Source organism: Cannabis sativa, chromosome 1 (genome assembly GCF_029168945.1).
Source record: "Cannabis sativa cultivar Pink pepper isolate KNU-18-1 chromosome 1, ASM2916894v1, whole genome shotgun sequence".
Classification (NCBI taxonomy): Eukaryota; Viridiplantae; Streptophyta; class Magnoliopsida; order Rosales; family Cannabaceae; genus Cannabis; species Cannabis sativa.
In genome coordinates, this window is record NC_083601.1 from 8,632,676 (window position 1) to 8,704,764 (window position 72,089).

Genomic DNA, 72,089 nt, shown 5'->3' on the forward strand with positions numbered 1-72,089 from the left:
CATAGCCGAAGCCGCCCACACCTCCCCTTCACCACCGCGCACAACTCCCCCAAGACCCACAAACCCCCTCCCCGGGGTGACCGCCGCATCCACCGACAACACAAACTACCCTCTCCTGGACGGACACCAAAGGACCCGCCTCTCCTCGCCACACCCGCTCCCCCTCATTACCCCCGAAGTCGTCAAGGCTCCCAACAACCGGCCCCCATCCCCCACACCCACCCCCTGAAATTCCGCCAAAGCATCCCGAGCTAAATCAACAATCACATCCAATCTAGATTGCTTTTTCCCAAACAACACCGAGTTCCTATCAAACCATAACCACCACCACACCATAGCCAACAAAGAAAAAGTATTTAGATCAAGTACCTCAAAAAGAAACACCAACAACTCCGCCAAAGATCCCGTACTACCACGAATTAGCCTCCAAACCCGCAGCTGAGCCCACAACGGTCGCAATGAAGGGCAAAAGACTATAGCATGCTCCGGAGTCTCCGCTTCCTCACCACACCTTTAACAAGTCAGTTGAAGAGGAAGCTTACGCTTGATAAGCTGGGAATTAGTCGGAAGAGCACGATGATACATTCTCCAAAGGAAAATCTTTACTTTCTGCGGCACCCTCAAATTCCACATTCCATTCCACCAATGTGCTTGGTTCACAGAAGAGCTACCATTCCTCTCACCCACCAGCTCAAGAGCAACAGCATACCCACTCTTGACAGTATAACACCCATTGGAATTATAATGCCAACACCATCGATCCGGACAGAGACCATTCCGCAACGGGATACTAAGTATAATATCGATGTCCATCCCCAAAAAATATTGAGACAAAGAATGGACATCCCAGACTCCATCCCCGCCAATCAAATCATTAACCATCACATTACTAGGAGGAGAAGGTGAAATAGGCCAAAACGTTCTAGCCCTGGGTAGCCAAGGATCCTGAAAAGCATTAATACTCAGGCCGTCCCCCACAACTTTCCTCATACCCTTTTGCAACAACTCCAAACCCCACATCAAACTTGACCACAGATGAGACGACCCTTGGCGATCTTTCGCCTCCAAAATAGACGAGTTGGGAAAGTACTTATGCTTCAGAACCCGGCCAGGTAATGAATTAGGCGATTGTAGCAATCGCCACTCTTGCTTAGCAACCATAGCCTGATTAAAAAGCACAAAATCCTTGAAGCCTAACCCCCCCTTAGATTTCGGTTGGCACACACTCTCCCATTTTACCCATGCAATCTTTCGCTTATCACTCTTTGTACCCCACCAAAACTGAAGGACAATCGAACGAAGCTTATCACATGTCGCCACCGGCAGCTGGAACATACTCATCAAATAATTTGGGACCGCTTGTAGAATAGCCTTAATCAGAATCTCCCGCCCACCAGCAGAAAAGAAACTTCGCTTCCACCCTCTCACTCGCTTTTGAACCTTGTCACAAATACTAGCAAAAGTCCGCTTCTTGTTCCTTCCAATAACCATCGGTAAACCCAAATACTTATCATGAGTAGCAACTGACCCCAAGCCTAAAATACCCAATACACTTGTACGATCCACAGGTAGAACATTCAGACTGAATGTGATAGCAGATTTATCAAAATTGACTTGTTGACCAGAAGCAACCTCATAACACTGAAGAATCCGACGGATAGATTCTGCCTCCCTTCCATTGGCTCTACCGAAAATCAGGCTGTCATCAGCAAAGAAAAGATGAGACACCCGAGGCCCAGATCTGGAACACCGAAACCCCATCAACTCACCACTAAACTCCGCTTGACGCAGCAGGGAAGACAAGGCCTCCGCACAAAAAAGAAACAAATAAGGAGAGAGCGGACATCCTTGTCTCAATCCCTAGTAGGCACCACACAACCCCGAGGCTTTCCATTTACTAAAAAGCTATACTGAGCTGAAGTAACACAATCCATGATTAAATCCACCCACCTTCTAGGAAACCCAAACTTACCCATAATAGCACTCAGAAAACACCACTCAACTCGATCATACGCTTTACTCATGTCCAGCTTCAAAGCCATAAACCCCCGTACACCATTATTCTTCTTAAAGAGAGAATGTAACAATTCGAACCCCACCATAACATTATCATGAATAGAGCGACCCGGCATGTAAAGCCCGCTTAGTTTAATTTGGAAATTAGCAGTTAATTAAATTAATTATGAAATTATTTATAGCCATTTAAATAATTTATTATACTGTTATTTATTGAATTCAGAAATGCATTGCTATGTCATTCAGTAGTTTTCATATTTTGCATTTCCGGTGCCCAGTATTTTGGAACTCGGTGTTTGGCTCAGTAGAAATCACAACTTAGTATGTTAGTAGTTTGGGGCAGTTTATTAGACATTGGGAATGTCGGGAATGGCCGGGAATTTGGAATTTCCCAAAAATACCCCTTTAGTGTTATTTATGTGATTTTAGTGTGGAGGGGCAAAATGGTCTTTTTGCCCCATTAGTATTTTGTCTTTTAGTGAATTTGTAAATTGAAAAATAAATGTTTATTTTAATTGTTGTTGGCTGAAATGAATCCTTTTTACTTCAATTTACTTTTCAAAGCATCATTTTCTACACTTAGAAAAATAGAGAAAATTTTCAAAGAAACTCTCTCTTTTCCCTCTCTCTTTTTTCGGCTGGTTGCATGGGATTCTAGGGCTGGGATTTTCATCAATTTTCAGGTAGATTCAACCTAAGTTTGTGATCTCTTGATTGTGGTATGTGATTCCTAGCTTCTTTCTTTATTTTCTTGAATAAAAATGGTGAAAAGATGATGATGCATGCATGAATTCTTAGTTGTTGTTACTGCTGTGTTTTATTGATAATTTCTGAGATGTAAGCATGTTAATTTGAAGTTAATTAAGCTGTTAGAAATGCATGTAAATTACTTTGTCTCAAGTTTGGAATTTCTAGCTCAAAAATATGATTTTTGAAGGAAATGTTGTGAATCTGTTGCTGTGTTGTTGTTAATATTTTTAATTGTTTTCAGAGGTTATAATATGCTTGTTTAAGAGGATTTGAGTTGGTTTGAATGCATGTTAGGTGATTTTACTCAAGTTTGAGTTTAGAACTCAAAGCTTGAGCTTTAATGGCACTTTTTGCTTTGGTGCAATCTGGGTGGTTTTGGTGCCTTAGTAATGTTCTTTGGGTCATATGGAATAGGTCTGGAAGGTTTGAATTGATTTGGAGTCGAATTGTGCAAGTTATGAATTTTTATGTTTGCTGCCTGCGAGGAACCGGAATTCCGGTTGTGCATCCGGAATTCCGGATGGGGGTCCTGAATTTTCCAGAACAGGAATTTCGGTTGGGCAACCGGTCTACCGGTTGGGGAATTTTCAAAAACCCTAGATTTCCTCGATCTTATGTTTTAGGGGGTATTGCCATGCTTTTTATCGATAGGGAAACTTTTAGTTCCTAGTTTAAGTCCCCGGGAAGTGATTTAGCGTGTCACTTATATTGTTGTGATTTTTATGGTTTAGGAGCCTGTAATCCGCCGCTCAACTAAAGTTCCAGTCAGGTTGACCGGCACACCTGAATTCGGAATCCAGGTAAGATTAGTATAACAGTATGCATATGTAGATTACATGTTTAGCGTGCATGTAGGAAGCCTGTTAGATTACATTAGTTATGTATGTTGGCTTCGAACCATCCAACCCTGTCACGCTCTGCATGTGCCGGGAGTATGACCAAGCGGCGGAGTATGACCGGTTCGACCGATCAGGCTGACACTTGGTTGGTGGTTCCGTACTATTGACGTATCCCGTCGGTACAGGCTGGAGTATGACCAGCAGCCGGAGTATGACCGGTTCGACCGATCAGGTGGATATAGTAAGACGTCGGTACAGGCTGGAGTATGACCAGCAGCCGGAGTATGACCGGTTCGACCGATTAGGCTATTACGTGTCAATAGTACCGTCCCTATGAACGTTCAGAACTCAGTATCGTGTTGGACACGGCAGTAGTGGCTCAGTACCGTGTTGGACACGGCAGTAGTGGCTCAGTACCGTGTTGGACACGGCAGTAGCGGGACTCAGTATCATGTTGGACACGGCAATTAGGGTTATGATCAGGGGTATGGGCGTCTGATCATGACCGGGATTATGTATGAATATTATTATGCTTTTCTTACTGAGTCTGTCGACTCACAGTTCTACGTTTATGTGTAGGTAAAGGCAAGGCTAAAGCTGATGGACCGTGAACGAGCTTGTGAAGATTGTACATGTTGGGGCGATTAGGCCTGGAGAGTACGATCCTCGGGACAGCGAGGCTGATTTTGTAACTAGTCGCTAAGCGACATTTATTTTGTATGAACAGTTAAATCTTTTTGTAAATGATTTTGTAATCGGGATCCCGAGTCTTTTGTAATATTATTTTATAAGTTTAATTAAAAAGCAAAAATTTTAATTAATCACGTTTTCCATAAACCTCGTTGATTAGCAATGAGTTGCACAGTATGTTTAAAAATCACGTAATACGCCTATGTTAGTTAGGGTGTTACAATTTGGTATCAGAGCCGCTAGGTTGTCTTCCGAAGATCGTCACGACATGTACAATCATCATCAGCAGTTAGCTCGTTTCATGGTTCAGTAAGCCTTTATTGCTTTAGTAGTTTATTTTATTCAGTTATGAAAAAGAAAAGCCTGTTAGGAAGCATGTTAGAAGCCTGATAGTAGAATAGGCGCATGTTTCGTTTTTAATTTCCAAATTAAGCGGCATTAGTAAGCTCTCCTTGAATACGACCTGATATGCCAACTCTTGGTTTCGCAAGCGGTTCTGATCAGATGGACGCCACGCGGACTACCAGGAGTCAGGGCAACTCAGTGGGGTCGAACCAAGGACAAGGAGTTTCCCCCGCCAATTAGGGGCCGAGGTAGAGGTCCCCGAGGCAGGGCTCGTGGTCGGGGTGATGAGAACCCGCCACAGGCTGCCCAGGCTCCCCCAGCCGATCAGGGAGCCCAGAATTAGGAGGTTCGGTTTGCAGAAATGCAAGCCCGGATAGAAGAACAAGACCTCGAGATTCAGAGGTTGAGACTGCAGGGTGCTCCTACAGTTCCAGTGCCCGTAGTTCCAGTGGCACCTGCCCCTGCTGCCCAGGCCGAGATAGTGGTGGCGGCCCATAGATTGGAACCTCTGTATGAACGGTTCCGGAAGCAAGCACCTCTGGTTTTCCTGGGAGGTCTGGACGTGATGAAAGCCGAGCAGTGGCTGACGATGATTACCAAGATCCTGAACTTCATGGGTGTCACCGGTAATGACAGAGTGGTGTGCGCCACTTTCCAGTTCCAGGAGGACGCTCTGGTCTGGTGGGACATGGTGTCTCAGATTCATGACGTCACCACCATGACCTGGGAAAAGTTCCAGGAACTCTTCAACGCAAAGTATTACATGAGGCGGTCAGAAGCGCCAAGAGGAAAGAGTTCGCTCACCTGACCCAGCATGAGAATATGAGCGTCACCGAGTATACTACTCAGTTTGACCGGTTGGCGAGGTTAGCCTCGGGAATTGTGCCAACCGACTTCAGCAAGAAAGAGAAGTATCTGGAGGGGTTGAATGCCAAGATCAAACATGATTTGATGATCACCACGGACGACAACACCACCTATGCTCAGATGGTGGAGAAGGCACTGCGAGCTGAGGGCGCAGTTGGGTGTATGTCAGAGTCAGCTAGTACTCCGGCGAGTGGCGGGGCTCATACCCCTCCTGCATCAGGCTTTAGCAGGGGGAGTAGTGGTTCGGCCATTGATCAGAGGAAGAGAGCACCCACTGCTTCCGGTGGCTCGAGTCAGAACAAGAGGTTCCGGGGGAACCAGAACAGAGGGCGTCGTCCTGGTGGTACTGAGACCCGATTCTCCTATCCCGAGTGCCCTAGCTGGAAAAGGCACCATCGGGGTGAGTGCAAAGGTCAGGGCTGCTTTCACTGTGGCATGCCCGGACACTTCAAGAGGGACTGTCCCCAGCTCCGATCAGAGGCACCGAGAGCTCCGGCGATACCCACTCCAGCCAGGGTGTTCGCCATCACTCAGGCTGATGCAGATGCCAGCCCATCAGTTGTCACAGGTCAGCTTTCTATTAATAACTCGCTATATTCAGTGCTGTTTGATTCTGGGGCTACACATTCTTATGTGGCGGCCAGAGTCTTTAGTAAATTGGATAGACCGTATGATAGATATGAATCAGGGTTTGGAACCCTATTACCTGGCGGAGAATTGGTTATCTCCAATAGGTGGATTAGGTCTATGCCGATCAGGATAGATGGTAGAGAGTTAAGTGCTGACTTGATAGAGATGAGTTTAGTAGAGTTCGACATTATTTTAGGAATGGATTTCCTATCTAAATATTCGGCGAGTATAGATTGTAAAAGGAAGATGGTGATCTTCCAACCGGAAAGTGAAGAACCATTTGTGTTTGTTGGTTCAGTTCAGGGATCTCGAATCCCGGTGATCTCGGCTATGTCAGCTAGAGAATTGTTGCACGGCGGTTGTTTAGGGTTTCTGGCCGTGGTGGTGGACACCACTCGGCCAGATACCATTCGGCCAGAAGACATCAAAGTGGTTCGGGAATTTTTGGATGTTTTTCCCGAAGAACTTCCAGGGTTACCACCTCAGCGAGAGATTGACTTTGTGATAGACTTGGCACCAGGGGTGGAACCGGTTTCCAAAGCCCCGTATAGAATGGCTCCAGCTGAACTTAAGGAATTAAAGATTCAGCTCCAAGGGTTGCTTGACATAGGGTTTATTCGGCCCAGTGTGTCACCCTGGGGAGCCCCGGTTTTATTCGTCAAGAAGAAGGATGGATCTATGAGGATGTGCATCGACTACAGGGAATTGAACAAGCTGACGGTGAAGAATAAATATCCATTACCTAGGATCGATGATTTGTTCGATCAGCTTCAGGGGAAGACGGTCTTTTCTAAGATTGATCTCCGTTCGGGTTATCATCAGTTGAGAATCCGAGAGGAGGACATTCCGAAGACGGCTTTCCGCACTAGGTATGGACATTACGAATTTCTGGTTATGTCATTCGGACTAACCAATGCTCCTACAGCATTCATGGACTTGATGAATAGAGTATTCAAGGATTTCCTCGATATCTGTGTGATTGTGTTTATCGACGACATCCTCGTGTACTCTCAATCAGAAGAGGAGCATGAGTTACATCTTTAGATGGTACTGCAACGGCTTCGAGAACACAAGCTTTATGCCAAGTTTAAGAAATGTGAGTTCTGGCTATCTCAGGTGTCCTTCCTAGGGCACATTGTGAGCAAAGATGGGATCAAGGTGGATCCCGGGAAGATTGAATCCGTCAGGGATTGGCCGAGACCGAAGACAGTGACAGAGATCAAAAGCTTCTTGGGTTTAGCTGGGTACTACCGTAGGTTCGTGGAAGGGTTTTCAAAAATTTCAATGCCCCTAACCGAACTTACAAAGAAAAATCAGCGACTTATTTGGTCTGACAAGTGCGAAGCTAGTTTTCAGGAGCTAAAGCAGAGGTTGATTACCGCTCCAGTGCTAGCTTTGCCTTCGGACAAGGAGAAGTTCGTAGTTTATTGTGACGCATCCAAACAGGGTTTGGGGTGTGTATTGATGCAAGCCGATCGGGTTATCGCTTATGCCTCCCGTCAGTTAAAGGATTATGAGCAGCGATACCCGACTCATGATCTAGAGTTGGCCGCGGTGGTTTTCGCATTGAAGATTTGGCGGCATTATCTTTACGGGGAAAAGTGTGAAATCTATACCGACCATAAAAGTGTCAAGTATTTCTTTACTCAGAAAGATTTGAACATGAGACAGAGACGTTGGTTGGAATTAGTGAAAGATTACGACTGTGAGATTCTCTATCACCCTGGGAAGGCCAATGTAGTGGCCGATGCCCTGAGCAGAAAGGGTCTCGGGCAAGTAGCTAGTATGGTTCAGATCTCACCTCAGCTAGCAGAGGATATGGTTAGATCCAGCATTGAGTTTGTGGTAGGTCAACTTCACAACTTAAACGCTACAATCTGACCTGTTGGAAAGAATAAAAGTCGCTCAGATGACGGATCCAGAGTTAGTGAAGATCAGAGATGAGGTGTTGGCTGGTCAAGCCAAGGACTTTTCAGTGTCAGACAGTGGGATGCTCTTGTATAAAGCCAGGGTTTGTGTTCCGAATAGTGTGGAACTTAGGAATGAGATCTTTGACGAGGCTCATTATACCCCGTATTCTCTGCATCCCGGCACCACTAAGATGTACCAAGATCTTAAATCGTACTTCTGGTGGATCGGCATGAAGAAGAATTTGGTAGAATTCGTATCGAGATGCCTCACCTGTCAGCAGATTAAGGCTGAACATCAGAGACCAGCAGGGTTGTTGCAGCCTCTAACCCTACCAGAATGGAAGTGGGAGGATATCACGATGGATTTTGTGGTCGGGTTACCTAGGACCACGGGTTTATTTGATTCCATCTGGGTAGTGGTGGATTGATTTACGAAATCTGCTCATTTTCTGCCGGTTAGAACAACATTTACAGTGGATCAGTTGGCGGAGTTGTATGTCAGAGAGATAGTAAGACTTCACGGGGTACCGAAGTCTATAGTTTCGGACAGGGATCCGAAGTTCACCTCCAAATTTTGGCAAAGTTTGCAACGGGCAATGGGTACAAGGCTGAAATTTAGTACAGCATTCCATCCTCAGACAGATGGTCAGTCCGAAAGGACAATTCAGATATTGGAGGACATGTTGAGAGCCTGTGTTATGGACTTTGAAGGCTCATGGAATAAGTATCTACCGTTGATAGAATTTTCTTACAACAACAGTTATCAGAGTACGATAGGGATGACTCCCTATGAAACGTTATACGGTAGGAAGTGTAGATCTCCCATCCACTGGGATGAGACAGGGGAGAGAAAATACTTAGGTCCAGAGTCAGTGCAGCGGACCAATGAGGCAATAGAGAAGATAAAAGCTAGAATGCTTGCCTCACAGAGCAGACAGAAGAGTTACGCAGATCCGAAACGCAGAGATGTTGAGTTCCAAGTAGGGGACCATGTATTTTAACGGGTATCTCCGATGAAGGGGATTAAATGTTTCGGGAAAAGAGGCAAGTTATGCCCTAGATTTACGGGACCTTTCGAGATTCTCGAGAAGATAGGTCAAGCGGCATATCGGTTAGCATTGCCTCCAGCCTTATCAGCAGTTCACAACGTATTCCATGTGTCGATGTTGAGAAAATACGTTTCAGATCCCTCTCATATACTCAGTTATGAGAATCTTGAGCTACAGCCAGACATGACTTATGAGGAACGACGGTGCGGATCCTGGATAGAAAGGATAAAGTCCTTCGAAATAAGACCATAGCATTGGTCAAAGTTTTCTCGGAGAAACAAAGAAGGTGGATGAAGCCACACGGGAGCTAGAAGTCGGTATATGAGAGCTCAATACCCAGAGTTATTCAGGTTAGATTTCGGGGACGAAATCCTTTTAAGGGGGGGATAGTTGTAAAGCCCGCTTAGTTTAATTTGGAAATTAGCAGTTAATTATGATTAATTATGAAATTATTTATAGCCATTTAAATAATTTATTATACTGTTATTTATTGAATTCAGAAATGCATAGCTATGTCATTCAGTAGTTTTCATATTTTGCATTTCCGGTGCCCGGTATTTTGGAACTCGGTGTTTGGCTCAGTAGAAATCACAACTTAGTATGTTAGTAGTTTGGGGCGGTTTATTAGACATTGGGAATGTCGGGAATGGCCGGGAATTTGGAATTTCCCAAAAATACCCCTTTAGTGTTATTTATGTGATTTTAGTGTGGAGGGGCAAAATGGTCTTTTTGCCCCATTAGTATTTTGTCTTTTAGTGAATTTGTAAATTGAAAAATAAATGTTTATTTTAATTGTTGTTGGCTGAAATGAATCCTTTTTACTTCAATTTACTTTTCAAAGCATCATTTTCTACACTTAGAAAAATAGAGAAAATTTTCAAAGAAACTCTCTCTTTTCCTTCTCTCTTTTTTCGGCTGGTTGCATGGGATTCTAGGGCTGGGATTTTCATCAATTTTCAGCTAGATTCAACCTAAGTTTGTGATCTCTTGATTGTGGTATGTGATTCCTAGCTTCTTTCTTTATTTTCTTGAATAAAAATGGTGAAAAGATGATGATGCATGCATGAATTCTTAGTTGTTGTTACTGCTGTGTTTTATTGATAATTTCTGAGATGTAAGCATGTTAATTTGAAGTTAATTAAGCTGTTAGAAATGCATGTAAATTACTTTGTCTCAAATTTGGAATTTCTAGCTCAAAAATGTGATTTTTGAAGGAAATGTTGTGAATCTGTTGCTGTGTTGTTGTTAAAGTTTTTAATTATTTTCAGAGGTTATAATATGCTTGTTTAAGAGGATTTGAGTTGGTTTGAATGCATGTTAGGTGATTTTACTCAAGTTTGAGTTTAGAACTCAAAGCTTGAGCTTTAATGGCACTTTTTGCTTTGGTGCAATCTGGGTGGTTTTGGTGCCTTAGTAATGTTCTTTGGGTCATATGGAATAGGTCTGGAAGGTTTGAATTGATTTGGAGTCGAATTGTGCAAGTTATGAATTTTTATGTTTGCTGCCTGCGAGGAACCGGAATTCCGGTTGTGCATCCGGAATTCCGGATGGGGGTCCTGAATTTTCCAGAACCGGAATTCCGGTTGGGCAACCGGTCTACCGGTTGGGGAATTTTCAGAAACCCTAGATTTCCTCGATTTTATGTTTTAGGGGGTATTGCCATGCTTTTTATCGATAGGAAAACTTTTAGTTCCTAGTTTAAGTCTCCGAGAAGTGATTTAGCGTGTCACTTATAGTGTTGTGATTTTTATGGTTTAGGAGCCTGTAATCCGCCGCTCAGCTAAAGTTCCAGTCAGGTTGACCGGCACACCTGAATTCGGAATCCAGGTAAGATTAGTATAACAGTATGCATATGTAGATTACATGTTTAGCGTGCATGTAGGAAGCCTGTTAGATTACATTAGTTATGTATGTTGGCTTCGAACCATCCAACCCTGTCACGTCGGTACAGGCTGGAGTATGACCAGCAGCCGGAGTATGACCGGTTCGATCGATCAGGCTGACACTTGGTTGGTGGTTCCGTACTATTGACGTATCCCGTCGGTACAGGCTGGAGTATGACCAGCAGCCGGAGTATGACCGGTTCGACCGATCAGGCTGTTACGTGTCAATAGTACCGTCCCTATGAACGTTCAGAACTCAGTACCGTGTTGGACACGGCAGTAGTGGCTCAGTACCGTGTTGGACACGGCAGTAGCGGGACTCAGTATCGTGTTGGACACGGCAGTTAGGGTTATGATCAGGGGTATGGGCGTCTGATCATGACCGGGATTATGTATGAATATTATTATGCTTTTCTTACTGAGTCTGTCGACTCACAGTTCTACGTTTATGTGTAGGTAAAGGCAAGGCTAAAGCTGATGGACCGTGAACGAGCTTGTGAAGATTGTACATGTCGGGGCGGTTAGGCCTGGAGAGTACGATCCTCGGGACAGCGAGGCTGATTTTGTAACTAGTCGCTAGGCGACATTTATTTTGTATGAACAGTTAAATCTTTTTGTAAATGATTTTGTAATCGGGATCCCGAGTCTTTTGTAATATTATTTTATAAGTTTAATTAAAAAGCAAAAATTTTAATTAATCACGTTTTCCATAAACCTCGTTGATTAGCAACGAGCTGCACAGTATGTTTAAAAATCACGTAATACGTCTATGTTAGTTAGGGTGTTACACGGCACAAACGCACTTTGAAATGAAGAAATTAGAGGAGATAAGGTACCTTTCAATCTTAGAGCCACAGCCTTCGCCACAATCTTATACATCACACTACAAAGACTAATAGGCCCATACTCCTTGACAAACGACGGCTTAGTGATTTTTGGAATCAACACTACATTCGACTTATTAAACTTTCTGACAGATTGGTGACCATTCAAAATCGCAAGGCACACAGCTGAAACCCGTGGACCAACAATATCCCAATATTTCTGGAAGAAAATAGCATGAAACCCATCCGGCCCAGGAGCCTTAGTAGCCCCAATAGCCTTAACCGCACACAACACATCCTCATAAGTGAAGGGCGTTTCAAGCTTAGCACACTCTTCCTGAGAAATTGTAGCACCGATATTGGCGATCCCATTCTCCACTTGTTGCAGCGTAGGAGATGTCGAGGAAAAAATAGTACCAAAGTAATGCTCAATCTCACCCACAATATCCTCTTCCGTAGTTAACTTTCTGCCATCTTCCGTCATAATTTCCACAATCGCATTCTTCTTCTTCCTTCCCGTAGCTTTATTATGAAAATACTTTGTATTCCGATCACCCATAGCAAGCCAATCCGCCCTAGATCTCAACCTCCAATAACACTCTTCCCTGGACAAGAGATTATTCAACTTACTCTCAAGCCGTTTGACTTCATCCATTTGAACCAACGGGGCAGCCACACTTAGGAGATCGTCCAACTGTTTCTGAGTATCACGCACCAGCTTAGGAATTGAACCAAACTTGGTTTTATTCCAGGCCCCTAATCGATCAGCACACCTCCCAAAAATATCAAGAATACTGTCTTGGTTATCCAAAGGAACATCTGGAGACAACCACGTTTGAGTAACAATGTCACGGCACTCAGTATCTTTCAACCAATGAGTTTCAAACCGAAAGCTTTTCTTTTTATCATATTGGCGACTGCGAACAACATTTTCCAGCATAGCAACAATAGGACGATGATCGGAATGAAGAAAATCTCCATTAAGGACTTTAACCGACGGAAATAAATTATGCCACTCCTGGTTACAAAAGTAGCGATCCAATCGTTCTTGCACATGCGCAGCACCTTGCCTTTTATTAAGCCAAGTAAAGCACTGTCCTTCAAAACCCATATCAACCAAATCACACTTATCCAAGGCTTGTTGAAATTCAGAAATAGCAGACAAGCTACGGTCAACACCACCCTTCTTTTCACTAATTGAAAGGATTTCATTAAAATCACCACCACATATCCAAGGGAGATCAAACAAACCCTTAAGCTGACACAACAATTGCCAAGAATCAATTCTGGAACTTGCCTTAGGATTCCCATAAAACCCTGTGAACCTCCATAAATTCAACCCCGGACACTGCACCAATGCATCAATATGACCAACCGAAAAAGACTTAACAGACACCTCCCAATCATCATTCCACAATAATAACAAACCACCACTCTTCCCCACACAATCAACATGAAAACTAAGAAAAACTAATCTGACGGCGTATACCTTCCGCCCACCCACCATAAAGTTTAGTTTCAGATAGAAAAACTAAACTTGGGGAATACTTACGAACCACCGTTCGTAAAGCAGTCAACGCACCAGGATTCCCCAGTCCTCGTGCGTTCCAGCATAGCAAACTCATGGCCCCTGGCGAGCCTGCTCCGCAGGCTTCGCCAATACACTACAACCTTTCTCAGGGACCACCTTAGACTGCTCCTCCAACCGGCCCTTCTTCACATTCTCATAGTGAACATCAACATCCATTTTCCTTTTACCTCCTCCTCCCACTTTCGGACTCACCTTATTTTTAGCATTAGCAACTAACACATGTGATAACTTTGGACTAATGGGAATAGAGCTCGGCTTACCTTTAGACCCACGGCCACGAGATGAATTAAGACGCTTCCAAGTCTTGGCCTTTTGTGCATGGATAAGCGGTTCAAAAGTTTCTTGTAGAGCTTGGGTAAATGAAAATTCCACTTGAGACGAAATGTCCATTACACCCTTACCCTTATCAACACTATTCAATCCATGCATGCTATGATGTTTCACTTTCCCCACACCACTGTCGGTCGCTTTCCCAGCTACAAAGCCACTAGCCACATCCATAGAACACTCCCCCTCCATCAAACACTTACCCGTGCCACAATCGGGTATAGCATGCACCCTTGAACACTCACCACCGGCACCATGAATGGCTATTACATCCGCCAATGCCTCAGTTGTCACTCCCATTTCACATGTTGACATCACCTTCCCCACCTCACGATCATTCTTACTAACCACCTCCACCCATGTGCCAACCGTGGTAGACTGCACACCCAAAGCCTCAGCCTGCACATCAAAAGACGGAACGGCCGAATGTGAACCATGATGAACCGTAGCATCAAGCCCAGACTTCCCTTCATCCTCACGTTCACGGGCCTCTAACATAGCCGTGGGAGCTAACTCCTCCTGCGATGGACCCAAATAACGAACTCGACCTTTCTCCATCGCAACTAGTATTCGTGATGCCTCTCCCATAGACATGATCGGCCTATTAGAAGGAGAATTATCACGCTTTTTCTGGTACCGAAATCGATCACGCGGTGGTGAACTCGGAGCACACATCCAAGAACCATATCTCCCACGATCAGGTCTAGGATTATCCCCACCAAAGTCCCTCAAAGGACAATCCAATGCCTTATGCCCGATTATACCACAATCAAAACAAAAATCAGGTAAATGTTCATATTGAAATAATAGCGAAACCTCATTACCTTGCTCGTCAACCGCCACCCGCAGCCCTCGTTTAAGAGGTTCAGTAATATTCATCCTCACTCTAACCTTCATAGTCCCATTGACAAGCTTAATGTCTTCAAGTTTACCAATCCTCTTGCCCCATTCCCGTGCAAACAACTCGGTCATACACGCCAACGGAACATTATTGATCGATATCCAAAAGGACGTAAAATCAAAATTCATTTTTGAAATCTCTCCCAACCCCATCGGCTTCACAAAACAAATCAATTGTTTATCGATTGTCCATGGTCCCCCACCATAAACCCGCTGCCTATCCTCACGGCTACCGAAGAAGAACCGAAAAACATTTTTGGAACTCAACTCTTCCACCTGAAACCGATGATTGAGTTTCCAAACCCCCTTCATAGCATTCTCAATTCCATCTTTATTGGCCGGTTTAGGGCCAATAACTTTGCCAACCAGAGACAAATCCAAACTCCTCTTACCTTCCTCTACGCCAGCTTTATTCAAAACCAGAACCGGTCCGTCGAAATCATCCAGGCGCAAGACCTCTGTTAACCGAGACACCAGCTCCAAATCCATGATGATCACTCGAAAAATCGAAAGAAACTGTAGAAAATTGACGATCAGAGATGTCGACTCCACCCTTCCCATGAAGGGACTGCGATTCCCAGGCAGTTTCAGATGCTCCGAGACTAACGGGAGACTAAAAACAATTTTATTATTATTACCCTATACTATTTTTAATCTTATGTTTTGCAAAAAATTGCTAACATGTATATTTATTTTGCTAAATGACAATTTAGACTTTGAATTTTATATAATCAAATATAATAATACAATCAACTAGATTTCCTTAAATGTTTTTAATGATAAACCTAAAACATCATCTTCCTAGCCCTAAATTTTTTTTTCTCTAACTCTAACTATTGTGGCCTATTTTCAATCTAAACCTAATTCTTAAAAGGGGACTTATATAAAACATCACCTCAGTTTGAGGTTTGACATGCTTCAAATGAGAAAAATAATTTTACTGTAGCAATAGTGATATTAAGGTTTCGATAGCCGGATGGTACACAATCTATCTATATATAAATATAAAGGAAAGCACAAAGGAGTCTAGGTGGCATCTTACATTTTTTTTATTGTATTTTTAAAATTTTGTGATATTTTCATATTTTGTTAAGAAATAAACTACTACACATATCTACTTAAAGTCCCACATGGTTTAGAAACACATAAGGTATTATCCATGTAGATTATAAATAACACTTTTGTTATGCAACTTTCTATGTCCAATAAATATTTTTCTTTATTGATATATATTTTATCCAATAAGTTTTAAATTTTTATTTAATATAGAAAATCTATATCTATATATAAATATAAAAAAAAAAAAAAAAAAAAGTACAAAAGAGTCTTGGTGGTATTTTAAATTTTTTTCATTGTATTTTTAAAATTTTGTAACATTTTCATATTTTGTTTAGAAATAAAATATTACAAAATTGCAAATACAAACTTAAAGTCCTACATAGTTTACAAATACAAACTTAAAGTTCTACATAGATAATACTTTTTTAAAAAAAAATATATAAATATAAAGGAAAGCACAAAGGAGTCTAGGTGGCATCTTACATTTTTTTTATTGTATTTTGAAAATTTTGTGATATTTTCATATTTTGTTAAGAAATAAACTACTACACATATCTACTTAAAGTCCCACATGGTTTAGAAACACATAAGGTATTATCCATGTAGATTATAAATAACACTTTTGTTATGCAGCTTTCTATGTCCAATAAATATTTTTCTTTATTGATTTATATTTTATCCAATAAGTTTTAAATTTTTATTTAATATAGAAAATCTATATCTATATATAAATATAAAAAAAAAAAAAGTGCAAAAGAGTCTTGGTGGTATTTTAAATTTTTTTCATTGTATTTTTAAAATTTTGTAACATTTTCATATTTTGTTTAGAAATAAAATATTACAAAATTGCAAATACAAACTTAAAGTCCTACATAGTTTACAAATACAAACTTAAAGTTCTACATAGATAATATTTTTTTTAAAAAAAAAAAAGTATTATCTATGTAGGTTATAAATAACATTTTTTATTATGTTACTTCCGTCTCTAATAAATATTTTTTAAGGGTATTGATTTATATATTACTCTATAAAATTAAATAATTTATTATTCATATTTTGATAAATAATTGTATATTTTTAATAATTAAGTAATTAAGGTTTGAAGGAGTTGATGTTGCACTCTTAATCTTCTTATTTTGTCTAATGCCTATTTTTCTATTTTTCTAATTTATTTTAAAAAAATTAGTATATAATTAATAACTAACACTAAGGTGCCGTTTGGTAACACTTTTGTTTTTTAATTTTTTAATCACAAAATGAAAGTAAAATTTTTGCTTTTAAAAATTTTGCTTTTGAAAAACAAAAATGCGTTCTGTAACTACTTTTGTTTTTCAATTTTAAAAACAAAAAACAAAAGTGTGTTCTGTAAAATTCATTTTCAGTTTCATTTTTTGATTTTATTTACGTCGGGTCTAGGTCCGGGGTCGGATTTGGGTTCAAGTCAGAGGCCGGGTTCAGCGCCAGGACCGTGGGGGATTTGGGTCCGGGTCATGATCAGAGTCCAAGATATTAATTAAGAAAAAAGACTGTTTAAAAAAAATATTGAAAGTGATTTTTTTTTTGTTTTTAAAATTTTGATTCTCAATTAAAAAATTGAAAAGTAAAAACAGTTTTATAGAACATGTTTTTGAAAAATATTTTCACTTTTTCAATTTTAAAAACAGAAAACTGATTAAAAAAGTGTTATCAATCGGCACCTAAATTAATACATACTAATTAAAAAAATTAAACCAAAGACTTATAGTATTCTAACAAAATTATTATGTATACTAAATTAAACATTAAAGGAAAGCACAAAAATTGCCACATGGCAAGTTTTATTATCTTCTTTCTTTAATTCTCATCTCTTAATTTTTAGACTTAATTAGATTTAATTAGTGTTTTATTCTAATTCTTAGATTCAATTAGAATAAATCTAAGATTAACCAACCTTTCATCTTTTCTCAAGATTGAGTCCTTAAAAATAATTAAGTGGCAATCTCTAATAATTATCATTAACCTACAAGAAAGATGAGTAGGTCAAGCAACCGAGAGCCTTCTTCATAACATTTTTTTCTTTATAAATAACAATAAATTAGTGTAAAATATCAAAACTAATAGATAGCATATTTCAAGAAATATATCTATATCTATATATCAATAAATATATATATATATATATATATTGCCATGTATACTAAACTAAAAGAAATCATTAAAAAAATTAAACTAAGAACTTATAGTATTCTAAAATAATTACTACCAATTTTATTATTATAAACATACATAATAATATACAAAATAATTAGAAAAAAAAAATTGGCCATGTGTCATCACACATAGTTTTCTTTTACCTTTTCTATTTTCTCAATTTTTTTATTATTTCTATTATTATATTAAAACTATTTGTATTCTTTAAACTAAAAAAAATTATTTATATTATTTATGTATGGCTCTTATCTTTTATATTTATATTAATGTCCTATTATTATGATAAAACTATTTGTATTCTTTAATTAAAAAAAGTCTATTTGTATTCTTATGTAACTCTTATTATTTATGTGTATATAATATTCTATTATGATATTAAAACTATTTGTATTCTTTAATAAATTATTGTATTCTTCCACTACAAAAAACCTATATATAGTGTCCAAGATCAAGTTAAACTTTATAGAATTTTTGTTATGTTAATTATTTTTCCTTCTAATTTTTTATGTTGATCTATTTTTATTACTTAGCAATATATATTTATTTTTTGAAGTTTTTGTTATTTTTTTTTTAATTCTTGATGTTCTATATTTTTCAGATTTCGAAAAAGATCAATCATCGAAAAATTATTCTCCAATGGATACTTTGCAGCAAAATTATTAGGTAATTTTTTCTCTTGCTATGAAAGATTATATTTCTTTTATTTTTATTTGGTTTTTAATTACAAATTTTTTTGTCAAAGTTTTAATTACAAATTAGGTATTAAGTTTTTCTCTAATAGATTTTTTGGTAACAAAGTCCACTCATAGTTTTGAAGTTTTTGACATATTAATTGTATTTCTTTTTAATTCTTGATGTTGATTATTTTCACTACTCAGTAATGTATGCTCATTTTTCAAGCTTTTATTATGTTTTTTCTTATTTTTTGATGTTTTATATTTTCAGATTACTTGAAAAAGATTATTCATTCATATATTATTCCCCAATGGATATTTTGTAATATAACTATTGGACAATTTTTTCTTTTTCTTTGAAAAATTATATTACTTTGATATATATATATATATATAAGTATCAAGTTCTTCTCTAATAAATTTTTTGCAACAAAGTTATTAATAATTTTTTCTACTTTAAAATTCTATATTAATTTTATTTTTATTTAGTTTTTAATTACAAAGTATATTAAAATGATAAATTTCTATCTCTCTCCATAAAATTTATATATATATTATAATAGACATATATATATATGTATCTCTAAGAAAACCTAAAAAATAATTATATAAGAGCTAATATGATTTTTTTTTAATTTATAACAACAGAAACATATGTATTAAGACATAATTTAAATGTGCTTAAATTTTATATATGATAGCAAACAGAAATTTATATATTACTCAGTTTGAAAATATCTAAGAAAATCTTTGTAATATAATATTAAGAAAATTTATAACAACAGAAACATATGTATTAAGACATAATTTAAATGTGCTTAAATTTTACATATGATAGCAAACAGAAATTTATATATTACTCAGTTTAAAAATATCTAAGAAAATTTTTCTAATATAATATTAATAAAATTTATAACAACAGAAATATATATATATATTATAATAAAATCTTTATTATTACATTTTTATCCAAAATGAATTTCTTCTATTTTGGTCATCATCTTCACTCTCAAGATTCCTAGGAATAACAAATTCAAAGCTATTCCTAGGTGTAACAAATTCGAAACTCTCTTCTTCTTCTGTTATATTATCGGGGATAGGATGATTAGGTTCATTAGCAAAATGATCAGACTGATAATCGTGATCACTTGCCTCTGAATTTACGGGCGCTCCTGGAATTTCCGTCTCCGCATTCTCGGAAAGGTGCTTTTTTTTACTCTTAAAAAGACCTTTGAAGATCTTATTAAGAGCTCCTTTAATTTTTTTTAAAGCTCCTTTCTTCTTTTGGCCTCTTGGCCTTTGAACATCAGTAAACTCAAAGCTTGGTGATGTGGCTGCATATCTCACGCTTTGAGATCTTGGTATATCAGAAAAAGACGACCTCCTTGTACTCAAAGTTGTTGGTATATCAGAAAAAGACGACCTCCTTGTACTTTGATATAACTATTGGACAATTTTTTCTTTTTCTTTGAAAAATTATATTACTTTGATATATATATATATAAGTATCAAGTTCTTCTCTAATAAATTTTTTGCAACAAAGTTATTAATAATTTTTTCTACTTTAAAATTCTATATTAATTTTATTTTTATTTAATTTTTAATTACAAAGTATATTAAAATGATAAATTTCTATCTCTCTCCATAAAATTTATATATATATATATTATAATAGACATATATATATATGTATCTCTAAGAAAACCTAAAAAATAATTATATAAGAGCTAATATGATTTTTTTTTAATTTATAACAACAGAAACATATGTATTAAGACATAATTTAAATGTGCTTAAATTTTATATATGATAGCAAACAGAAATTTATATATTACTCAGTTTGAAAATATCTAAGAAAATCTTTGTAATATAATATTAAGAAAATTTATAACAACAGAAACATATCTATTAAGACATAATTTAAATGTGCTTAAATTTTACATATGATAGCAAACAGAAATTTATATATTACTCAGTTTGAAAATATCTAAGAAAATTTTTCTAATATAATATTAATAAAATTTATAACAACAGAAACATATATATATATATATATTATAATAAAATCTTTATTATTACATTTTTATCCAAAATGAATTTCTTCTATTTTGGTCATCATCTTCACTCTCAAGATTCCTACGAATAACAAATTCAAAGCTATTCCTAGGTGTAACAAATTCGAAACTCTCTTCTTCTTCTGTTATATTATCGGGGATAGGATGATTAGGTTCATTAGCAAAATGATCAGACTGATAATCGTGATCACTTGCCTCTGAATTTACGGGCGCTCCTGGAATTTCCGTCTCCGCATTCTCGGAAAGGTGCTTTTTTTTACTCTTAAAAAGACCTTTGAAGATCTTATTAAGAGCTCCTTTAATTTCTTTTAAAGCTCCTTTCTTCTTTTGGCCTCTTGGCCTTTGAACATCAGTAAACTCAAACCTTGGTGATGTGGTTGCATATCTCACGCTTTGAGATCTTGGTATATCAGAAAAAGACGACCTCCTTGTACTTTGATATAACTATTGGACAATTTTTTCTTTTTCTTTGAAAAATTATATTACTTTGATATATATATATATAAGTATCAAGTTCTTCTCTAATAAATTTTTTGCAACAAAGTTATTAATAATTTTTTCTACTTTAAAATTCTATATTAATTTTATTTTTATTTAGTTTTTAATTACAAAGTATATTAAAATGATAAATTTCTATCTCTCTCCATAAAATTTATATATATATATTATAATAGACATATGTATATGTATCTCTAAGAAAACCTAAACAATAATTATATAAGAGCTAATATGATTTTTTTTTAATTTATAACAACAGAAACATATGTATTAAGACATAATTTAAATGTGCTTAAATTTTATATATGATAGCAAACAGAAATTTATATATTACTCAGTTTGAAAATATCTAAGAAAGCAATATCAGGTCTAGTGCAAACCTAAGCATACATCAAACTCCCTACTGCACTTGCATATGGGATATTCTTCATTGCTTCTCTTTTTAAGTCGTTCTTAGGACAATGTTGCTTAGTAAATTTGTCCCTTTCAAAATAGGAACGAAACCAGCTTTACACAAATCCATGTTGAACCTTTTGAGCACACGATTATTGTAAGCTTCTTGAGGTAAGCCAAGAAATTTTCAATTCTTATCATGATGAATCTCAATCTCCAAAACATAGAATGTCTCTCCAAGATCTTTCATATCAAAATTGGAAGACATAAAATTTTTGGTCTCATTTAGTAATGACAAATCACTGCTGGCAAGTAAAATATCATCTACATAAAGAACAAGAAAAAATATGATGACTCCCACTAATCTTCATATAAATACACTAGTCAAACTTGTTCTCGATGAAACCCAACAGTGTCACAACCTTATCAAACTTCAAGTACCACTGGTGAGATGCCTGTTTGAGACCATAAATGGATCATCTCAATTTGCAAACCAAATTGTCATTTCCATTTTCCTCGAAGCCTTCAGGTTGAGACATATAGACTTGCTCACTCAATTCTCCATTCAGAAAAACAGTTTTAACAATCATTTGATGCAACTCTGAATCAGAGTGCACAACTAAATCCATAATAATTCTGAATGAATCTTTAGTGGAAACAGGTGAGAAAATTTTGAGTGTAATCAATACCTTCTCTTTGAGTAAAGCCTTTAGCCACTAAACACGCTTTAAACCTTTCAATCTGTCCCTTTTTATCCCTTTTAGCCTTTAAAATCCACTTACAACCTATTGGTTTAAAACCATCAGGTAATAAAACTAGCTCCCATACACCATTTTTGTTCATGGAGTCGATCTCATCATCCGTAGCTGCTAACCATTTTGAAGATTGTGGACTATTAAGTGCTTCACTAAAAGTGACAGGATCCACAAAATGATCAATATCATATTCTCCTTCTCCAAGATAAACAAAATTATCATGACACTTTGTTGACTTCATTTGTCTCTGAGATCTTCTTAGAGGAGGTACTTCTGGAATAACTTCTCTTTGTTGATCATTGTTTCGAATAACATCTTTCACAACTGGAATTTCTTCAATAACAGGATTCTCATTAACAATAGGAGCTTCATCATTAATAGACCCTTCATCAATAATAGGACCTTCATCATCTTCGATATCGGGAGCAATGTATTCATCAACAATGGGAGCATTACCAACTGGAGTAGGATAGAGACTACTATTATCATCTCTTGAAAATGTTATAGGAATACAAATTCCTTTAGATGACTCCCCCATTTCAAGAGATGTTGAAGGAATATTTTCAGCAACATCAAATTCCAAAAAAAAAATTTAGCAGTCTGAGATTCAACAATTCGCGTACCACGAGTAGGATAGCAAAAGCGATAGCGTTTTGAGTGCATTGGATAACCAATGAAATAACAGAGATTGGTTCTCGAATCTAACTTTTTCAAATTAGGATCATAAATCCGTACTTTAGCTGGACAACCCCATACATGAAGATGATTAAGACTAGGCTTCTTTTCAATCCACAACGCAAAAGGATTTTGGGAACAGATTTACTGGGAACACGATTTAAAATATAAGTTGCAGTCATGAGTGCTTTACCCCATAAAAACTGTGGTAGATTTGATCTACTCATCTTGCTTCTAACCATATCCATGAGAGTGTGATTTCTCCTTTCAGCAACCCCATTTTGTTCAGGTGAACCTAACATAGTGTACTGAGAAACTACACCATTTTCGAGAAAATATGCAGCAAAAGGCCTCATGCGTAGTCCATATTCTGAATAACAACCATAATTTCTCCTCCACGATCTGAAAGAACAACTTTGATGACTCTTCCTAATTGTTTCTGAAGACCCTTTCGAAAGATTTTAACTTTATCAAGAGCGTTGGATTTTTCTTGAATCAAATAGGTGAATCCATAACGAGAAAAATCATTGATAAAAGTGATAAATACTTGTTTCTGCACAACGTGGTGGAATAAGGTCCACTAATGTCAGTGTGGATAATCTCTTATAAAGAATGACTATAGATAGCAGTCTGCTTTCTTATTTTAGTCAATTTTTCACAAGTACAATCAGCACAAGTATTCCAACCAGAAACATCAACAGGAGGAAGAATTTTAGCTAGAAGGAATCGATCATTTTTTGTTTAGAAATATGACCCGATATATCGTGCCATAATAATAAGGATGTTATCTTTATATAAGATTTCTTACCCACAATATTCACAGCATTGAAAAAGGAAGCTAAGGGAGTCAATGATAATTTGAAAAGAATATCAGAGTAAAAACAGTTTCCAATTATTCGGAGTCAAACATAATGTCAACACTATAATTGGCAAAACGAAAAGAAAATTATTGTTTAACTATAAGCGGAAGCGAAACTGAATTACTTTAAAAATAGGAATCAAGAAATTACTGTTCAAAACAATCTGAACACTAAACTGTAATTCAAGAATAAGTGTGCCAATATAGATAACATCAACTCTAACATAAGTGCCACTTTAAGCTTTGACTCCCTCTCACTTATCTTCTGAGATCCCTTAGCCCCTGGTTGTGGTTGCTTCATGGGCTTAGCATCTGTGTGTAAAGTCTAGGTGAAGTAGAAGTGTGGGCTTTTCTAGTTAACTGAAGCCTTTGATGAGCAGGCCCAGTCCAATTAGGGTTTTGTAGCTAAGTCCCATCCCTAACTCTATATATACATATTGTCTCATCACAATTGTATACCTTTAGATAATCAGATAAAATAAACTGCTTCTGATTTAGAGATCTAGGGAGGAAGACTTAGTTGATAGTATTGCACTATCAAATTGGAGTAACTGCTGTGGATCAAACAGAGATAATTGCTATGGATCAATCAGGTACACATACCTAATTATTATATATTACTATTGTGTTCTATGTTATATACAAATAGATCTTGGGTTAATTGTAAATTTATCTAACATGTGGTATCAGATTGCCAATTGTATATGATTTAGAACCTATAATTTTTATAACAATTAATATGTATATGTTACTTTTTTTTTTCAATTACATATTAATTTCGTTATTATTTTATGTTGAATTTTTTATTTTTCGATCTTAAAAGTTTAGGGGTTTTATTCCTCATTAAATTCTCTTTCTTTTGATATATTACTTGCATAAAATCCTTGAGTAAATTAGGAGAATTTAAAGATTAAACTTTTAGGGTTTATGTATTTTTTTTTTCTTTATGAAATTCAATTTGGGTTTTTTGATTCTATAGTTTATACACTAAAATTGATGGTGCAAATCTCATTACCAACTAATTTACAATGTTTCCACACGTTTAATTTTTCGAATTGTATGACATACATTATGGAATCGGGTTGATAGTTTGTTTTTTTTTTTCGGATTATAATCAGTAAAATATGCTCGGTTTTAGTCCTTTCCAAACCGAATTGAACCGATTTTAAGAGTAGAAATTGATTCCCGATCAAAACCCCTCGATTTGCCGAAGTTTTCGTGATGTTTTTTGGCCGGATTTCTTCCAGACCGGCCTGGGGCCGAACCGGGTCGCGCGACCCGCTGGAGATCCGGCTGGAGGTTGAAGGTGATGTCCAGCCGTAATGCCCACTCACACAGCCCGCGCGTGGGGGCGCGTGCAGCAACGTCCCGTGTCGTTTTTCGACGTTTTTTTTTCCAGCGTGCTTAAAATTAAAATTCTGATTTTTCTATGATTTTTAATTAATTTTTTGACTCCGTTTAATAATTATTATTATTTTAATGATAATTATGCAGTTAAAAAATTATTAAAAATAATTTTTGATGATTTTTCAAAATCCGTAAATCATAGAAAAATTTTTGGGTTTCTTCTCGTCCCATATGACATAGTCACTCTCTTGTTTAATTTATCTTGACTATGTAATCTCCACCAATATTCTTTATTTCACATTTTTCCATTAATTGTTGTTCTAAAGTTATAAAACTTGATTATTTGATACAAAAATAATGTGTTATGGTGGACACTTTATTTTTTGATTATCAATATAATAAAAGCAATTATATATCTCTTTTAGAAATTTGGTTGAAAATTATTAATTTTCAATGATTGTTTTATCACCAAATTTCATATGTTACAGAAAATATTTATTTTGGTTGGCTATATGTGTAATTACTTGCCCAAAGGTAGTAGTTATATATATTAGTTCACATTCCATGAGGTGAGTTAATATTAAATATATATATATATATATATATATTTTAATTATTTGCCCAAAGATAATAATTTAAATATATAAATTTATTATTATTTTTTGCTTGAATTAATACATATTTTTAAGAAATTTATTTGCCCAAAGGTAATAAAATTCTTAAATGATATGTATTTTTTCTTTGTTGTTAACTTCATGAAGGTAAATCATGTGTGTGTTATATTCTCACCCCAAAGGGGAGTTTATAATGACCAGTTGATTCTACAATATTTTCTAATGCATTGCTCATATTGCTTATTCAAGTTTTAAGGTTTTGGATTTTTCGGTCTCCTTTCTGCGAACAACAATAACGTTTTCATCTGAATTCTGAATGCTCTGATACCACATGTTAGATAAATTTACAATTAACCCAAGATCTATTTGTATATAACATAGAACACAATAGTAATATATAATAATTAGGTATGTGTACCTGATTGATCCATAGCAATTATCTCTGTTTGATCCACAACAGTTACTCCAATTTGATAGTGCAATACTATCAACTAAGTCTTCCTCCCTAGATCTCTAAATCAGAAGCAGTTTATTTTATCTGATTATCAAAAGGTATACAATTGTGATGAGACAATATGTATATATAGAGTTAGGGAGGGGACTTAGCTACAAAACCCTAATTGGACTGGGCCTGCTCATCAAAGGCTTCAGTTAACTAGAAAAGCCCACACTTCTGCTTCACCTAGACTTTACACACAGATGCTAAGTCCATGAACAAGTGATCACCAACAATATGGGCTAACACAGCAAAGAACTATCCAATCAACCCAAGTTTTAATAAAACCAATAAAATTTAATGTAAGCCCAAATAAAAGTCTAACAATATATATATGTATCTCTAAGAAAACCTAAAAAATAATTATATAAGAGCTAATATGATTTTTTTTAATTTTATTTTTATAAATTTTCATAATGAATAATTAAAATTTTATTATATTTCTCTCCTTCAATCATGAGCTTTAAATTTTTATTATGTTAACTGTTTTGTAATAAATTACATACATTTATATTAATTTTAGCGATGCCTTTTGATTTTTTTAATTTACACTATATAATTAATATATTGAAGATAATATTTTAGCATTTTTTTTTATTAATTTTAATCATTTAACTTTATAAAAAAAACATCACAATACATTTATATTAATTTTTTATAAATTACACCATATAATTAATATATTGAAAATGATATATGTAGTATGTATTTTTTAATTAATTTTAATTATTTAACTTTCTAAAAAATTATTAATTTAAATTTTTTTTGGTTATTGATAAACTAATTTTGAATTATTAATATTTAATTTTAAGTTGTCTTCTAATCGATCTATTTATCTGTATATTTTTTATATCTACATATAAATCTGAAAGAAAAATAAGTGTGGTGACTTCATCTCCTTCTAATTTTCTACTTTACCTAATTTACGGTTTTTTTATAATTTTTTTCATTTAATAATATTATAAAAAAGTATATAACAACCCGATTAAATATATACTCAGATCTTTTTTTTTTTTTTTGAAGAAATACTCAGATCTTACTACTTCTTCATTTATACAATTAAATAAATCAATATCATCCTTACATATTGCACTTCCACTGAAATCAATGAGAAATTTATTAACTACTATTTATATTTCTTTGTCCATTAAATTCCTACAATTTTTTCTTTTTTTCAATTATTTATTTTCTAATAAATACTTTTCAACTTTTAATCATGTAAAGTAGTATGTATATAAATAGAGAACAACACAAATCAATCTCATATTAAAAGTAAATATTATTGATCACTATTTTTTATTTTTTATATATATAAATAATTCTCTCTTATATATTTTTTAAATAGATTTTCATTTTATTTGAAGGTCTGCTATAAAAATACACATAGAGATTCATTTAATTGTGGTGCTCCTTTAATAATGAAATAATATATATATATAAAATTAGTGATTTTTTTGTTATATTTATGTACTTTTAATATTCAAAATATTTTTAGTATTAAGTTGTAATCCTATTATTTTTATGTGTAATAAAAAAAAGTTATATTTTGCTGTCCTAACAAAAAAAATATACTTTTAGTGTGAATAAATTTTTTTAAATTATTATACATGCCACACGAAGTGCGGCTTTGTTCACTAGTGTTTAATAAGAGAAATAAATTTTTAATGTCTTTTATTCTTTTGAGTAAATTAGTACAATAATAAAGTTAAATGTGTAATTTATTTTTATTGGGTAAATTAGTACAATAATAAAGTTAAATGTGTAATTTATTTTTATTGGGTAGATGTATTTATCTTTTAACAGTTAGTATTTTCTATGAAGGAATTTGTATTCCTTCGACTATATGTTAGACAACCCAGCAAAAAAAAACTATATAGATACAGTAGATTTTTTTTTTATTTCATTATTAAGAAATTTTATTTATCCTAAAGAAAGTCAAAAGTTTCAAAATATTACAATATTAGTAAAGAAAACTAACAACAATGGGAAACCAGCATGTGAGCTGCAATTACATTCAAATTATTATGAGCAGAGAATAAATGATCTATTGTAACATTAATTACAACAAATCTTGTAAAAAAGAAAAATTCTTTTACAATGTCCAAACACAAAAAAATTAAAAATCCCCGCTGGCCTCGTTAGTGTTCCTCAAATTGCTTTTGAGAAAAATATGTACATGATATATTAGAAGAGAGCATAAATTTACAGAAAAGGTGAACTACTTACCTTTGGTTTTGAAAAATTGAATCACTAAAAGCACGAGTACTCATTTAGTTTGGAAGTTTTCTTTTTTTTGAATAAAGTTTGGAAGCTTCTAGGTGTCTGCAACTCTAAATAACTATAAATATTGGAAAGGCCTACTGTAATCTTAAATACCCAACAAAAAAGATCAATAAATGGTTCTCTACAAGATTTGGATTTCAATGGAAAGGAAGAAAAGAAAAAAATCAGATGAACAGAGAAAAGAAATAAAAAACTGGACAAAAAACAAAGAAAGAATAATGGGTTTGAAGAAGAAAATACAAATAATTTTTTTATTTTATTTTTTAAAAATAATGGCAACAAAATTATTCAGGTTCCAGTTATAGGGCTATTTTTGTCCTTACATTTCAATAAACAAATTACTACCATTGGATGCCAAAAATCTATATTGTACCATAATCTAATGGTTCACTAATATGTTGAGGTGTGCCATCCCTCACTAATAAATGAGGGATTACATAATTAGCCTTCTTAAAAATGTTTGACCAAAATCAAACTCATAGTATTATTATAGGGATATGATTTTATCCCGTGATGTACTTTCACGAAATGTATTCCGTAGTACATTAGATGGGTCTCAAGATACATTAAATAAGTGTTAGGGTACGTTTCTACTTTTTAATCCTAATTACCCCTAGATCAACCTCAGCCGTCAGATCAAATAACTCCCTCATCTGACGGCTATCGTACATTACAGATTACAATCCGTGAAAGTACAATAACAGGACAAAATCATATCCCTATTATTATATTCAATTTTTTATAATAAAAAAATTAAATTATTATTTAACAAAATAAAGAGGTTGATCAATATTTTTTAAAAAAATAGAATCCAAAATAGTATTTATATAACATAAAATAACATATGATAATTTGTAATTTGTATTGGAAGTTCACATAATTTTCAAACAAAAATAAAACATAATTGAATGTGAGCATTTTCGATAGTTTGCAAAAATAGTGTGCCAAGAGTTGTGCTCAATTTGGCATGTACCAATATAACATGATGCATATTTTGAAGTCTCAAAAATTCAACACTCATAGGCGTATGTCTTACCACAAAATTATAACATAAAAGTTACAACATAACACACCAGACCGATTAATTTTTGCTTGTCAAAACTTCAAAAACATATTATATTACACAAACATTTGTCCTGAGAATAATGAGGATTATATTATATAAACAATTTGCCGTTTCGTTGAAAAGTAACTAGCTAACAAGCTTGTAATATTGGGAAGATGTACAAAGACAGTACCTCCAACGGAGCTTGTTCTTTTGAAAACATTAACACTCGGAAAAATGGCTTCTCGTCAGGCTTTATGAGGGTACATTGAAGTGGAACAGCCAAGAGATGACAAAAGCAAAGACCATACAAGCTAACAAGAAGTTTAGGAACCGATGACCCTGCCAGAAGTTTCGTGTCTCTGCTGGGTGGATGGGGGCAGCTGCAGGCGTTGTTGTTGCAGTATCATTCGAGTCGTTCCATTGTTCCATCATCTCAGCTTCACTAACACCAGATACATTGATTGCAGTTGATCCACAAATTTCACATGTTCTGTGTTCATGTAATTTATAAACAAGATCAGCATGGAAATGTCAAATAGAAGAAAAGAGGAACAAGAATCAATCTTAGGTAAACAAGTTTAAAGTCGGGATTCTCATTTTCTTGTTCGAATTAAAGGGTTGATGTAAGAACAAGTCATAGTTTCAATCAATAAAACCCTTTACTTGGCAACTTTATGTTCATATTACATTGTTGCAACTCTCAATGAGTAAAATGTTCATTTATGATATGAAACTAATAGTAATAGTGGGATACACCTGAAAGTTTCACATCCAGCCAGATTCATACTTTTGACCATATCAAATTGTAACATAATCAAGGAATAAGGATTTAACGGAAAACATTTTCATGTCTTTACAAGTGAAAAGCCCAGGATATCAAAGAATATAATGGTAGCCTAATACCAAAGCAAAAGAAAAATATATATGAGATTCCATCTCAAAATCAATTGGTCATGAGAAAATGGGGTTGCCCATATTCTTGTTGAGAAACCAATTGATTATATGAGTAGAGTAGCTCATATACTAATATATGACTCAATATTTTTACATTAATCCATGTGCGACAATGTTCTCCAATACAGAAGAATAAAGAAGGTTCACTTCACGAATCACAACTGATTCCACCATTAGTCTTAATTTTCTCAATAGATTATCAAACTAATTTAATTGACTATCTCCCCTCAATTCTCTTTTTCTTGTCTCCACTGGGAATTAACATTACTATTCTTTTACCTACTCACACTTAATAACTGATAAACATGTATAAGAATAGCAAGTGGGGTCTAATTTTTAATCTTCAAGTCCTCAATCTTATTTTTCCTACTTTCATTTTCTCAAATTTGAAGAATTGGGTTAAAAGGTAATGTAATCATGTAAGGTAAAGACCTCGAAATATTTATATTTATAAATTATAGCTACTTCTATCGGGTTCTCTTTCCACTTTTCTACAGGTAAATTCCTATATTGTTAGGGCCTTTCCTATCTAGTGTTTTAATTACTTGTATGCCCACTCTTTCTCTTATTTTTCCTATCTTTTCTTTTCTTTTCTTTTTTTTCCTTTCCTTTTTTTACTTTCTTGATCTTGAAAGGCTCTTATTCTTATTTGAAGAGAGGATCTGAAAGACAAGGTAACAGCAACCTTTTATCTTATTCCTTTGTGCCCTACACCCGTAGGTCACTTCTTTCCGGTCATAGACGATTCACAAGCGATATATTTGATGCAACTGTTCTGCATTTCAGATTGATATAGTCCTCTACCCTAGAAAAAACAGAATATGCTCTAAGTGAAGAAATGAAGCTTATTTCACTAGATTAATGACACTTCTGTGAAAGTCTGATTTTAAATAGTTTAGTTCAACTATCTACTTCAAAAGTCCCTGCTAAGCACTCTGCTCTTTTCATGTGTCCATGGATCATTGTACTATAAACCGATTCAATTTTCTATAAGTAAGTTATTATTCAAAAGTACAAAAACAAACACACCATAGAGAATGTTATTCCTTATAGGCTATCAAATACAAGTAGACTGTAGACAAGTAAATATAACTAAAGATTGTATAGTAACATTATTACAAATAAGACTTCAAATTATGAACCCTTTAAGCAGACAATAATAGTGAACATTGTCAAGAACTAAGGCATCTAAAAAGGAAAAATGTTTTGATTCAGGTATTCAAAGAAATTGAGTGATAAAAGAGCCATAATATACATGTAAAACTAAAACTAAAAAAGATCGCAGTTGAGAAGTACGAAATGGAGTAAAGAGTTCATCAAAAGTGAACAGAAAAGAGCACACTCCAGCTTTCACTCTTGAAAATTGAAAGCAATCAAAAGTGAACAGAAACAACTACGACAGAAGTCTAAAGAAAGGGCACTAATCATCAAAAACTACAGATCCTAGATTCACATGAGACAAGATTAGGAAGTATAACAAATATTGTCGACATACTTGTTGCCCTTCTTACATGAAAACCCCAATGTATTGTATTGTATCTTAAGGCACCACAAAGTGCTTTACCACAGAAATTTTTATGAAATTGACTCACATCACTGGTTTCCTTTCCAAATATGCTACAAAACAAAAGCTGAGATTCGCCACTAAAAGTCCCACCCTGGACACAAACAAGTCTTCATAGTAACTACAATAGTTTTTACCTTTTGCAAATTGTCAAGGGACCACTAACTTAACAAACATATCACCTGGTCGGTAATTAACATGGAATAAATAGATCCCAATATTAATCTAAAACAATAAAAACTAGCTTTTAATCCACAACTATCAATTCAAATAAAATAAATATCATTAAATGTTCAAACACTAGATTGTCTGAAAAATGAAACGATAAGTGAGAAAGATGCTTAGAGTGGCTCCAAAGTTAGTAGTTTTATAACATTAAAATGAATTAGGAAGAATCATTTTAGTTGGAAATACAAGAAGCACAACGTGGTGCTTTCTCTTTTAGCTTTAACTACGGTTGGTTCTTTATTTATTATTAGTGTACTCTACTTTCAACTTTTCTTTACTCTTCCAAAATAAAAGAGATTTATATTCGAAATTAAGCCCCTAATATTATCTTCCTCGCATTAAGCAACCCACTTTATCTATATTCCCCCTGAATAATATTCGTCTATAACTTTGTTCTCATAAACAAAACCAAACACAAAAGTCAAAAACATTACTTGAATATTAGATAATCAATTGCTGAAAAAAAAGGCTAGAATCTTCAAAATAAAAAATCATTCCAGCAGTTAACCAGAAAAATCCAATGAAATACAAGAACTTGAACCTAGTTATATAACCTCCAAATCATAAGGAACCTAACCTACCAAAACACTGAAGATAAAAACTTTACTCACTAGAAAAAAAAACCCTACCAACAACATAAAATGTTCACAAACATAACAAAATGAGCAAGGCTTAAAACCACAAAATTTAATGTTAGGCATGTTCTTATTGGGGAAAAGAACACTTACTTGTTACCCTTGATCTTGAACCAAGCCTCCGCACACTGCTTATGAGCAGCAGCCAAATCCTCCTTACAAGAACATCCTAACTCGATGGGAATTCCAGACTCATGATTGGTAGTGTCCATACTAAGATGACAAATCCTACAGTCCCTTTCTACTTTGGCCAAATGTGCCTTAACTTCAGGTTCAAGAACCCCACCACCACATTCCAGATCCAACTCCACCGAATGCTCAGAAACAGGGGATCCCTTCTCCACAATCTCAGCTCTTGACTCACTGTGGCTCCTACGTTCCTCTTCTGACCTTTCCACTCCATTACCAGAATACCCATTTCCGCCACCACCTTCATCGGAGCTCCGGCAACCCCCTTCTGGTTCCACATCAACAACTACAACATGGGTTTTGTCTAAAGTTGCCATTGCTTAGAGTTAGACGCACAGAGGGAATCCTCATGTAATAATAATAATAGCTCTGTAAAGCTGAGATCATGAATGCCCACTAAAGGTTGAAGAACCTCTCTCACGAGTTCTCTCAGCCTTCCCTTAACCACAAAACAAACAAATAACGTGATTTGTACAATATATATAAATATAAATATATAATCTGACGAGTTAAACACAGTGGTGTGGTAGGTGATCTTTCTCTCTTGTGTGTCTGTCCTTAGACAGCAACCAGAAGAGAGAGAAGGATCTGATATGGGATAGAGAATACTGTATTTATATATGTTGCAGAGCATAATAGTAAGAGAGAAGCTTAAAGCTTGTATCTTTTTCTTTCCTTTTTTTTTTCCCACTCTCTATTTGAGTTACATAAACGCTTCTGTTTATGTCATTATCTTTTTTTGTATTTTGGGTTTTATGAAATTATGATGAGTAAGATTTGATCATCATTGCATTTTCTTTTTATTGGATATTTTTGGTTTTCTGGTTTTTTACCACTAGGAGTAAGAAAAGGAGGAGGAAAAAAATATCTATGGCAATACTAAGAAAAGAACAAATAATAATTTAAAAGATTAATGAGAGATTTGAGACTACATTAATAATAGTAAGTCCTTTTATTATTTTCTTTCTCCATTTAGCAGACAGACTAGATAAAGAAATGTGCCAAAAGCAGATTTCTTCTTGTCTTCTTTTACTGCCATTAGTATTATATTGCTAATGTACTGTTCTAAATGTGTCAATGATTTGATTTTGAGATACTTTGGTTGTTTCATTTTTTATTTTTTTTTTAATTATTAAATTAAAAGGTGAGCCAGTTTTGTTTGTGGAAAGTCATATTTGTCCATGCACTTAATTAATAAGAGTCTTATAGTTTTATGGGTAAATTTGACTTGTACAAATAATATAATTATCTCTAAATATAAAAGCAAGTGTATTACGTTTCTCAAAAAAGAAAAAGGAAAAAAAAAAGCATAAGTGTGCGAATAAATAGCTGTTGATTCATCATTGAACTATGAATTAAAAGTATTTTATTTTTCTTAAGATGAAGTAAATTTTTCACTTTTTACCATCCATTGTTTTGGGTTATAAAATCCTTTTTATTTTTCACTCGTAAGTTAAAATTAGACAAAAGGAAGAGAAACTCACAGAGTAGCAGTCAGAACATGCAGCTTAGCTTACTAATATATTGTATTTTTTAAAGATGGAATCTCTCTATGTAGTTATATTAAAAAAAAATCAGCCAAAATATAAATAATAAAGAGAAATGAAGCAATAAATTTATACAAAGAAATCAAGCACAAAATAAATCAAATCAAGTGAAAGCTTTCAAAAAAAAAAAGCATAATATTTAGAGCCAGCCAACCACCTAAAGACAGGACAATGAAACTTATTATTGTCACAACACACAAATGTTTTTCTTCATTATAGTGAGTGTAACTAATTATTGTTTGGGTAGGTAAATAAACCAGTAAGAATAGTTGCGTCTCATTAAATTGCAAGTCAATTAAAACCTTCGTAAATTATTCGTTTTAAAAAGACAAAATCTCTTAAAAAGAAATGAATGAGCTGGTACAACAAGACCCCACTAGGAAGTAAGAACATTATATTGTATTAGCATCTACATAACTCTATAATGTTACGTTTGATCTCTTTCTCTCTCTCAGTAGTCATATAGAAGTATATAGAACCCTATTTTGGTCATTTTCTTTAAAGAAGTTTTGATGTGTGTTATAAATTGTAAAGTGTCACGTACTTGTTACTTGTTTCGATATATCATATATATATATATATATAGGGATATAATTTTGTTCCGTGATTATATTCTGTGATGTACTATAACCGTTACATGAGGGAGTTATTTGATTTGAGGGCTGAGATTGATATAGGGTAATTAGGGTTAAAAAATAGTAACGTATCCTGACAGTCATCTAATGTAACCTGAGACCCATTTAATGTACTACGGAATACATTCCATGAAAGTACAGGGACAAAATCGTGTCCCTATATATATGTACATATATATTGAGAGATATTTTGTTTCGATTTTAAAGCGTGCAAAAAGTTGGCTTTGTGTTAGTTTGCTTAATCATATGACTAAGCTTTCCTTACGAGGCAGGTTTTGGTCCATAACTATTCCCATGTATGCATCCACAAGTCGAAATGCAAGTAAAATTAAATTACTACTACAAATAATGTGTTAAAAAAAAATTACTACAAATAAATATCATAAAATCAATTTGAATGTGGTTTGTGTAATTTTTGTTTTTGAATTCCTTACAAAAAATTTAAATAAGTGGAAGAATATCTATTTTTTGTATTCATTAATTAAAAATATTTTTATATTATATTTTATTAAAATATATCTACTTTTTTTGAGTGGATTGCCCAATATAACCTCACTCTCTACTTAAGTTCAAAACATATTTTACATTAACCTAAAGGATATAATATGAACATTATCTATAAAAGTGGGTATAACTTAAAAAATATGAAAATGAAAGTAAAAATTAAAATAAATAAAGTAAAATGGGTATACAATGTAATTTTAGTTAGATAAATTAACAAGAAACCCAAAATATATTTGTATATAATATAGAACCCGATAACAATATATAATAATTAGGTATATGTGATTGATAATAATTACCGCAATTTGATAGTGCAATACTATCAACTAAGTCTTCTTCCCTAAATCTCTATATCAGAAGCAGTTTATTTTTCTAATTATCAAAAGGTATACAATTGTGATGAGACAATATGTATTTATATAGTTAGGGAGGGGGCTTAGCTACATAACCCTAGTTGGACTTGGCCTGCTCATGAAAGGCTTCAATTAACTAGAAAAGCCCATACTTCTGCTTCACCTAGACTTTATACACAGATGCTAAGCCCATGGATCACCAATAGCCCACAGTAAAGAACTATCCAATCAACTCAAGTGTTAATAAAACTAATAAAATTTAATATAAGCACAAATAAAAAGTCTAACATTCTCCCATTTGGGATAGTAGGGGTGCACATGGGTTGGGTTGGCTGGGGTAGCGGTATTTTAATAGGCCAACCCAATGATTGCGGTTTGGATAAGCTATAAACCATTCAGTTTTTTTTATTGTACAACCCAACCCTACTTAGTACAATAATATAGGGGGTGGGTTGGGTTGGGTTCATTGGGTTAAGATGAATATTTTAAACTTTAATATTTATGTTACAAACAGCATAAAATTATTCAACCTAGTGTATACATAAAAAAAATGATACATACATATGTGTGTGTAATATAGTGCTTTAAAAAAAACTAAGGTAGTAGGGGTATCATTGTGTGAGTAGCAAAGTTAACAATAGTGATTGATTCTCACATTAGACTTTTTGGTAAAAGTAGTAGAGTAATTATAGACTACATGTTAGTGATGTGTTTTGGTTAATTCACATTTTAAGGTTATCACAATATAATTTATTTATGTATGAAAACGTAAAATATGTATTTGTATATATTTTGTGGATATAAATTATATTTTATGTATGAAAGAAGTCTCAAATTTGGAACATCTTTCAAGAAATGGGTTGGTTTGGGTTATGTAGAGTTAAAATGTGTCCAACCACTACTACAAATATCAGAATTCGCGACGGTCCGAAAAACGATTTTTTTCGGGGACCGTCGCTAAAAAAATTAAGTAACTATTTAAAACCGTCGGGAAAAATTTAGTATTCCCGACGGTTTAAACTGTCACCTATAATGGTCCATTGAAAAATCATCACCTACTTCTTGCCACATTTTCCACTTGCCCACCTACTTTTTTTCTATTTCCCACATGCCCACCTATATCTTCTCACCTATTTCTTCTCCATTTTCCACACCTTAAAACGAAAATCTTAACTCTCCAAAATCCCACCCACGCCTCTGCACCATCGCCCTCCTCTCTCGCCGTCTTCCTCCCTCTCTCGATCTCCATTTCTTCTTGTCTCTCTCGTCCATCGATCTCCACCCACCCCTCCTCCCGTCGGTCTCCCTCTACTCTTCGTCGCATACGTCGGACCACCACCACCTTTCGTCGGTGTCCCTCTGATCTTCGTCGCATACGTCGGCCCACCACCACCTCTCGTCCATCCGTCTCCCTCTCTCTCTTTCTCTCTCTCCAAGCTCGGTATAAATACATTTATTTATTTATATACTTTTTTATTTATTATACATATTTATTTTCTTATTGAATAAATTTAATGTGTTTTAAAGTTAGTTGTTAATGTAACAAAATTAATTAGCTGTTTTATTTTAATTTAGGTAAACTTATAAAGCTAATGGAGGAAAAAAATGGGGGAAAATATAGATTTTTCTGCCATTAATGGTAGAAAAATCTGTATTTTTTTTCTTTTGTTTTTTAAATTCCCGACGGTTTAAAACTGTCGCCTATAACTGGGTATAGGCGACAGTTTTAAACCATCGGGAAATCCACATTAGCGACAGTTTTGAACCGTCGCCTATTATGTCCGTTTTATGACGGTCGTATAGGCGACGGTTGTAGAAACCGACAGGAATACTTTAAACGACTATTTAAAAACGTTGGGAAAACTCATTTTTGTAGTAGTGAACCCATAACCAACCCATAATTATATAGCCTATCACTTTTCAACCCAATAAGCCATGACCTACTCTTAACATAACCCTTTACTACAAAAATTGGATTGGGTTGGCCAGGTTAAATGGTTTGGCCCATATTTTGTTCAGCCCTATGGGATACATTAATTTTAATGCATATATATTATATATTAAAATAATTTTGTTTGAAAACGACTCATGGGTTGAACAACAGGAAAACTGTAACTCCCAATATTTTGCCTTATTTTACAAATACTAATTTTGATGCATTAATTAAAAAGATTCAAAACTGTTTAGAAATACACAGTGGGTTTTACAATAAATATGCAAAAAGGTGAATGATCATCCATATTAAAAACAAAATAAGTAGTTGAGTGCAAAAAAAAAAAAAATTGTAACATCCCACTGAGCTCAGATTACTTTACTATAAAAAAAAAAAAAAAAAAAAAAAAACAGAACCAAGGCTCCACCGGCGTTCTAGACCGTTTGCTCGTCCATAGCCCCTCGCAGTATACATACCAGAACTGACCCATCTCATCAAACTTACATTCAATGTTCCCTGTCTATTGCTTGTAGGGGAAAAGTAAGGGGGTGAGCTAAAAGCCCAGTAAGGAAATGCTTAACATACAATAGCATTCAATACACTAAACATATCTTAAAATTCACAATAATACGATTCTTTATAATATTAACGTACCCAGTCTTAACAATATTATATACCTTAGCTCATAATTATAACTTAAATAACTCCAGATATGGAAAGCTATATCATATACCATATATTTGTACTAAACAAAACCATTACATTTATGTAGGGATCACAACCCTGACATTATACTCATAGCACAATCATAGCAATAACATATAATAATTATTTCAATCATATCATGTCTTTATCATAATGCGGCGTTTCATAGCCACTCCATACACAACCTGAGTTTAACTGGCCCTAAAATAACCTGGGCACATTTAGCCCTACCATTGCTATGGAATAAGGTATTTCTATATTCAACAGCATTGTTGCTGTATCATACCTTACCATAATAATGTCATACACAAATCGGACAAATGTAGGGTAGGGTATCTCTACATTCAACGGCCTTATCCCGTATCATACCCCACCATAATAATCTCATACACAACTCAGAAAAATACAGGGTAGGGTATCTCTACATTCAACGGCCTTACCCCGTATCATACCCCACCATGGTCCCTCACTTTACCTGAGACGTTAGCATACAACTTGCAGCATACAACACACAATATATGAATGCAACATACAACATATACAAGTCAAAACAACCCTAATCAATATATCAATTCATAAACTCATATTGTGTCCATACCACACATTCTTAGTACGACATACATATTCATAATAACAAAGCATAAACCATATTCCAATACATAAAGAATTTAAGTTTATGCAAATAAAACAAACAAAACTATCTAATTTTCTTACCTCCAATCCTGCTGCTTAAACTTGTTATCTCGTCACTACTACCTATAATAACACATGGGTCAAGGCCCTAACATTAAAATTCGCACTCTTACAGTAAATCAGAAAGAATACTATTTTTGACCAATAACTACACGAATTCAGTGAAAGTTTCCTTCATAAAAATTATAAGAAATTAAATTATCTTTCCAATAATATAAAGATCACTAAAAATGGATTAAAACTGAGGGAGTTATGATAGTTTTACTGAAACTATTTCTGAGAAGGAATATGGAGTAACGAATCACAGTAGACATTAGAAATCCAAAGTTTTGATACTGAAATATTCTAAATCAGAGAATACTCTCTTCATAAAAGTTTTAGAAAATCGAATTCCCTTTCTAATGACACTAAAATCTTTAAAATCGGAGTTATAACGTAAGAGATATAGATATTATACCGAAACAGTTTTCTAGAATTTCTGAAACAAATGGATTTCAAACTACAGCAATAAAACAATAATTTTGACTTAGAATAATCAATAATTAGTGAATAGTTTCTTCATAAAAAATTTAGAAAATTGAATTATCTTTTCAAAGGTATCAAGATCGCTAGAATTAGATCATTATTCAGAGAGATATTTGAATTTTATTGAGACAACTTATATAGAAAATATAAAAAAAAAAAACGATTTACAACAAATATCATAGAAATACTAATTTTTGATATATATAAATTTCGATTAAGTAAAACATTTCTTCATAAGAATTATGGGAAATTCAATAAGCTTTCTATAGGCACCAAGATTGCGAGAATCGGGTGAGTATTTAAAGAGATATGACAGTTTTACTGAGACATGTTTTATTCTGAAAAATAAGAAAAGGAGACCTACGAATATTCTCCTATTGTGATCAATAAATAAGTAAATGTAGAGTTTCTTACCTCGAATACATCAAGCTGCTTGGATCGATAGACTGAAGAGTGGTATAGATTTGGCTAAGGATGTAATGGAAAGATGATTTGAAAATTTTAGGGTTAGTCTTGCTCAGATAGGTGGGAAGAATAGAACGATATAATTTTAGGGTTAATGAAACCTATACGTTTAGTTTTATGAATAATAATAATATTAACATAATAGCAATAATAATATGATTAATTATTAAATAAACAAATATCTTACTTTTAAATTTAAATTGTAAGCTCTAAATCTCGTAACTTTAGGGCTTAGTTTTGACCTAGAAAAAATACGAATTATGATATAGTTATTTCTACAAAATTTATAGATCTTTGAATTATCTTTCCAACGCGACTGGAATCACCTCAATCGGAGTTATAAAACTCCAAATATGGTCATTTTAGCAAAACAGTTTCTGAACCTGCGAAGTTTTCTAAACTCACGATTTTTCTAACATTAATCAAATAATAATATTATTTAATACCACTTATACAATTAATTAAATCTAATAAATATATTATAAAAACGGACTTTCATATCGGGATTTAATTAAACGATTACCTACTTATGAAAATATCATAATATTTTACTTTCGTAATTAATAAAACTTTAACTTTCTTTAGAAAATTGGTACAACTACTCTAAGCAATAATATCAACTCACTAACAACACAAATAAATGAGATAATTATCCTCTCACAATTAATATCCAAACAAAAAATTAAATAATATTTTAAACTCGATATTACAAAAATATTTGTGGCCACTTTAAAAAATGATAGTTTTCTGATAATATCTCAACATACTGGTCCACTTTAACCTTTAATAGCGAACTATGACAGTCATATTGTTTTTAATTTGACAAAAGACATTCATAATCACAAATACCAAAGTATTAAATCGACATGGTCAATAAGTCTAGTAGTGTGGTAAGGAATTATGTTCAAACATGTGATCAATTTAAAATAACATAATATCCTTATTAGTCCTCAATTTCATTGATATCGTGATGCTAAATAAATAAGCCAGTGAAATTATCATACACTACTTAAATTAAGTTAGTGTCACTAAATATGCTTAAAAATTAAGCCAACAAAATATCATCGTCATTAAGTAAATAAATTAAAAAGACAATGATCACAATAATTTGAACCACATACTTTCAATTTAATCATTCTCGAGAATATAACAAAATATAATTGAAAACATATCCATTCAATAATAAAATACTGAAACATAAAATGTAGTTCATAACTTTATTTAGAAAATTATAAATAATCATAATTTCTAAAAACAAACATAAAAGAAAACTCTCACTAACCCAAAAGATCAAAAGATTCTAAAATGCCCATATTAACAATATGTTTTATTAAATAACACGACACTTAACCCTTTGGTTAGAGGACCTGCTAACATCGACTCGGTCTTGCAACTTTCAATGATAATGTCTCCTTTCTTGACCAAGTCTCTGATAGTGAGATACTTTATTTCCATATGTTTAGAAGCACTACTAATCTTGTTATTCTTTGAAAAGAAAATAGCAGCATTATTATCACAATAGATTAGCATAGGTGTGGAAATAGAATCAACCACTCGTATCTCTGAAATAAGATTCTTCAGCCACAAAGCTTGTAAAAATGTCCCATAACATGCGAGAAACTCAGCATACATAGTAGATGATGTGATCAAAATCTATTTAACACTCTTCCGAGAAATAGCAGCACCAGCAAAGGTGAAAATATAGCTAGAAGTTGACTTTAAATCATCTACACAACTACCAAAATCTGAATCTGAATAACCAACAACTCGAAGATTGTCAACATGCTTATACGCAAGCATAAAACTCTTCGTTCTTTACAAATATCTCAAAACTATCTTGGCTGCAACACGATGATCATGGGCAATTTCAGATAAATAATATCTCCCAAGAACATTGACTACGAAAGCTAAGTCAGGTCGAGTGCAAATTTGGGCATACATCAAACTCCCTACTACACTTGCATATTGGATGTTCTTCATTGCTTCTCTTTCCAAGTCGTTCTTAGGACATTGTTGCTAAGTGAACTTATCCCCTTTCAGAATAGGAACAGAACTAGCTTTACATAAATCCATGTTGAACCTTTTGAGCACACGCACAATGTAAGTTTCTTGAGATAAGCCAACAACTTTTCAATTCTTGTCACGATGGATCTCAATCTCCAAAACATAAGATGCCTCTCCAAGATCTTTCATATCAAAGTTGGTAGACAAAAAACTTAATAATAGTAGCTTAAGTTAAAAACAATGATAAAACAACTAAAAAAAATTTAAAAGGAAAAAGAAATATTACCGAGTCATTGATAATCAACACCTAATCTAAACCCCAAGGAAATTTTCTTCGCACCATCCTCGTAATAATTGTAAGGCCTAAATCAAAAAACAAACAACAAAAAAATAATATTGAATTCAAATAATTGGAAAAATAAAACGAAAGGCAAACAAATAAAAAAAATAAAAACAGAATAAAGAAAATAATCATCTAGCATATTTAGCAATCCTTTGCCAATCCAAGCATCAAACTTAGCCTTAATTTCAGGAGAGACGGGATCGGAAAACGTATCGTTAAGAGCGTAAAGGCCCTTCACATACGTAACCATCTTAAAATCCCTCTCATCTCATCCAGATTGAGAACCTGAGGACATTACCTCCATTGGAGTGTTGCTCACATCAGCCGACCCAAAATCAACAAAAGGCGATTTCAATGTCGGGACACGCTTTCTCTTATCCAAAAGAGGAGTATAAGTAATAGTGTCATCAACTTCTTCATCACAAGCAATGGCATTTGTCTTTTCAACAACAACATTTGGATTGGAATCTAGAACCTGAAATAGAAAATTTGAAAATAAAAAAATTAAAAGTTACAAAACAAACATAAAACTGTCAAGCAACTAAAAAAAATTGACATGCTAACACAACCTAACAAAGAATATAAACTACACTTACATTGATTTTAACAACAACCTCTAAACCAGCCAACACAACTTGCTCATCATCAATTTCAAGCTAGCTTAAACCATTAAAAAAATCATCTCCCTTCACACTAGACTCTTTGGCCTTAACATTTTCAACATCCTTGGCCCTCTCTTTATTGCCTGCAAACCTCAGTTTGAATCACATCAACAGCGGGAACATCACCAAAAACCTTATCAACTCCCACTACTACAATCTGTACTTTTAGTGTCAATTTTAAACTGTCATTTATACTTTTAGTGTTGGTTCATAGAACTGACACTGTTGGGTTTTGTGCCCTAAATAAAACTCATTACAATCTGATTAGTTATCAATTTGAGAGATTTGAAGTGATTTATGTTAACATGTATTTTTCATGCTTATGGTTTAATATATATATTTAATATATGCACAAAATCAGTTAAGTCCAGAACATATATTTATTCACAATTACAGTATTGTCAACACAGTGGAATGTGATTGTGATTATATGATTCAAAAGACTAAGTCCCTATTTCATCAGTGTTTTAGATTTACACTGATGTGATAATTAGCGATGAAGTATACTTACACTTGGAGTAAGTGTTATGTTCTTTCCACAACATTGGTAAAGCATACTAGTTTCGAATGTATGGAGTATACATTGGACTGGACCGATATTGAACTTAGTCAAGATATTATAAACTTACCTTTGTATCTTTCCAAGTCAATATCACTAGTTGATCTTAGATCAAAAGAATCCAAAACCTGATATGCTTAGGCTCAATTTCAGGAGTGTTATTCATGTTCTTTGATTTATTAGTTAAGCCTACTTTTGGGTCAGGGTGATACGTATATTTTGGGAACATGATAGTATGACTGAGTGGGAGCGCTGAACATAAATATGGAATCTATAGCTTCTACTGGTGTATAGAAGTCAAGTGATGATTCCCTTCGAGCTTAGCTAAATAGAAGTAAATGGATGAGCTCTTGTTTCAGTGACTATATCTTAGTTCACTAAAACATCATTTACAGGTAGCTAAGTGTTTTAAGGGGCCAAATACATTGAGGGGTGAAACAGTAAATTTATCCCTTCTCGGTGTAAATCATCTATATAGAGGATTTTTGATCAAATTAAGATTATAACGATGGTTAAATGAGATAGCGTATCTATATCGTGGAACATATAGAACGCTCTATATAAGTCTGAGAGTGCAATTCTAAGTTCTAAGAGTGAATTCAACTAGGAATTAATAAGTTAGGGAATTTACTTGGTAAATTCGGTTCAGCTTATTGGAAGCTCAGTAATATAGATCCATGGTCCCCATTCTAGTTGAGACCATATTGCTTGTAAGACTCAATAATTGATTTATGTTTAATCAATTATAATTCTAAAGTTAGACTATGTCTAGTTTTTGAATTTTCACTAAGCAGGGACAAAATTGTAAAGAAAAGAGACTCTATATGTCTAATTAATAATTATGTTAAATGACAATATTATTTAATAATCTATTTTAGTTATTAAATAATTAGCTTTGGCATTTAAATGGTTAGAATTGGAAAATTGGCGTTTTTGAGAAAATAGAAATAAAAATTGTGAAAACTGCAAAATTCCAAGTGATGCCCATTAACACCATGGCCGGCCACTTGTTCAAGCTTTTTCCAATTATTGTTTTCATTATTTTAATGCCAAATAGTTACTAACCTAAACCTAGTAGTTACCTATAAATAGAAAGTGATGGCTCACACCAAAATAAGAAGTTATTCAGTAATTCAGGAAACTGCCTTTCAGAAAATTAAGCCACTCACTTTCTCTTTATAGCCGACCTCTCTCTCTCTCTCTCTTTGTCTGTTTTCCTCTTCCAATTTCGAAATACCCTAGTGATAGAGTAGTGCCCACATAGCAAGTGGTACCTCAATCATAGTCTGGAAGATCCTGAAGAATCCAAATTAAACAGAAGGACATTCGGACTCAGATCTTGATAATACTCTGCGACAGAAAGGATACAAGGGTTAGAGATCTGAGTGGAAGGAGACATATTATTCTGCTGCAACCAATGTAAAGTTTCCTTAACTTTATATGTGTTTATTATCGTTTTAGAAAGTTCATATTTAGGATGTTAAATAACATACTTGTGAGTAGATCTAAGATCCTAGTAAAATAAATTTCAACAACTGGCCTCAGAGCCATGGTAATTGATTTGCTTGCAAGAAATTTGGACTTAAAACGATTTGTATGTGATTTGGATGGTTTCATGTTGATCTATGTGTTATATGATGATTGATTGATGTTTGTGAATTTTAGTGATATATAATTGAATTTTTGTTTCTGGAAATATTTTTATTGGATAGTATGGAAAAAAATTAAGCAATTTACTTTTTTACAGAACTCAATTTCAATTTTATTTGAATTAGTTATGATTTTTTGAAGATTTGAAAAAAGATAGGTTGATAGGAATGGCGAATTGGGGTTTTTTCGCAGATCGGATCGGGGCCCTGACCCGATGGGGTAGTCCCACCCCGGTACAATTGGATCGATATTCGGGCCTTTGCCCTACCCCGCCCCGCCACGCCCCGGTTAGGTTTTTTTCGGGTCGGGGATGACCTGATTCGCTAATGCATTAACTTAAAAAAATATCAAATTTCTAACCGTAAATCCCTAAATTAAAAATTCGAAGACTCTAGTTCTCCCAACCACCAGACACCACCATTGATTATCTCTGTGCGCCTCTCACCTTCACTCGCTCTTTCTCCCGTCCTCTTCTCAGTTCTCAGTTCTCAGTTCTCTACTCTTCCCTCGCCAGTTGTCACACCCATCTCCGAGCCTCCGGCCTCACTCTCTATTTTTGTCGACGACTGCAGAGGTATGAATCTCCACTCTTCCCTCCTCAGTTATTTTTTTGATTTGGTTTTCAATTCAACATCTGGGTATTATTGGTTCTGTACGTCATTATAACTTTTATTTTTCATTTTGATTTATTCAATTCGAACTTATCTTTATGTATTTATTTAATTATATATGTATATGTTGTGTTTTCATTTAAGAGTCCTATTATATTCCTCTCTTTCATTCACAAGGTTGGAACTTGGAATATATGTTATATTTATATATTCACTTGCTTTGTTTAGTACCCATAATTCGGTTTGTTGATTCATTTACAAAATCTTTGTTTTTATGATTAAAATCTAATCCTATATGCCTTCATCTCTTTAGTTAATAACGTTTGAATACAAGGGTCATTATTTACTGTTATGATTTTTTTTCAGGTTATGACTTCAAAAAAAACAAAAAAACATTTATTATGTTGTTGTTTACAACCTGAAAGCTTTGATTGTCTTTCTAAGAATCTCTATTTATAGTTACTACTAATCCAAAATAAATAAATAAAATAGAAAAAGCAAAATTAATTAACAGTAAGGTATTTGTGTTTTGTTTGGTCTGGTCTTTTTTCTTTTGTGCTTATTCTCTTTAACTGGTTGGTCCACAATTTTAAATGATTGTCTTACATGTGACATGTGTTGTTTGTTTTAATTATAACATCAAACATAGATCAATTAAATGATAATTAATTGGAAGTAAGAAGCCAAATTGGATATTTGTTCAATTTCTAAACTATAATTACCGGAATCAAAGAATACAGAGAGTCCAAAATCAATTGCCTTAAGTTGAGAAGTTTCACTGCTATCTTTAAACAAGAAACTCTCTGGTTTCAAGTCCCTATGTATCACTCCAAGTTGATGGAAAATCAGTTTCCTCATCCAAGTAAAATTGATATAATGTAATTTATTTGTTAATTTTGCAGGAATCTTCATCAAGCTGTGAAATCAGAAGAAGCTGCTCAATTGTTAAGGGGGCAGTTGGTGCAACAGGAACCATTGTACCATTTTGTTCTTGTTTTACAATTTGTAGTAGCACCTGCTATGAACATAGGTACTTACAATGAAAAAGCTAGCTCTTTTATTAATTCATATGTATAATATATTTGTGTACAAATAAATGGACAGAGAACTAAAAACTTGGATTTACAGGATAGGAAGAAATTCTAAAACAAGTTGATGAGTTCCTGAACACCAAGGTTGCACCTCAAGAGCTTGTGGATGAGCTTAAGGTACTTTTACTATGATATAATATTTTTTCTCATAATTTAATAAAAGAGTTTGAATATCTTATATATTCATCCATAGAGAAGTAGGTTCTGAGATTTTGTGTGTTGCGGTGATAATTGAAGGTTGATAACTTGCCTATTTTAGTGAAGTAGGATCTGTGAAATTTATGTGCTGCGGTGATATAAGGATGAAAACTTGTGTATTATCTGATTGTTTGTGATTGAAATTGACAAATGTTTAGGTTAATAAAATAGTGGAAATGCTGTCCGATTTTTTTAAAAATATATTTATCATATTTTTTAAGTAGTTGTGTGCATTGATAGACATGAGAATATGATGTTATTGTAGGTTGATTAAAGAATAATGTCTGGTCAAATCGGTTCTAATTCGGAGGATGATGTTGATTTTGTGCCATCAACTAATGTTGAAGAAATACAATCTGTTAGTAATACATTAGATGATAATACAGGGAGAAAAAGAACTTCTCGTTCATGGGATCATTTTACTCGACAAGAAATTGATGGTAAAATTAAAGCAATTTGTAATCACTGCGGGCGTAAGTTGGTGGGAGGAAGTACTGCGGGGACTACACATTTAAATACTCACGTGAAGAGGTGTCCAGTTAGAAAGGCCCAACTTGCTGCTAATCCAACTACAAGTCCTTCAGTTCCTTTCAATTTGGATCCTAATTTAGCAAGGATCAAATTGGCTCAAATGATCGTTAAGCATGAGTATCCATTGTCCATGGTTGAGCATAGCGGGTTCATCGAATATTCAAGTACTCTGTGTCCTACATTTCAAATGGTGTCAAGGAATATGGTTAGGTCTGACATCATGAAAATGTATAAAGCTGAGAAAGAAAAATGTAGGCAAAGTTTGGAAAAAAGTAAGAGTAGAATAGCCATAACCAGTGACATGTGGACTGCTAATCATCAGAAGAGAGGATATATGGCTGTAACAACTCATTTTATTGATGATTGTTGGAACTTGCACAATCAGATTCTGAGTTTTAAGTATGTTCCATGCCCTCACGATGCTCCAGCACTACTTGAGGCACTAAGATCTTGTCTTAATGAATGGAAAATAGAAGACAAGATCAGTACAGTGACTCTCAATAATTGTAGTGCAAATGATGCTATGATTGACCTTTTGAAAGGACAATTTGAGACTGACAGTTTTAGTTTGAAGGGAAAGTTGCTACATGTGCGTTGTTGTGCACATATTTTAAATCTAATTGTCAAGGATGGCTTATCTGTCATTGGTGATAGTGTTGACAAAATTCGAGACAATGTTGCTTATTGGTCGGGCACACCAAAAAGAGATGAAAAATTTGAGGACACTGCTCGTCAACTTGGAGTACCATACACAAAAAAATATCACTTGATTGTGTAACAAGGTGGAATTCCACTTTTCTAATGCTTAGCACAGCTTTATCGTACACGACAGTATTTGAACGTGCAAGGTTACGTGAGTTGAGATTGAGGTGTGTCCCTTCGGAAATTGATTGGCAAAATGCTCAACAATTATGTGATAAATTAAAGGTGTTTCATGAAGTGATAGAGTTATTCTCTGGAACAAAGTACCCTACCGCCAATATTTTTTTCCCTAAAAATTGTGAAATTAAGACAAACATTGACTCATGGATGTCATCAGATGTGCCTTTTATTAAGGACATGGCAACTCAAATGATGTCTAAGTTTCAAAAATATTGGAAAGAGATTCATGGGCTTATGTGTGTGGAGGTTGTTTTAGACCCGAGATACAAGTTCATGTTGCTCGAATACTATTTCCCCGTAATCTATGGAGATGAGTAATATGTAACTCAAATTGCAAATATTCGTGAGCTTTGTTGCGAGTTACTGGAGGAGCACGGGTCTAAGTTTTGATTTGAGAGAGAGAAGGGTTCAGGTAGATAATGTATCATCTTCTTCGACACGGCGAATGGATGCTTTTTCTAACTTTGACAGATATGTTACAGCTTCCTATCGAGTAGAAAATATGAAGTCTAAACTAGATTTATATTTGGAGGAGAACTTGGTACCTACTGAAGAGTCATTTGATATATGCAATTATTGGAAGGTGACGGGCGTCAAATACCCTTTGTTGAGTATGATTGCTAAGGATGTGTTTGATGTGCCTGTTAGCACTGTTGCATCAGAATCTACATTCAGCACTGGTGGTAGACACGTGAGTCCTTATCGATCGACACTTCATGCTTCTACATTAGAAGCATTAGTATGCACATAGAATTGGTTGATGACTGACAAAAAATGTAAATATCATTAAATAAATAATTATATATATTTATGTATATGTTATAAGAATATTTTTTATTTAAGGAAATATATTTCTATTTAAAGAAATAAATTTCTATTTAAGGAAATAAATAAATAATTGATTTTCTGATAAATGAATATTTTATATTCATTGAATCTGGACAATATCAATTATGTAATATTCTATATATGATCAGATTTCTATATTCATTGCCTGATTTGATTTCCTGAATTAATTGTCAAAATATTCTGACAATTAATGTGGCGCAGATACTGATGGAGTATCTCACCTATAAATATAGGGTCTCGGTCCCCGAGCTCCTCACTCATTCTGTTCATAACAGCAAAATTCCATCTAAAGAGAGTTGAGAGAGCGAGGAAGCCCGATTACCCACATCAATCAGTTTCTTTTGCAGATCATGCTTATGTGGGACTAAAGCTCAAAGATTCAATGGCTGGAGGTATTTCGATCCTTAAATTATAATGCATATATGATTTATTAATTCCGCACTTTATTCATAATCATGTATGTTTTAGTCTATACAAATAAATGTCTAACATATGTTTCATAATTAGTATTGATTTTGTTTTGTCTTTTTACAGTAATAATAAATGATGAAGATGTTGATGTTGATCCAACAATGGTAACTAGTTTAGTTTTCGTAATTTATCAAATAAATTATCAATTTTTATAATTAATATTTTTCTTCGTTTTTTTTCAGGAGCCTTACGTTGTTGATCTTGATGATTAGAATACATGTTGTTTTATTGTTAGTTTTTATTATTAATGTACTTTGTTATTAGTAATATGAATGTAATTGAGATTTCAACTCAACTCAAATTATAATTAGGAAATTTGTTTAGAACTTTATTTTTTGGGTATTGTTTAATTTTAATATGAACATCTTTAGAAATTTATTTTTAAGCATGTCTTTATGAATCCAAGAGATGTTTCTCATAAAAAAAAACCAAGATATGCAAAAGGAATTTTGAAAGAAATATTAGTTTAGAACATGTTGGAAATATATTTTACCAGGATCTAGATTTACTACCAAGTTTGTTTCATTAACATCCTAATATGAATTCTAAAACAATGAAATAAACACACAAGAGTTTAAGAAAACCTTACATTGGGTGCAGCAGAATATATTGACTCCTTCCGTTCAGATCTCTAGCCCTTGATTCCTTTCTATAGCAGAGCATAATCAAGATCTCAACCTGGATCTCTTTCTCTCCTTCTTAGATGCTGATTCTCCACAGTCTTACAGACTATGATTGAGATACCACTTGATGTGTGTGGGCACTACTCTATCACTTAGGGAATTTCGAAATTTGAAGAGAAGAAAAGAGAGAGAGGGGCGGCTATGGCTTTTTCTGAAAGGAACAATATGCAAAGTCATGAGTTTCCTGAAGCCAACACTTTCTATTTATAGAATGCCCTCTAGGTTTAGGTTAGAATTGTATGGCATTAAAATAATAGAAAAATAAAATGGTAAAAGGCTTGCATAGTGGCCGGCCATATAAGGAAATTGGGCCTCACTTTGTAACTTTCCCATTTTGTTATTTTTCAATCCCATTTTCTCAAAAATACTAATTTTCCAATTAAACCATTTAAATGCCAATTCTAATTATTTAATAACTAAAAATTAATTATTAAATAATATTGTCATTTAATATATTTATTAATTTGGACATTTAAAGTCTCTTAATTAATAAATAAACCTAGAATCTCTTTTCTTTACAATTTCGCCCTTGCTTAATGAAAATTCATAAACTAGACATAGTCTAACTTTAGAATTATTGATTAATCAAAATCAATTAACTGAGTCTTACAAGCAATATGGTCTCAACTAGTATGGGGACCATGGGTCTATATAACGGAGCTTCCAATAAGTCGAACCGAATTTACCAAGTAAATTTCCTAACTTATTAATTCCTTATTGAATCCACACTTAGAACTTGGAATTGCACTCTCAGTCATATAGAACGCTCTATATGTTCCATGATATAGATACATCATTAGTTATCCATTGTTATAACCCTAATGTGATCAATGATCCTCTAATAGATGATCTACATTGGAAAGGCACTAAGTTACCGTTACACCTTCAATGTATTTTATCCTTAAAACACTTAGCTCCGAAAATGATATTTCAGCAAAGTGAAATGAGATCTCCACCATTTATCTTTGTTTAGCCAAGCTCGAAGGATATCATCGTTTTACTTCTAAATTCCTATAGAAGTTATAGACTCCATATTTATGGTAGCACTCCCACTCAATTATACTATCATGTTCCCAAAATGTACATATCACCCTGACCCAAAAGTAGGCTTAACTAACAAATCAAAGAACATGTATAGTACTCTTGAGATCGAACCTAACCATATCAGGATTAAGATCATTTGATATAGGATCAACAGGTGATATTGAATTGAATAGATATTACGGTAAGTTTTAATATATCGAATCAAAGTTCAATATCGGTCCCTTCCGATGTATACTCCATACATCCGATACTGGTAAACTTTGCCAATGTCCTGGAAAGGACATAACACTTTTCCAAGGTGTAAGAATACCTATTGCTGATTATACCATGTCAGACTAAATCCAGTGTTCTGACAAATCAGGGAATAAACTTTCGAATATATAATTAAGATTATATTCCACTGCGGTGACAACACTATAATCATTAATAAATTCATATGTTCTGGACTTAAATAGAATTCATACATTATATATATAATCATGAAATAAATCATGTGAACCATGCAACATTAAATGTTATTTCTGATCTTTATTAATAAGTAAATCTGATTATATTGAAATGAGTTTTATTTAGGGCACAAAATCCAACAGAACATTCGTTGGAGTGCTCTCAATAATACAAATAAATTTCTTTACCTTTTACTTCTTCAAATTTACTTGTTATAACTTAGTACTACTTTTCGAACTTATACATATATATTTTATATAAAAATCACTTATAAAATAAAAGACATAGATTTGAATAAGTAAATTGGGAAAAAAAAAAAGAAGTCGGGTCAAACCCGACCCAGTTGTGTCGGGTCAGACCCAATTAAAATTTTGAGGTAATCGGGGCGGGGCCGGCCGGGTCAGGGTAGACCCGCCCCATTTGCCATTCCTATAGGTTGATCAACCAAGCCCACGCGCGCGGAACCGAGTGTTCCTCGGTCAGCTGCATGTTCGGGCAGGGCTTTGTCAGAGCGACACGCCCAGGGATGTCTAAAACCCCTTATCCGCCTAAGGAAATTATGCAAGGGGAGCCTTGCACCGAGATTTCTCAGCAGATCACCTACTGGGCGCGCGCGGATGGTATGCAGTTGCATACCATCTGTACAGCTCACTTTTTTTTTTCGTTTTCTTCGATTTTTCATGCTATTTCATGGAATTAATTTCCGATTTTTTGTGTAGTTTTGTATTTTGATTTTTATTTTTCATATTTCAAATCTAATTATCAGAAATAAATTAATTTGAATTTTGTTTAAAATTAATTTTAGATATTAGTGTAATTTGAATTTGAAAATAGGTAAAAATCTATCTTTTTGCTTAATTTTTTATCTTATTTTTTAAATTTGATTATTTTAATCTTATTTTTAAATTTAAGGTCAGCTATTAATTTTTTTTTAATTATTTTTTTTAAATATTTTGACTTTATTTAAATTTAAAATAAGATTACTATAATCATGATATTTTGAATAAAAATAAGATATTTTGCTAACTTTTAAATTTTGTTATTTTTTTTATTTAAATTAAATTATTAAATCAGAAAAAAGATATTTATTTATCATTTTTTATTTTATGGAATATATAATTTATAAAATAACATGAAATTTAAAAGGTGGTTAGCAAAATTGTTTTTGAAATGATATTTAGGTTTGTTGAAACCTAATTTTTTAAAATTGTAGGTTTAATTTTAAATATTTTTTTATTTGATTTAAAAATCCAAAAAATATTTTTTTATTATTTATTATTTTCGAAATTTAAATTAATTTATTTAAAATTAAATAAATCCTACATCCAACTATCCAATTCAACTTGTTGCAGGAGTTTGTGTTTTAGCTTATGTGTAAGTTTTATAAAACCTATTATTGCTTGATCTAAATTGCCATGGTTAACTTGTTGACAGATCCAATGATCTGATTTTAACCCATGATTCAATTGTCAATAGGTCAAGTAAATAATTTGTAACAAGTAAATTTTACATTCTTCTTTCATCTGTGTATGACCTAGTAACATGATAGGGTCCATCTAAATCCGTGTGCCTGTGTGAGCCTATATGTTTATTTTGTTATAGATGCATATAGGTTGTTGCTAAATAAAATGTCACACCCTGATAGATTTTATTTAGGTCCATTTAGTTTTTGGACCTATTCAATTAATAACAGTTGTTCATTTTAAGGTTAAATTTCTCTTTTTTGGGCCTTGTGTGAGAGATGGGGGCCAATAGAAGTGGGTACGACATATGAACCCAGCTCCCCCTCACATGAACTACCCCAATTGTGAAGGCCCATTTGCCTGATTTGAATAACTGTACTAGGTTAATTAAATTAGTTTAACCTAATAAAATTGATTAGCAACATAATTAACTTTTAAAATATATAAAATTTATTTTCATTTTAATATTTTAAAGTTAATTTAAGAAAAACACTCTTAGTTTAAGATATTATTTCTAGATAAACTATTTGTATTTTTCTTGTATTTAATTAAATAAAGAATTTTAACTAACTAGATTCTTTCTGAAGCTTATTTTAATTATTTCATTAAATATTCCTATTTAAGTTATAAATTAGTTATTTCTTACTAATCTTTTTTAATATCAACTTAAATTTGAATATCTTTTGAATTTAAAATTAAGTTGAAGAATCCTAGGAGTTGGTTATTGAAGATTCTACAGACATTTTTTAAGTTGTTAAACTTAAAATAGAATATTCTTAAATTAGGTGGTTACAACTTAATTTTTATATTTAATTAAATTTTATTTGAAAATTTTTTAAGTTGGTTACTTTAGATTCTTTCTATAACAACTTAAATTAGATATTTTTCAAAATTTGACAAAAAAATACTTAGTTAAATTGAGGTATTTTCTAGATAGTTATTTCTATACTAGTTATTATTTCTAATATTAAAATAGGAAAATATCATAGATTGTGAAATTAATTATTTAATAATTAATTTTGGTACAATTCAAGTTAAGAATATTTTTCCTAGTATTAAACTAGAATTAAATAATTAAGTCTTCTCTATATTTAATTATTTATTTCTTGAATTTAATACATTTAACTAAATTGAAAATTAAATATCTAAGTTGATTTTAATAATGATACTTAAATATTGTGATGTTCATGAAATTTAATTAAATAGAAAATTATTTAAGTTTGAAATTTTTTTATAACAATTTAAATTTTGAATAATTTTCAAAATATATTTTATTTATTTTATTAATCAATTTTTTGAAATTGTATTTAATTATGCAAGATGATATTGAATTTATCTTGAACAATAGATTAAAGTTGTAAATTAATTATTTATTTTAATTAATTTTTGAACAAACTTAAATCAATGATTTTTTTCATTTAATGATTAATTTAAAATAAATGAACTAAAATATATTATTATTAGAAATTGAATTAATTAGTCAAAGAAAAATCTAGATAGATAATATTTTTGCTTGAAGTAATTTTTATTGTAAATATTAATTTATTTTTTAAGTATTTCAAAAATTGTATAATTTTATACTTTAATTTTTCGAAATATAATATATATTCTTATAGAAAATTTAAATTTGAGTTGCAAATTAATTTAAATTAATACAACTTAAATTAAATAATTTTCTTAATATTTATTGGAAAATTAATACTAAGATGAAAATAATTCATTTTATTTTCATAACCATCTAAGTATAATTTTATAAATATTAAATTAAATTTTATTTAGAATTTTATTCTAAATTTGAAATTTAATTAAATAAATATATATATTTAAAATAAATAAATAATAGAAGAAAATACTTTTTGAATAATGAGCTTTATTATTATTAAGATATTCGATCTCCATTGTTGGTTTTACATAGCTATTGTTTTAGTGAGTAATCCTCCCTAATGGAGGAACGTTCATTAGCAAGTTAGCGCCGTAGAATCTCAAAAGATAAGTATATTTGTAAGTTTTTTATATTAGTATTGATCACCCTAATGGTGGCGACTGTATAAGACTTACAAACGTATGAAACAATGGTGGAAGCTCATGAAATAGGAATGACCTTGACTCTCGCCTAAACGGGACAACGTCGGATTCTCTTTTCGATCGAATAAAAGGTTGCTAGAATGTTTATTATTTTAGATGAGCTGACAACTCTATTCAATGGATGGTAGCTTTGACTCTCGCCTAAACAGGACACTGATATCAGTTTGTTGAAAACCTTGGAAATTGTTTAGGATTGTATGTTTTAGTATTTTCTCTAGTCATTCCTATTTGTTATGTGCTAATAATTTCTGAATAAGATTTTGCGTTAAACCATAATTGATTTCTATTTATTATTTTGTAGTATCCTGTATAACCATGTTAAATCCCATGTTATCACTATTGACTGAATATAAGCTAAATGGATCTAACTTCCCTAAATGGAAAGAGAACATTAATATTGCTCTCATAGGTGAAATTGCCCTATTTGTGTTAACTGAGCCGTGTCCTGAACAGCCGGGTGACAATGCAACTAAAGCTATTAAAGAGAAGTTCGAGCGTTGGCAGAATGCTAACAACAAAGCTCGATACTTCATGCTTTCCAGCATGGTTGACACCTTGAAAACAAGGTTTGCAAACACTGTCACAGCTGCAGAAATAATGACGCAGTTAACTAAGCTATTCGGAATGGCATCTATCGAGTCTCGCTTTGACGTGACTAAGAAATTCATCAATGCACGGATGGAACCCCATCAGAATGTGCGTGATCACCTTCTCCAAATGGCAAGTTATTTCCAGGAAGCCCAGAATCATGGTGCTGAAATGGATCAGACAACTCAAGTGAGTCTTATCTTGAATAGTCTGACTCCAGCTTTTCTGTTATATGCATCAAATTATGTCATGAATAAGGAGCAAGACTTTCACACGTTAGTCAATGACCTTCAGACATATGAAAATTTCATTGGAGGACCCAAGAAGAAAGAGAGTAAACCTCAGAATTCTGGAAATGGTAATGGGACGATTAAACCTAAGGCACACGTTGCCTCTACTTCTAGACCCAAGACAAAGAAGAAGTGGAAAAATACAAAGAAGTGAGCTCAAGCTGTGAAAACAGTTAAGAATAAAAAGGTTGTTGCTCCTGGTGATACACTAAAAGGAAAGTGTTTCTACTGCAATGAGAAAGGCCATTGGAAACCTCAATGTCCTAAACTTCTTGCAAAGAAACAAGGTATTTCTTTCTATAAACTGATGAGTTTTAGTGAATTATTATCCATTTGGATTATTAATTCTAGACTACTAATGTAATACCCGGAATTAAGAAATGGATTAGCAGAACCCTAACTAGATAATTATGTATAATTGAGAAATTATATTATTATATAATTTAATATATGTGAAATTATATGAATTTTAATATATTAAGACCCCGTTGGTGAGCCAGGGGAATTTTGGTAATTAAGACCCGAGAAAGATAAATTGATGAAATTAATTTAATTACGTGCTTAATAGAACTATATTATTATATAGTATGCCTGTGTTGTCTTTTCAGGTGTGTTCTGACAGGTTGGCGCGGTATAGTCACAATCGGGAATTTCGGGCCGAACCGAGTTCGGGCCCGAAATGCAAATTGGATTGATTTAATTGGCATTTTATTTGATGAGTGATAATCTGAAATTTATTTAGATATAAGTGAGTGTGAAATGGCAAAATTACCCTTGTGTGGGTGAGTGTGTGTGGATTTAAGCCATGGGGGCATTTTGGTCATTAGACCTTTATTTTCTAAGTTTATTAAAAATGAATTTTGAGGAAAATAGATTGATAATTTCTGGTTAATTCTCTTTCTCACCCGAAACCTCTTCCTCTCTTACTCTCTTCTTTTTCAAAACTTTGATTATTGAAGAAAAAGCTTGGTTTTTGGTTTGATTGAAGCTTGATTTTGGAGGAAGATCATTGCTCTTGTTTTGTTGAGAATCAAGGTAGTTTTTATGATCTTAACCTTGTTTTAATTGCTGAAATATGGTGGGTAAAAAGCATGTTCTTTGAGTTTTGAATGTTCTTGTTGCATGATGAGTGAATTGGTGTTAATTTTGTGGAAATTGAGCTTCTATTTGTTGTATGCTTTGTTGTTGAGCTTGGGCAGAGATTGTATGGAATTTCTAGGTTGGATTTTCATGTTAAAATGGTGTTATGCTGTTGGATTTTTATTAGGTTTGTGTTGGGTTGAGTTCAAATTCTTGAACTTGAGATTTTGATGAGTTGAGCATGATTTTTGAGTCATTTATGTAATCTGAATTTTGGGATTTTGATGCATGTAATATGTTAGATAAGTTTCTATTATGTGCTAGTAATCCTATATATTAATTTGTGGATTGATTGAGAATTTGGTTGTGAAAAGCAAGCTTGAGTTCATGCAACTCAAGCTTGGTGCTTTAATGGCACTTTTTGATTCTTAGTGAAATTATTGTGTTTAAGTTGTGGAATATGTTTATTATGACATATAATGACGTCCTCGAAAGTTTGGTAATGTTTGGGGAAGATATGAGTGAGTTTTGGGGGTTTAAATATTGAGAAATTTCGTGTTCTCTGCCCAGACAATCGGAATTCCGATTGGTTCAGGGCTGCTCCAACCGGAATTCCGGTTGGAGTTCATCGAGAAATGCTGAATTTTGTTTTGGCCATAACTTTTGACTCGTGACTCCGTTTTGGGAGTTCTTTATATCGTTGGAAAGCTCGTTTTGAGCTCTATGTGATTATCTGTATTTCAAATGCCATGAATTTATTTTATGAATGTGAAATCAGGGGTTAACCCTATTTGTGAAAATCCCGGATTGTGTGTGACTAGGATTACCGGCACCTGGTCAGGAGCACCCGGGGATTTGGAATCTCTGCCTTTGCGGGACAACAGGTAAGACAGTGATAAGCACGTAGAGTATGCGCAGTGGCGCTTATATTGAGAATGATATGCATGAATGTTTAGTAACCGGGATTAGGGTTATTACCCTAATAGGAACGGTCTAATAGCCTAGAGTTTTTACCCTAGTGATATATGGGTATAAATGCCATGCCATGTTAATTGAAATGAGATTTAGGGATTATGCGCTCAAGGCATAATCAGGTTTGACTCGGTACTCATGACCGAGATGAACCACTTCTAAGGCCTTAATGTATTTAGAGGTGTGAGAGTAACACGTGGGTCTACGTCATGTAGATTTAATTAGATGTGTGAGCGCAACACATAGGTCTACGCCACGTAGACATAAATGGGCATGATGAAATAATGATGAGGTCTGTGCTATATAGACATAAATGAATGAGCATATTATATTTGTTATGATTTATACTGTCTTGCTGGGCTTGACTCACGGGTGCTCTACTGTGCAGGAAAGGGTAAGTCAGTGGCTGATCAACCATGAGTTTGAGGAGCAAGACGAAGAATGTACATGTTCAAGTCATATCAGACCAAGCGGGTTAAGGGTCTACCAGTGATGAACTTTTGAATTCTATTTTGCCGTTTAGGTCGGCTAGAAAGAAATGACTTGTAATAACATTTGTAAATATTTTTGGGATCCCAACTGTTTGAAAGTTTAAAAGTATTACAAGTTTATTTTCATTTTGTTTAATATAAAAGTTTAAATTCTACGCTATTTTGATTAGTAATCCCGATTAGGGGATTATGGTTTCATAAGTATTTTGGGTAGCGTGCCTAATTATTTAGGGCGTTACAATTTGGTATCAGAGCGCCAAGGTTTTTAAACTTCCTGTAGACCGGCCGAACATGTACATTCGTCGTCAGTCGGGACTTGAAGATTACCACATCACATGACACTCTATATAAGAGAGTGGTAGACTTGGCCTTAATTGCTGAGGAGGCCGAGCAGCAAGTAATGAAGGAGTAGGCTGCAAAGGATGTCGCCATGGCATCAAACCCTCCTACTGGTGGTAATATCAGTAAGGGGGCCGACAGTGGCAACCCTGAGCACAAACGGAAGGCTGAGGCTTCCGGAGCTTTAGGGGGAAATAGAAAGTTTCGGGGAAACAGAGGTGGTCGTCAGGGTCACGGGTCCTCATTCCGATCATATCTAGAATGTCCTAAATGCAAGAAGCATCATCCCGGTGAGTGCCGAGCCAAGGCATGTTTCTAGTGTGGCATGGTGGGCCACTTTATCAGAGACTGTCCCCAAGCCAGGAAAGAAAAGCCTAAGAAGAATGCTGCTCAGAACCGGGGGCGACTTTTTACTATAACTCAGGCAGACGCTGATGCTAGTCCGTCAGTTGTGATAGGTCAGTTGTCTATTAATTGTTGTGCATATACTGTGTTATTTGATTCGGGAGCTACTCATTCATATGTATCGAGTAGAGTGATAGAAAGTTTACATAAGCCATGTGATATTTATGCTTCGGGGTTTGGAACCCTGTTACCCTCGGGAGACCTGATAGTGTCTACAAGGTGGATTCGGCCCCTGTCTTTTTGGATTGACGGTTGTGAGTTGACCGCCAATCTAATTGAGTTGCAATTATCTGATTTTGACATAATCCTGGGAATGGATTTTCTGTCTAAGTATGGAGCGATGATTAACTATAAACGGAAGATGGTGGTGTTTGAGCCCGATAGTGCCAACCCAGCGGTGTTCGTGGGTAAGGTTCAGGGGGCACGCATACCGAGAATATCATTGTTGAAAGCTAAAGACCTGATGGGTATAGGTTGTCTGGGGTTCATAGTTACTGCAGTGGACACCAGCCAACCTATGACATCAGGGCCTGAAAATACGAGATTGGTATGTGAGTTCCTTGATGTCTTTCCAGAAGATTTGTCGGGATTGCCACCTGTCCGGGAGATTGAATTTGTTATTGAATTGGCTCCGGGAGTGGATCCAGTGTCTAAGGCACCGTACTGAATGGCTCCAGCTGAGTTGAAGGAATTGAAGATACAATTGCAAGAGTTATTGAATCTGGGATTCATCAGACCGAGCTACTCACCTTGGGGTGCTCCAGTATTGTTTGTGAAGAAGAAAGACGGAACCCTGCGAATGTGTATTGATTACCGGGAGTTGAACAAGCTTACCATTAAGAACAAGTATCCTTTACCTCGAATTGATGATTTGTTTGATCAACTGAGGGGGAAGACGGTCTTTTCCAAGATCGATCTTCGCTCAGGCTATCATCAGTTGAGAATTCGAGAGGAAGATATCCCGAAAACTACGTTCCGTACTCGGTATGGACACTATGAATTTCTTGTGATGTCTTTTGGACTCACTAATGCCTCGGCGACATTCATGGATTTGATGAACCGGGTGTTTAAGGATTACCTGGATAGGTTCGTGATCGTGTTTATTGATGACATTTTGGTGTACTCTGAGACAGAAGAAGAGCATGAGTTGCACCTCAGAGCGGTTTTGCAAAGGTTACGGGATCACAAGCTTTATGCTAAATTTAAAAAGTGTGAATTCTGGTTATCTCGTGTCTCATTTTTGGGGCACATAGTGGACAAAGATGGGATCATGGTGGATCCGGCCAAAATTGAAGCTGTTCGGGATTGGCCAGAACCAAAAATCAGCTACAGAAGTTAGAAGTTTTCTGGGTTTGGCTGGTTATTATCGTCGATTCGTTGAGGGTTTTTCAAAGATTGTTGTAACCTTAACGGAGCTGACCCGAAAGAACCAGAAGTTTGTTTGGACTGATCGGTGTGAGAAAAGTTTCCTGGAGTTAAAGCAACGCTTGATTACCGCTCCTGTACTAACTCTTCCTTCAGATAAGGAAAAGTTTGTGGTATATTGTGATGCCTCGAGATAGGGTCTCGGCTGTGTGCTTATACAGGCTAGGAGGGTAATAGCGTATGCTTCTCGGCAGTTAAAGGAGTACGAGCAGAGGTACCCTACTCACGATTTAGAACTCACAGCAGTGGTATTTGCGCTAAAGATTTGGCGGCATTACCTTTATGGCGAGAAGTGTGAGATATACACTGATCATAAAAGTCTGATATACTTCTTTACTTAGAAGGACTTGAATATGAGGCAGAGACGTTGGTTAGAGTTGGTGAAGGATTATGATTGTGAGATCCTTTATCACCTTGGTAAAGCCAACGTGGTTGCTAACGCCTTCAGTAGAAAATGTCAGAGTCAGTTGAATTCTATGAAGCAAATCTCCCAATAGCTAGCTAATGAAATGACTCGAGCTTAGATTGAGTTGGTTGTGGGGCAATTGGCTAATATTACCCTGCAATCCACTCTTTTAGAGAGAATTAAAGAAGAACAAAAGCAAGATTCAGAATTGATAAAAACCCGAGCTAGGGTTTCGGCTGGGAAGGCTAGTGACTTCTCAGTAGATGAAACAGGAATGTTGAGATTTGGGAAATAGATTTGTGTGCCCATGGATGAGAACATCAAGAAAGAGATCATGGATGAGTCTCACACGACTCCTTATTCAGTTCATCCAGGGTCGACAAAGATGTATCAAGACCTGAAAGCCATGTTCTGGTGGCCAAGCTTGAAGAATGACATCGCTGAATATGTTGCAAAGTGCCTTACGTGTCAGCAAGTGAAAGCTGAGCACCAGCGACCTGCAGGGTTGCTGCAACCACTAAATATACTAGAATGGAAATGGGAAGATATTGCTATGGACTTCGTGGTAGGTATGCCTTGAACCACGGGACAATTTGACTCTGTGTGGGTCATAGTACTGGACAGGTTTACAAAGTCTGCTCACTTTTTACCTGTTCGGACGAATTTCTCCATCGACCAGTATGCTGAGTTGTATGTCAGAGAAATTGTTCGTCTGCATGGTGTCCCAAAGTCCATTATGTCGGATAGAGATCCGAAGTTTACATCGAGATTTTGGGAGAGTCTGCATCGAGCTATGGGTACTCAGCTAAAGTTCAGCACAGCTTTTCATCCTCAGACGGATGGGCAATCCGAGAGGACGATACAAATTCTAGAAGACATGCTACGGGCATGTGTGCTTGACTTTGAAGGATCATGGATAAAGCGCCTTCCCGTGATCGAGTTTTCTTATAATAACAGCTATCAAGCAACAATCGGGATGGCTCCTTATGAACTTTTGTATGGAAGGAAATGTAGATCGCCCATTCACTGGGATGAAGTGGGTGAAAGAAAGTTCTTGGGTCCCGAAGCTGTTCAGAAAACAAGTTAGGCAGTTGACAAGATTATAGCGCGAATGCTCGCGGCTTAGAGTAGGCAAAAAAGTTACGCTGATCAAAAGCGTAGAGATATTGATTTTCAGGTCAGGGACATGGTATTTCTCCGAATATCTCCGATGAAAGGCATAAAACGCTTTGGGAAGAAAGGAAAGCTTAGCCCGAGGTTCATTGGACCTTTCGAAATCCTTGAGAGGATAGGGCAAGTAGCGTACAGGTTGGCTATGCCCCCAGCGCTGGCAGCTATACATAATGTGTTTCATGTTTCAATGCTTCGGAAATATGTCTCAGATTCGTCCCATGTTCTGAGTTATGAAGCATTGGAACTTCAGCCGGACTTGTCATACGAGGAACAACCAGTGGAGATACTCGATAGAAGAGAAAAAGTCTTGAGAAGCAAGACAGTGGCACTGGTGAAAGTACTGTTGAAGAACAGTAAGGTAGAAGAGGCAACCTGGGAACTCGAGACGGATATGCAGCAGAAATATCCAGAGTTGTTCAGGTAAATTTCGGGGACGAAATTTCTATAAGGAGGGGGTAATTGTAATACCCGAAATTAAGAAATGGATTAGCAAAACCCTAACTAGATAATTATGTATAATTGAGAAATTATATTATTATATAATTTAATATATGTGAAATTATATGAATTTTAATATATTAAGACCCCGTTGGTGAGCCAGGGGCATTTTGGTAATTATGACTCGAGAAGGATAAATTGATGAAATTAATTTAATTACGTGCTTAATAGAGCTATATTATTATATAGTATGCCTGTGTTGTCTTTTCAGGTGTATTCTGACAGGTTGGCGCGGTATAGTCACAATCGGGAATTTCGGGTCGAACCGGGTTCAGGCCCGAAATGCAAATTGGATTGATTTAATTGGCATTTTATTTGATAAGTGATAATCTGAAATTTATTTGGATGTAATTGAGTGTGAAATGCAAAATTACCCTTGTATGGGTGAGTGTGTGTGGATTTAAGCCATGTGGGCATTTTGGTCATTAGACCTTTATTTTCTAAGTTTATTAAAAATGAATTTTGAGGAAAATAGATTGATAATTTCTGGTTAATTCTATTTCTCACCCGAACCCTCTTTCTCTCTTACCCTCTTGTTTTTCAAAACTTTGATTATTGAAGAAAAAGCTTGGTTTTTGGTTTGATTGAAGCTTGATTTTGGAGGAAGATCATTGCTCTTGTTTTGTTGAGAATCAAGGTAGTTTTTATGATCTTAACCTTGTTTTAATTTTTGAAATATGGTGGGTAAAAAGCATGTTCTTTGAGTTTTGAATGTTCTTGTTGCATGATGAGTGAATTCGTGTCAATTTTGTGGAAATTGAGCTTCTATTTGTTGTATGCTTTGTTGTTGAGCTTGGGCAGAGATTGTATGGAATTTCTAGGTTGGATTTTCATGTTAAAATGGTGTTATGCTGCTGGATTTTTATTAGGTTTGTGTTGGGTTGAGTTCATGTTCTTAAACTTGAGATTTTGATGAGTTGAGCATGATTTTTGAGTCATTTATGTAATCTGAATTTTGAGATTTTGATGCATGTAATATGTTAGATAAGTATCTATTATGTGCTAGTAATCCTATACGTTAATTTTTGGATTGATTGAGAATTCGGTTGTGAAAAGCAAGCTTGAGTTCATGGAACTCAAGCTTGGTGCTTTAATGACACTTTTTGATTCTTAGTGAAATTATTGTGTTTAAGTTGTGGAATATGTTTATGATGACATATAATGACGCCCTGGAAAGTTTGGTAGTGTTTGGGGAAGATTTGAGTGAGTTTTGGGGGTTTAAATATTGAGAAATTTCGTGTTCTCTGCCTAGACAATCAAATTCTGGTTGGTTCAGGGCTGCTCCAACCGGAATTCCGGTTGGAGTTCATCGGGAAACGCTGAATTTTGAACCACTTCTAAGGCCTTAATGTATTTAGACGTGTGAGAGTAACACGTGGGTCTACATCATGTAGATTTAATTAGATGTGTGAGCGCAACACATAGGTCTACGCCACGTAGACATAAATGGGCATGATGAAATAATGATCAGGTATGTGCTATACAGACATATGTGAATGAGCATATTATATTTGTTTTGATTTATATTATCTTGCTGGGCTTGACTCACGGGTGCTCTACTGTGCAGGAAAGGGTAAGTCAGTGGCTGATCAACCATGAGTTTGAGGAGCAAGACGAAGAATGTACATGTTCAAGCCATATCAGACCAAGCGGGTTAAGGGTCTACCAGTGATGAATTTTTGAATTCTTTTTTACCGTTTAGGTCGGCTAGAAAGAAATGACTTGTAATAGCATTTGTAAATATTTTTGGGATCCCAACTATTTAAAAGTTTAAAAGTATTACAAGTTTGTTTTCATTCTGTTTAATATAAAAGTTTAAATTCTGCAAAATTTGATTAGTAATCCCGATTAGGGGATCAGGGTTTCATAATTATTTTGGGTAGCGTGCCTAATTATTTAGGGCGTTACAACTAACCTTGTTTATTTGTTATTCTTCTTACTATAGCCAAAGCTGCTTGAACTCAGGTGCTATCTTAGCGAGTTGAATCGGAAAGCTGGACAAAGGGGTGGAGTTCGTCCAAGATAAAGATGAAGCTCGTTTTTTTTTTTTTTTGAATTAATTGTTTCAGTTATAGAACAATTTGGATTTCAATTATTAGTTTGGGATTTTATTCCCTGTTCTTTTCTCATTTTGTTGCAAACTTTTTTTTACAATAAAGTTTTCTATTTTCCAATAAATTGTAATTTATGAGTTGAGCTTCATCTACTTTATCTTATATAGCTATTACCAATTATTATATTTATATGTTTGTATGTGTATGTGTTTTTATTATTGATACAAATTCTATAGTTCCTTAAACTCTTTATAGAGTTATTACTACATAAACACCAGAAATTATTTCTATGTTTATCAGTAATTGTTAATTCTAAAAAAAACAATTATTAAGAATTTGTTTAAAATAAAAAGATCTTTTGATCTGATAGGGGTGGAGAAAAAGTTAAGAATAATATGCAGTTCAACGATCTTTTATATCTAATAAACTCTGGATTATATTCGAAACTCCACATAATCTCTATAACACTTAGAGAACCGTGATCTCTATATCCCTTAGGGGTGGATCATAATCTCTATATACTTAGGGGTGGACTATGTTCCACATGCTCTTTGTGACACATAATTTTAAACATGGAAGTAATATAATGAATTAGCTATTATCAGAATAAATCCTTGATCTTGATTATATGTTCAAGTTTATATGTACTGTTGTAATAGATAATGATACCAATAAAGTTCTTTGATAATGTATCACACTACCTTAATTGAGTGGGAGAATTTTAAAATTCTTTACCCATCTTCATTTGGTTGACACTTGTGATAGGAACTTAAGAACACTACTGATAAAGCAAATCTAACCATTCATGTGGATAGAAATAACTTATCAGAATTATGAGAATAAGATAGAAGAATTCTTGCATAGTCTATTCGAATGACTTGAGTCAAGATTTCTAATCCTCATGACATTTTATGGTATCTTAATTTGATTGCTTAATCTCTAGCAAGTATTTTACACTTCAAATACTAGACTGCTATGTTGATGACTTAGTCTTAAAGAAACTTCTAGTTTCAGACTAAGACAATAAATCACAACGAGATATCCCTCAAAACAATAGTAAGAGATTAAAAGTATTATTTAACCAGACAACTACTATTTGAGTGGGAGCCACCTGAGATGTAATCAAATAAGGAACATTAGGAGATACTCAAGAAAGATTTATGAAAGTGACCTATATGTTAGATATTAAGGAACTGTATATTAGTTATCCTTATATCTACACCAACTCATTAAGAATTTGAGATGGTGGTTACTCTGGGGGTGGAAGAGTTATTCTAAAAGAGTGTAAAAACCTTTCTATAATAATTCAAGCTCCATCAGAGAAGATATATATAACTTTGTAAATTCGAAATTACCGGAAAGTTATTCTACTGAAGAAAATTCTACACTGTATTATCTCAATTCCAAATTTTAAAGTATGAGAGATATGTGTTCTGTTTGTTCAGATGTACTTAATAAGCAGTAAGGATTTCAGTATCCCTTGATGAGTAAAGCATATAGTAAATGATGTTTCATAATGTTTTATGAACCTGGTTCCAGAAGTTTGGGTGGAGTCAAATATACTACACTTGATCTGAAGATCAAGACAACAGATTGATTGGAATGCACAACTTGTTTTATGTTAGTGCAAGTGGGAGCTTTTTTGGGTTTTGTGCCCTAAATAAAACCCATTACAATCTAATTAGTTATCAATTTGAGAGATTTAAAGTGATTTATGTTAACATGTATTTTTCATGCTCATGGTTTAATATATATATTTAATATATGCACAAACTTAGTTAAGTCCAGAACATATATTTATTCACAATTACAGTATTGTCAACACAATGGAATATGATTGTGATTATATGATTCAAAAGACTAAGTCCCTGTTGGGAATTATTTTACCAGGATCTTAGATCTACTCACAAGTATGTTTATTAACATCCTAAATATGAACTTTCTAAAACGATAAAATAAACACATATAAAGTTAAGAAAACCTTACATTGATGCAGCGGAATAAATGTCTCCTTCCACTCAGATCTCTAACCCTTGATTCCTTTACGCGCGAGTATAATCAAGATGCGAGCTAGAATCTCCTTCTTCTTCAAGCTTTGATCCTTCACAGTCTTCCAATCTATGATTGAGTTGCGCTTCTTGTGTGTGGGCACTTACTCTTTCACTAGGGTCACGAAAAAGATGAAGGGAAAAGAGAGAGAGAGAGATTTCGGCCAAGGTAGAGAGTGAGGAAGGCTCAGTTTTCTGAAGAGAGAAATTTCTGTCAGAAAGGCTTGTTGAAAACTTGTGATTTGACTGAGCCATCACTTTCTATTTATAGGCAACTACTAGGTTTAGGTTAGGATTTATTTGGCATTAAAATAATGAAAATAATAATTTGAAAAATCATCATTAAGTGGCCGGCCATATGGTGTTATTCGACCTTACTTAATTTTGCAATTTTATCAAATTTATCTCTATTTTCTCAAAAATGCCAATTTTCTAATTCTAACCTTTTAAATGCCAAAACTAATTATTTAATAACTAAAATAAATTATTAAATAATATTGTCATTTAATTTAATTATTAATTAGACATATAAAGTCCATTAATAAATAAATAAACCTAGAAAACTCTTTTCCTTACAATTTCACCCCTAATCAGTGAAAATTCATAAAATTAGACATAGTCCAACTTTAGAATTATAATTGATCAATCACGAATCAATTAATGAGTCTTACAAGCAGAATGTTCTCAACTAGAATGGGGACCATGGATCTATATGCTGAGCTTCCAATAAGTGAACCAAATTTACCAAGTAAATTCCTACTTATTAATTCTTCGTTGAATCCACTCTTAGAACTTAGAATTGCACTCTCAGACTTATATAGAGCATATTGTATGTTTCACGATACCAATATACTATCTCATTTAACCATTGTTATAATCTTATTGTGATTTAAAGATCCTCTATATAGATGATTTACATCGAGATGGGATTTCTTTACCGTTCTCACCCCTCAATGTATTTTGCCCCTTAAAACACTTAGCTACCTGTAAATGGTGTTTAGTGATCTAATAATTAGTCAGTTAAACAAGAGCTCATCCATTTACTTCTATTTGCTAAGCTCGAAGGGAATCATCACTTAACTTCTATACACCAGTAGAAGCTATAGATTCCATATTTATGTTCAGCACTCCCACTCAATCATACTATCATGTTCCCAAAATATACGTATCACCCTGACTCGAAAGTAGGCTTAACTAATAAATCTAAGAACATGAATAGCACTCCTGAGTTGAGCCCAAGCATATCAGGATTTAGATTCTTTTAATCTTAAGATCAACTACTGATATTGACTTGGAAAATAACGGTAAGTTTGTAATATCTTAACTTAGTTGCAATATCGGTCCAGTCCAATGTATACTCCATACATTCGAAACTAGTATACTTTACTAATGTCTTGGAAAGAACATAACACTTACTTCAAGTGTAAGTACACATCATCGCTGATTATCACATTAGTGTAAATCCAATAACACTGATGAAACAGGGACCAAAACTTTTGATTCATACGATCACAATCACATTCCCTTGTGTTGACGATACTGTAATTGTGAATAAACATATGATCTGGATTTAACTGATTTTGTGTGTATGAATGTAATAAACATATTAAACATATTAAACCATTAGCATGTAGAATTCATGCAAACATCAATCACTTCAAATTTCTTATGTTGATTACTAATCAGATTGTAAAGAGTTTTATTTAGGGCATAAAACCTAACAAACTCCCACTTGCACTAATATAAAACAAGCTAGCAAATAGGTCAATCGATGTCTTGATCTTGAGATCAAGTGTAGTATATTTGAATCCATCCAAACTTACGGAAACTAGTTCATAAATACACTTATGAAACATCCTTTACTATATGCTTTACTCATCAAGGGATGCGAAATCTTTCTTGTTTTAAAAGTACATACGAGATTAACGAGAAGACATATCTCTCATATTTTAAAATATGTAATTGAGATAATACGGTGTAGACTTTTCTTCGGTGATATAACTTTACGAGTATTTTCGAATAGACCAAGTTATAATTCTTCTCCAGTAGAGCTTGAATTATTATTCAATAATTCCTCCACCCCAAAGTAAGCACCATCTCATATAAATCGAAATTAGATGGTGAGATACAAAGACAACTGATACACAGTTCCTTAATATCTGACATATAGATCACTTACATAAATCCTTCTTGAATATCTTCTAATGTTCCCTATTTGATTACATCTCAGATAGCTCCCACTCAATAGCAGATGTCTGGTTAAATAATACTTTTAACCTCTGATTGTTTAGAGAGTTACCTAGTTGTGACTTTTGTGTTAGTCTGAAACTTTAAGTTTAGACTAAGTCATCAACATAGCAGACTAGTATTTGAAGTGAAAAATACATGCCAGAGATAAAGTAATCAAAATTAAGATACCATAAAATTTTATGAGGATTAAGAATTCTTGGTTCAAGTCATTCGAATGGACTGAACTAGAGTTCTTTATCTTATTCTCATAATTCTGATAAGCTATACCTATCCATGTGAATGGTTAGATTTGCTTTTCAGTATTGTTCTTAAGTACCTATCACAATTATCAACCTAATGAAGATGGGTATAGAACTTTAAAATTCTCCCACTCAATTAAGGTAGTGTGAAACTTTAACAAAGAACTTTCAAAGGTATCAAACTTTTACTTACACCAGTAAAATCAAAATGGAACATACAATCAAGATCAAGAATTTATATTGACAATAGCTGACTCATTATATTACTTCTATGTTTAAACAAGATATGTGTTTCATAGGGAATTGTGGAATAGACTCCACCCCTAAGAATATACATATAGGGTACTATGGATAACCTCCACCCCTAAGTATATAGAGATTATGATCCACCCCTAAAGGTTGTAAAGATCATGATTCTCTAAGTGTGATAGAGTTTATGTGGAGTTGAATACTATCCAGAGTTCATTAGATATAAAAGATCGTTGAACTGCATAGTTTTCTTAACTTTTCTCCACCCCTATCAGATCATAAGATCTTTTTATTAAATAAATTCTTAATAATTGTATAAGAATTAACAATTATTGATAAACATAGAAATAATTTCTAATGTTTATATAATATAACTCTATGAAGAGTTGTAAATATTATAGAATTTGCATCAATAATAAAAACACTTACACATACAAACATACAAATATAATGTGGTAATAATTGATGAAGATAAAATAAATGAAGCTCAATCTCATTAATTGCAATAGGGAATTTCGAAAAAAAAAACTTTATTAATAAAAAAAAGTATTGCAACAATATGAGAGAAACAGGGATAAATATCCCTAATTTGAAATCCAAATTGTCTTTAAACTAAAACAATTAATTCAAAAAATAAATTGAAGAGCTTCATCTTCATCTGGACGATTTCACCCTTGGTCCAGCTTGCTGATCTAACTCAATTGAGTTCAAGTAGCTTGGCCTATAAGAAGAAGAAAACAAATAAACAAAGTTAGTCCAGAATCATAAATCCAATTGGATAATAATTCACTAAACTCTTAAAGTTTATTGATGGAAATACCTTGTTTCTTTGCAAGAAGTTTAGGACACTGGGTTTCCAATGACCTTTCTCATTGCAGTAGAAACACTTTCCTTTAAGTGTAGCATCACCAGAAGGAGCAACCTTTTTCATGGCTTTGGCTCGCTTCTTGGTGTTCTTCCACTTCTTCTTCGATTTGGGCTTTGAAGCAGAGGCGACATTTGCTTCAGGTTTCATCGTCCCATTACCATTACCAGGATTGTGAGGTTTACTCCCTTTCTTCTTGGGTCCTCCAATCAAATTTTCATAAGTTTGAAGGTCATTGACTAATTCATGAAAGTCAATTTCCTTCTTATTCATGACATAATTTGATGTGTATGGTAGAAATGTTTGAGTCGAGGCTATTCAAGATAAGACTAACTTGAGTAGCACTGTCCATTTCAGCACCATGATCCTGGGCTTCTTGGAAATAACTGGACATGAGGAGGACATGATCACGCACGTTTTGATGAGGTTCCATCCGTGCGTTAATGTACTTCTTAGTCGCGTCAAAGCGTCACTAAAGTGATGCCTTACCGAATAGCTCATTTAACTTCGTCATAACTTCGACGGCCTTCTCGGTTTAGAAAGCAGGAGTTTTGAGGGTGTCAACCATGCTAGAAAGCATAAAGTATAGAGCTTTGTCATTTGCCTTACGCAACGCTCATACTTTTC

The 72,089-nt window shown here is 33.9% G+C and overlaps 2 protein-coding genes across 2 annotated transcripts; one reads left to right on the plus strand and one right to left on the minus strand.

The window, feature by feature from the left end:
- Positions 1-29,531: 29,531 nt before the first annotated feature.
- LOC115706331 (uncharacterized) lies at positions 29,532-34,244 on the minus strand. The gene is made up of 2 exons (XM_030633948.2): positions 33,062-34,244; positions 29,532-30,077 (listed from the first exon to the last, which is right to left on the minus strand). The coding sequence occupies exons 1-2, from the start codon at positions 33,472-33,474 to the stop codon at positions 29,840-29,842; spliced, it is 651 nt and encodes a 216-aa protein (XP_030489808.2). The 5' UTR covers positions 33,475-34,244; the 3' UTR covers positions 29,532-29,839.
- A 13,671-nt stretch (positions 34,245-47,915) lies between these two features.
- Positions 47,916-48,944, plus strand: LOC133035199 (zinc finger BED domain-containing protein RICESLEEPER 2-like). Its single transcript, XM_061111073.1, has one exon. The coding sequence runs from the start codon at positions 47,916-47,918 to the stop codon at positions 48,942-48,944; it is 1,029 nt and encodes a 342-aa protein (XP_060967056.1).
- Positions 48,945-72,089: the final 23,145 nt, after the last annotated feature.

Bases quoted from the DNA above. Each gene is read 5' to 3' on its own strand.
- LOC133035199 (XM_061111073.1), top strand. From the start codon at position 47,916: ATGTCTGGTCAAATCGGTTCTAATTCGGAGGATGATGTTGATTTTGTG.
- LOC115706331 (XM_030633948.2), bottom strand. From the start codon at position 33,474: ATGGCAACTTTAGACAAAACCCATGTTGTAGTTGTTGATGTGGAACCA. The intron at 30,078-33,061 runs GTAAGTGTTCTT...ACATGAACACAG, and splicing joins TTCAAGATCAAGGGTAACAA to AACATGTGAAATTTGTGGAT.